Below are 72,089 nucleotides of genomic sequence, written 5' to 3'. Positions count from 1 at the left end.
TGGATGTTAGTAAGTGAACCATAAGGCCCAATAATCTGATGACTGTGGGAGAAACAGAAGCTGCGACAAGGTTCACAAGAACATAAGACATCGTGCAGAAAGGCCATTCGGTCCGCTGTGTCTGGTTCATCATTCTATCATGGATGAGTTATTACAGTCAGAATGTTGTTCAGGCTTGTATTTCGATGTTTAATCTGATAGAGAGCAGACAGAATCAGCGTGTTCTGCACGTTAGAGCAGCGGCCTTTCTGAGAGATGAGACGCTTACAAGAACGTATTTCGCTCGGGTTCGCTGATCCTCTGTTAAATGCACAGAAGACATTAAAATAAGGCAGGGACAAGCGGGGCGGCCATCGCCGGAGTGGAATGCTCCTCACAGGATGTGGAAAGGCGGGGAAACTTCCATGGTTCCTGATGACGACACCTGCGAGAAGTGCACAGAGCTGCAGCTTGTAACAAACTGCAAGGTGCAGATTCTCTAACGTGTTGTTGAATCTGGATGAACCCCGGTTCATTGGGGGCCGCAGGCGGGATGGACTAGGACATATAAACTGGTAGATACAGTCAGGGTGCAGGACACAGGAAATTGGGTGACTGTCAGGAAGGGGAAAGGGTTTCAAGAGCCAGTGCAGACTATCCCTATGGTCATCGCCGCCACCAACAGCTGGATCCCATTTGTGGTTGGACGACCTTCGGCAGTTGAACGAGGCAGGACTGCGCAAGCGCGTGAAAGTCGGACCGTGAGGCAGCGGGAAAGAGATTAACTGAGCGGGCGAAGTTGTAGTGGGCGATGGAGTAGAGGCAGATAGATTAGGCAGGCTTTGGTTCAAGAGGCTTCGGCGAACAGAGGCTGAGGACGAGGTTCACTCCAAGTGAGGTAAGGCCGGGTAAGTTCCTTTAATTAATTTAATTAACTTAGGAGGAGGCAGTGGAGACAGCAGTTAGGGCAGTCGAGTGCTCCGTTTGTAGTATGTGGGAAGTCAGGACGAGCACAGTTGTCCCTGATGACTACACCTGTAAAAGGTGCATCCAGCTGCAGCTCCTGACAAACCGAGTTAGGGAACTGGAGCTGGAGCTGGATGAACTTCGGATCATTGGGGAGGCAGAGGCAGAAACAACAGGAGTTACAGGGAGATAGTCACTTCTAAGAGTCAGGAGACAGGTAGCTGGGTGACTGTCAGGAGAGGGAAGGGGAATAGACAGAATGAGCAGAGCACCCCTGTGGCCGTTCCCACCAATAATAAGTATATCATTTTCAATATTATTGATGGGGACGACATGATAGGGACAAGTCGCAGTGGTTGCCTTTCTGGTACCGAGACGGGACCCTAAGCTTAAAAGGGAAGGAGGAAAAAGAGGAGAGCAATAGTGATAGGGGATTCGATAGTAAGGGGACAGGTAAGAGGTTCTGTGGAAGAGATCGAGAATCCCGGATGGTCTGTTTCCTCCATAGTGCCAAGGTCCGCGATATCTCGGATCGAGTTCTCAGTATACTCAAGAGGGAGGGTGAGCAGCTGGATATCGTGGTCCATGTAGGGACCAATGACGTGAGTAGGAAGAGTGAGGAAATCCTGAACGGTGAGTTTAGGGAGTTAGGCGCCAAGTTAAAGGACAGGACCTCCAGGATAGCAATCTCAGGATAGCTACCAGTGCCACGTGCAGGCGGGTTTAGAAATAGTAAGATAGCGCAGATCAACACGTGCCTGAAGACATGGTGCAGGAGGGAGGGCTTCAGATTTACAGATAATTGGGCAGTTTTCCAGGGAATGTGGGACCTGTTCCGGCGGGACGGTTTACATCTGAACTGGAGGGGGACAAATATTCTTGCAGGTATGTTTGCTAGAGAGGCTCCAGTGGATTTAAACTAGATACAAGGGGTGAGAGGAACCAGAGTGTAGGAACAGATGTTTAGGAGAAGAAAGCAAAAGAAGATAGTAAAGTTGTTTGCACCGTTAGTGATAAACAGAGAGTAACAGGTGGAAAATATCATAAATGCATTTATTTTAATGCTAGGAGCATTATAAGAAAGGTGAATGAGCTTAAAGCTTGGATTGATACATGGAAATATGATGTGGTAGCTATTAGTGGAACATGGTTGCAGGATGAGTCTGATTGGCAGCTAAATATTCCTGGATTTCGTTGCTTCAGGTGTGATAGAATCGGAGGAACAAGAGGGGGAAGTGTAGCATTGCTTCTCAGAGGAAATATTACAGCGGTGCTCTGGCAGGGTGGATTAGATGGCACGGCTAGGGAGGATATTTGGGTGGAATTGAAGAATAAGAAAGGTGTAGACACACTTATAGAGGTGTTTTATAGACCACCTAATGTGGAACGAGAATTGGGGGAGCAAATTTATAAGGAGAAAGCAGCTATTTGTAGTAAGCACAAGGGTGGGAATGTGGGAGATTTTAACTTTCCACAGACTGGGAAACCCTTACGGCAAAAGGGCTAGATGGTTTGAAGATTGTAAAAGGTGTGGGGGATAGTTTTTTTTTTTTGCATCAATATATAGAGGAACCAACTAGACAAGGGGCAGCGTTAGATCTCCTGTTAGGGAATGAGATAGGTCAAGTGACGGAGATATGTGTTGGGGAGCACTTCGGGCGCAGTGATCTCAATGCCATTAGTTTCAATATAATTATGGAGAAGGATACGTCTGGACCTAAGGTTGACATTTTGATTGAAGAAAGTCTAACTTTAAGGTGATGCAAAAGGATTTAAAAGGAGTGCATTGGGACAATCTGTTTTATAGGAAAGATGTAATAGAGAATTGGAGGTCATTTAAAGGTGATATTTTGAGGGTACAGAATCTTTATGTTCTTGTTAGGTTGAAAGGAAAGGTTAAAATTTTGAGAGAGCTATGGTTTTCAAGGGATATTGGAGACTTGGTTCGGAAAAAGAGACATATCTACAATATATACAGGCAGCATGGAGTAAATGAGGTGCTAGAGGAATATAAATAATGTAAAAATAATCTTAAGAAAGAAATAAGAAAAGCTAAAAGAAGATACGAGGTTGCTTTGGCAAGTAAGGTGTAAGAAATTCAAAGGGTTTCTACCGTTATATTAACGGCAAAAGGATAGTGAGGGATAAAATTGGTCCCTTAGAGAATCAGAGTGGACAGCTATGTGTGGACCCAAAAGAGATGGGGGAGATTTTGAACAACTTATTTTCTTTGGTATTCACTAAGGAGAAGGATATTGAATTGTGTATTGTAAGGGAAACAGGTAGGGAAGGTGTAGAAACTATGATGATTAAAGAAGAAGAAGCATTGGTGCTTTTAAGGAATATAAAAGTGGATAAGTCTCCGGGACCTGAGAGGATATTCCCTGGGACCTTGAGGGAGGTTGGTGTGGAAATAGCAGGGGCTCTGACAGAAATATTTCAAATTTCATTCGAAACAGGGATGGTGCCGGAGGGTTGGCGTTTTGTTCATGTGGTTCCATTGTTTAAAAACGGTTCTAAGAGTAAACCTAGCAATTATCGGCCTGTGAATTTGACGTCAGTGGTGGGTAAATTGATGGAAAGTATTCTTAGAGATGGTATGTATAATTATCTGGATAGACAGGGTCTGGTTAGGAACAGTCAACGTGGATTTGTGCGTGGAAGGTCATGTTTGACAAATCTTATTGAATTTTTGAAGAGGTTACTAGGAAATTTGACCAGAGTAAAGTGGTGGATGTTGTCTATATGGACATCTTTCTGGCCTTTGACAAGGTTCCACACGGAAGGTCAGTAATGAAGTTTCAATCGTTAGGTATTAATATTGAAGTAATAAAATGGATTCAGCGGTAGCTGAATGGGAGACGCCAGAGAGTAGTGGCGGATAACTATGTGTCAGATTGGAGGACGGTGTGTAGCGGTGTGCCTCAGGGATCTGTATTGTGTCCAATGTTTTATTTGTCATATATATATTAATGATCTGGATGATGGTGTGGTAAATTGGATGAGTATGTATGCAGATGACACTAAGATAGGTGGCGTTGTGGATAATGAAGTAGGTTTTCAAAGCTTGCAGAGAGATTTAGGCCAGTTAGAAGAGTGGGCTGAAAGATGGTAGATGGAGTTTAATGCTGATAAATATGAGATGCTACATTTTGGTAGGACTAATCAAAATAGGACATACATGGTAAATGGTGGGGCATTGAAGAATGCAGTAGAACAGAGGGATCTAGGAATAATGGTGCATAGTTCCCTGAAGGTGGAATCTCATGTGGATAGCGTGGTGAAGAAATCTTTTGGTATGCTGCCCTTTATAAATCAGAGCATTGAGTATAGGAGTTGGGATGTAATGTTAAAATTGAACAAGGCATTGGTAAGACCAAATTTTGAGTATTGTGTACAGTTCTCGTCACCGAATTAGAGGAAAGATGCCAACAAAATAGAGAGAGTACAGAGAAGATTTACCAGAATGTGACCTGGGTTTCAGCACCTCAGTTACAGAGAAAGGTTGAATTAGTTAGGTCTTTTTTCTTTGCAATGCAGAAGGTTGAGGGGGGACTTGATGCAGGTATTTACAATTAGGAGGGGGATAGATAGAGTTGATGTGAATAGGCTTTTACCATTGAGGGTGGGGGATATTCACACAAGAGGATATGCGTTGAGATTTATGGGGCAAAAGTTTAGAGGTAACACGAGGGGGAGCTTCTTTACACAGAGAGCAGTAGCTGTGTGGAACGAGCTTCCAGTGGAAGTGATAAGGGCAGGTTCGATATTGTCATTTGAAGTAAAATTGGATCGGTTTGTGGACAGGAAAGGAATGGAGGGTTATGGGCTGAGTTCAGGTCCCGTGGGCCTAGGTGAGAGTAAGCATTCGGCACGGACTAGAAGGGCCGAGATGGCCTGTTTCCACGCTGTAATTGTTATATGGTTATACTTTGTAGGCTAGTACGCAAGTTGGAGCTGATAACATTTACAACCTTCTGCACTTCTTTCAGCCCTGTGCAGTATCACACTGTACCATAGACTGACAGGTACAGAGTGAACCCCACACTCCCACTGCATCCTAGACTGATGGGTACAGAGTGAACATCACACTCTCATACTGTACCAGAGACTAGGTGATACAGGAGGAACACAACAATCCTGCAATCTATACATCTGTTTCTGGCTAATTTTCTGCCTGCTTGACCTACCTATTTGTCAGTTTGCCTATCGGCCTCTATCTTTCTCTCTCTCTCTCTCTCCCCCTCTCTCCCCTCCCTCCCCCCTCTCTCTCTCTGTCTTAAATTTATCAATTTAGCTCACGCTTGTCTTTCTCTCCTTCATTTCCAGCCGCCGTGCGCTTACTATTCTGCCAATTCCTTGTTGTGTTTGTATTACTTAACAGTCTGCCCTTTCCTTTGCAAACTGAAATATTTATACTCCATTTCTCTTGACATTTTGACTGATTTGAGATACCAATTAAAGACTGTTACATCAGCAACATGACACACAAAATGCTGGAGGAACTCAGTAGAGTTCTTTGTGTTGTCCTGGATTGCCAACATCTTTAGATTTTAGCGTGATTATACATTAGCAACGTGCTCATTTTACCGTCTCCATCCTGATCTCTTTCTTCCTATTGTATGTTTGTTCAAATCTGTGTTTGTGTATTTCGAATTGTACTGAATTCATTACTGACATCCTTCATGTATATGAGAAGTAAAAATCTTTACGTTATGTTTCTGTCTAAATCTGCAATGTGCAATTTATAGTAACTAATAATAAATAGTATGTACAACAGGACAGTCACTATAACATAGAAATGCATCTGTGCAATTGTTTCTGTGTTTGTGTGTGTGTGTGTGTGTGTGTGTGATCAGGAAGAAGATCGATCAGTGTCGCTGGTCTCCGTTCAGAGATGAATAATTAGCCAACAAAAGATGAAATCTGTAAGTGTAGCTGCTTCGTGACAAAGCTCAATCTTTGAAAAGAAATCTACCAGCCTATTTCCACCATATGCGCTGCTGAGGTAATGCCAAAAATTTTGATGCACCAATACTCCTGCACCTATTTTCTATGTTTCTATGTTTCTATGTTTACAATAGAGACAATGGTATTGAATTAAAGTGCTTGTTCAAGCAATTGTAACTAAGGAGGTTAGTGAGGTGTAAAACCTTATCTCTGGAGAGAGATCCTCTGTATAAATCAGGGCCGCTTGGAATGCATCAGCTGTCTGCCGGAGCTGTGAATACAGAAGCAACAGAAATCACAGATTCACACTGAAATGATGTATCCAGTCATCTGGCGGATAGCAGGCGTTTACTATCCTTTTATTTCAGCCTTTGGAATTCCCGGTAAGCCGCAGTGTCAGTTGCCGTGGTTGATGTTGAAATTTAATCCCAATCATTTGATTGATTCTGTCGCTGGTTTAAACTTTCACCAGGATATGGGGTCCTGAATTGGACTATTTTAAGAGCTGAGGTGTGAGTTTTTTTTTAGTGTGGTGCACCTCTGCTGTGTATGTATACTTTTGCCTTCATATTTGTTTTCTCTCTATAGCTGTTCAATATTTAATTTGATTTCGTTATGGTTGTGGTTTTTGTGGATGTTTTTCTTAAAATAAAAGTTAATAAAAATATATTAAAAAAAACTTCCACATTCCAGTGCCTGTATTCGGCATTTCAGTAATGGAGTGGAAACACCGGGACCATAGATGCTGGTATTTCTATCCAAAAACAAACCACTGCAGGAATTCAGCGAATCGGCCAGTTACCGTGGGACTGAGCGGGTCAGGCCGCGTTCTTCCAGCTGTTTGTTATTAGTTATGGGTTGCTCGGCTCTCTGCTTTCGGTCTTGTTGTTGCTGCACTGCATATTGTGTTTATAGAGGAGGAACAATCATACCATCGACTGTAGTAATACTTTAACAAATGTGAGGAGTTCCGTGTTGTAACACAACTCCGTTCTGGATTTTTGGTAAATGTCTGCGATATTGCTGAACGTAAAGCAAATGATGGACAGCAGAATGAAGTCGATGCTCAGTCCATTAACACAACCGACGTGATGCTTCATAGTTATCAATACTGTGAAATGTTTTATATTATATTTACATCTGACACTGTTACAGACATCTGACTACGGCACCGAGTTTGAATTATTCTCTCCTGCTTCCCTGTGATGGATTCAGTGGGAGGCCTCATGTCTCTCTGTGAGGTTGTGTCAGACTGCGCTGTATCTGTTGGAATCAGTCAATATTCCGTTGTAAAGGTGGCAAATGTAGGGATAGGAAACAAACTCGGGGAATGCTGGAAACACTAATCCCCGAGCAGCTTGAATGGAAAGAGAAACCATTTAACACTTGTGTCAGGGATCTCGCTGAGAACAGTTCCGAGGAGAGATACTTTAACTGTTTTTCAACATATTCTGTTTTGCTTGCATAAGTGTTTCCAGCATTTCCTGTTTTTGTTCCGTCTTTCGGCTCTCCTGTCGCTGACAGTGATCGCCTTGGAAGATGATGATTGTCTAATGGAAGAAACCCGCCATCAGCATCCGGATTTATTCATTTCATCCAGACGAGACGCGGAAGGCGCCGGTAGAAAATGTTGCATCTATCATTGAACCTGAGGAGGTAGTTACCCAGTTGTAACTTTCCGCTGCAACTTCACATTTTGGTCAACAGTAAGGAATTCAGATCATATTGACTTTATTTTACTGTGTAAACCCCTCCTCTGTCTCCGCCAGCTCTGTGCCCTTTCTCGACCCTCCCACCGCTAAATGCAGCAATAAAGTGGAAATATTACAGGATCCCCTCAAACAGTTGCATTTCTGCTCAGTATTTTCTCAGCTTGCTGTCACCTGTCTCTCTTCCAGCGAACTTGGGTGGTGATTGTGATCCTGTCCCAGGGAAAGTGCGGTCTCTCCAAATGTGTCACTCGCTACCTGGTGGGAATGGCAGCGGCCGATCTCCTGGTCGTTATCTCGCAACCGCTGCTGAGTTGGACTGTTGGTATTTATTTTCCCCGATCATTCTTGTTCATCACACCCGTGTGCAGACTCAGTCAATGGCTGACTTTTGCGAGCACTGCGTCCTCTGTCTGGCGGACTGTCGCTTTCACCGTCGATCGATTTGCGGTTATTTGCTGTGAGAAGCTGAAAACAAAATATTGCACCGAGAGAACGGCAGCTGTGGTTATCGGGACAGTGAGTGTGTTGGCCTGTTTGGAGACTGTCCCCTGGGGCTTTGTACATGAGCCTAAAGAAATAATTGATGGTGTTCCCTGGTATTGTGCTCAAACACCAGTCTATAAAAAAACTCTCCCGCATGGGCGGCATTTGACTTATTTCACCGTATGTTAACCCCTTGTCTCCCATTCTGTCTGATCCTGCTGTTCAATATTCTGACCGTCAGGCGGATTCTAGCAGCCAGTCGAGCCCGCAGGGGGCTTCGGGGACAAAAGAGTGGAGAGAATGACACGGACCGGGAGATGGAGAACCGACGGAAATCCATTGTTTTACTCTTTAGCATATCCGGTAGTTTCATCTTGTTGTGGGTAACATGGGTGGTATTTTATATCTATAGACGGATTTCAGTGATTTTTGTTGACTATTCTGTCACGGATTCCCGTTACGTCACAGAACACACAGCTATGACGCTGCGGGCGCTCAGTTCCTGAACCAACACGTGTACTTACGCCATGATTCAGAGCAAATTCCGAGAGGAGCTGACGAATGCGGTGATATACCCACTGAATTGGATTTTTAAACTCATGAAACTTGATATATCAATGCTGTAAAGTATTACAATTCAGCGGCCTTCATGCTCCCTATTCTATCCCCCCACTTGTGGGTAAATGGAAACAATGTGATGAATAGATAATAAAACAAACATGAGATAATCTGCATTCGTTCGAAATACAAAACAACACGCATGAAATCAGATCTTGATGAAGGGTCTCGCCACGAAACGTCGACTGTTTACTATTTTCCTCAGGCAAAATGCTGGAGGAACTCAGCAGGCCAGGCAGCATTTATGAAAAAAAAATAAACTGTTGACGTTTCGAACCGAAACCCTTCATCAGTGTTCTGTCAATTGTTCGATCTTTTCCCGTTTTGTGTGTGTTGCTTTTGAGTTACAAAGCAACTGTTTACAACTGATCCCGACGACATCACTGGCCTCACCATTCCAGAGAAACCATTTTGCACCTCACGTCCCGCCCTTTTAAATTGAAGCTTGAGGAGAACCTGTTAACCCTGCTTCCCGGTGCTGACAAAGCTGCCTGATCTTGGAGTATATTTTCGTCTCTATCAACCACTCCTGCTCCCGTCAAAGCCCATCCTTTCCTTCACATTCCTTTTTCTCCTCCTCCTCTACCTTTATGTTCTCCTTCTCACTGCCACCTTGAACAATCTTCCCGTAAGAAACTTCGAACTCTTTTTATTTTTTAAATTGGAGACCCTCACTTATCGCTCGTGAGAGATAGAGAGATGGAGAAAGTGAGCCCAAGCAGGAGACAGCGCGGGGGCTGAGGGCGAGAAGGAGAGAGAATGAGACATCTCGAGGAAAGGGCGCCCGGGAGAGAACCTGAGGGAGAGGGCGTGAGGGAGAGGGTGCCATGGAGATGACGCTAGAGTGAGCGTGCTGTAGAGAGCGTGAGGGAGAGGGCGCGGGCGCTGGTGAGCACGAGGGAGAGCGACAGAAGGAGACAAGGCGAGCGCATGAGGGAGTTGGCGGGAAGGAGAGGGCGCGAAGGAGAGCACGTGACGGAGAACACGCGAGGGATAGGACACGAGGAAGATCTCGTGAGAGTGAGCGCGAGGGAATGGGGTGTAGGAGATCAGAGAAAACAGAATGAGAGTGAGAGCGAGATAGTGAAGCGACTAAAACATCGTGAGGGAGAAAGGGGGAGAGAGAGAGACAGCGAGAGAGGGAGGGAGAGAGAGGCACACACACAGACAGAGGGAGGGAGGGAGAGAGGGGTAGAGGGAGAGTGAGAGAGAGGGAGAGGGAGACAGAGATAGATAGATAGATAGATAGATAGATAGATAGATAGATAGATAGATAGATAGATAGATGGGTAGATAGAAAAAAAAACAGGCTGTGTGACATTGTCGGATTTGTGGTTCCACTCTTTCACAGAGATCGCCTTGTTCAGAGGATGGTAAGTATTATTTTGAATTATGTACAGCTACTACTGTAAACATTAGTTTTTTTTTGTTCTATATTAAAATCGTACGAATTCTAACAAATTGTGTGGTTCAACACGTGTGCAGTCTCCTTTGCTTGCGAATGCATTAGTAAATTGCCTGGAAATTCATGAATGAATTTTCAAACAATGTTCAACACAAGCAGGCTATTAGAAAGCACATAAACACACGGGTATGGAAAAATATGAATCACATGCAGCAAACACTTTAGCTGGGCTGCAGCCAGGAGTATGTGTGTAAATGAGTGAGATTGCGGGGTGATGCGTTACCCCAGTCATGCCATAGCCAAGGATGTCTCTGAGAAGATACGGGCCATTCTGAAAGGGCAGTGTGAATAGCCAGCGGCCATGTTCCTGATTAGAACTAACAACTGAGACACAAGGTCCTGCAAAGATAATTTAAGGATTAGTGCAGAAAGTTAGGAAATTGGAACTCTCGGGTGGTGATTTCAGGATTATTCCGGGTGCCACACGCTTGCGTAGTAAGATAAGGTAAGGTAAGGTAAGGTAAGAAGAGCAGGTGGATCTGGGGGTACATGTCCACAGATCCCTGAAATTGCCTCACAGGTAGATAGAGTAGTTAAAAGAAAGCTTATGGGGCGTTAGCTTTCATAAGTCGAGGGACAGAGTTTAAGAGTCGCGATATAATGATGCAGCTCTATAAAACTCCTGTTAGGCCACACTTGGAGTACTCTGTCCAGTTCTAGTCACCTCACTATAGGAAGGATGTGGAAGCATTGGAAAGGGTACAGAGGAGATTTACCAGGATGCTGCCTGGTGTACAGAGTATCCATTATGATCAAAACTTAAGGGAGCTAGGGCATTACTCTTTGGAGAAGGGGGATGAGAGGAGACATGATAGAGGTATACAAGATAGTAAGAGGAGCAGATAGAGTGGACAGCCAGCGCCTCTTCCCCAGAGCACCACTTCTCAGTACAAGAGGACATGGCTTTATGGTAAGGGGTAGGAAATTCACGGAGGATATTAGAGGAAGGTTTTTACCCAGAGAGTGGTTGGTGCGTGGAATGCACTGCCTGAGTCAGTGGTGGAGGCAGATATACTAGTGAAATTTAAGAGACTACTAGACAGGTATATGGAGGAATTTAATTTTGGGGGTTATATGGGAGGCAGGGTTTGAGGGTTGCCACAACATTGTGGGCCGAAGGGCCTGTAATGTTCTATGCTATTCTATTTTCTATGTTCTATGATTTTGGCAAGTTGGTACACTTAAATATGTGGCTAACAATGGGTGCAGGAGGGAAGGCATCAGAAACACAGATCATTGGGCTCTCTTCCAGGATAAGTGGGACTGGTGTAACAGGGATTGGTTACAGTGTAATATTCTCACAGTGAAGCTTGCTGGGGCCACCCTGACCATTTATATCATGAGGCGTTGGTATACAAAGCTACAGGTCAGTAAGCGGCATTGAGCGGATGGGGTTTTATTTGTTTCGTGTGTTCGGGAAGGTTTCCAGAAGCAGTATGTAGATGGTTCACCAGGGAGGGAAACACATTTCGTATGGTATTGCGAAATGAGCCTAGCAAGATGATTGGAGTTTAATTCTGAAAGTTTTATGGATCTTAATTCTGGAGGATTTCAGATAGTTATTGATAAGAATATGTTTGGAGCTGCAGGTCGATTATTGTAAATTTGTGGAAGAATTGCCAGGTGTCATAGATAGTTGTCTGGGAGCAGTTGTTACTAGATGGAGCTGATGGTTGCTGATGTCTGACATGTGAGAGCCACGTACAGCCCAGCCGGTCAGAATTTAGTAATACCCTCTCCCTGTGAGGAGGGTAGAGAAGGATAGGAATTGTCATGAACATCGGGTTATGAGAAATATTGTATTTGCTTAAAATGTAAGAGGTATCATATGTAAGGACAAGGAAGATGGAATTGGATAGGGTCTTGCAGGAACATACAGAAAGTTAGAAACAAGTCACACTGTGAAGCAGGAAAGTGAAGATTTACCAGGAAATGTCCTCATTCAGGAAGATCATTGAGAATCCCCAGGCATCTTATGCACACACAGAAAACACAGTTCAGTAGGGAGACGAGAGGACCACCTTAGGACAAAGGTGGGAGTTTAGGCCCGGAGCCAGAGTTAGCATGCGAGGTAGAAAATGAATACTGGTTTTCACTAAGGAAAAGGACAAGGAGGAAAGTGTGATGAGAAAGGTGGTACGGTGATATTCTCTGTAGTGTTGTTACTAAAGAGGAAGTGCTGTTGGGTCTCTCAAATCATTTTGATGGGTAAGTCCTTTGTGGGAATTTAGTACATTGAGAGATACATACCACATACAGTTAAATATGATGTTTAAACTGCCGGCAAGGTACTGTAAGAACAGAGATCTGAACAACATCTGGCCCGAAGTGTAAGGGAAGGGAATGGTCTATCTCAGGTATAAACATGATATGCATATGTGACTGCTCAAGAAAAGTCAACATTTGACTACTGGGACAGTGATCTTTACAATATCCGGACCTTCACTACCAGGACACAGAACAATAAAACTCACAGCACTGTGCAGTGAGAACACGGTCCTGTACACACCCCGCACTGCACTCGACCGTTAAACACTAGAACAACCACAGCACTTCAAGGAGAGGGAACTGTAAAACCGTGATAATGGACGTCAATTCATGGACACTCTATATTCCCTCAATCCCACTGGACATCTCTCAGGATGTAACAGAGAGTTGACAAAGGAGAACCTTGAATGATGTGTGCGTCAATTTCCAGAGATTTCTGAAATTCCAGCAGCAAAAAGAGGAAGAGAAAAGTAGGCAGGTTCTGTAAAGTAGCTAAAGCAACAGAGTAGTGTGTGACTGTAATTTCCCCAACATTGGCTGAGGTTGTCTTAGTGTAGAGGCTCTGAGGAGCGGAATTTGTTGGCATCATGGAAACGTGTCCCAGCATTTACTGCATATACTATATCAGTTTGTGCAGAATTAGCACCTGATCTAAGACTTTGATAACGTTCTCTAGATCTATAGAGGAGAGTAGCCTGACTGGTCTGGTTTAGAAACACCAATGTCCTTGAATGAAATAACAATTGAAAAAATGTGGATGCAGCCAGTTTGTCATGGTTCCGTTTGGCTGTTCCCCTTTAACGCTGCTTTCTCCCTGATTATGCCCTAATTTCAGACATTAGATTTCCAATTGCTGCTAGTTTACTTAATCACGGTACACCTTGTGTGCATCAGAGACTATGAAATAGTCCAATGGCATCACTACACAAGTTGCCAGTTTGTTGGTCGATTCTCGTGAAATATTTCGTTCTTAGTTCCAAGTTCAGCTCTAGTTTCCAGATAGTCCCGTCTCCTCCGGTCTGCAGTTCTACACCAGCATCCCCAACTCAGTCGACGTACCGGTGTCCTGCACTTGGGTTATCCTCAGTCGCCCCGCGCAACAGAGCAAACTGGCCATAATGAACCCAGCGGACACAAATCATCTGCAACAAGCCCTCGCCAGCCAGCGCTCCATACTGGGTTTGCACGATGAGCCGCTCCAGGAAGTCGTGGAAAACCTCCGTTCCCTGTCAGTCAACTTAAGAGAGGTCAGTGAACAGGTCGATCGGGTATTCGCCCATCTTACCCCATCGACTCCGGGAGCTCCGTCTGACCAGCTCAGACAGCCCGTAGTGGCGATGCCCGATGCGTCAACAACACGTCCGCTAAGAGAGCCGCATGTCTCCGAACCAGAACCCTACGTCAGTGATCTGGGGAAGTGCCGGACTTTTCTGCTACAATGTTTCCTAGTGTTCGAGCAACAGCCATCCACGTATGCCACGGGCAGATCTAAAATAGCTTACATTATGGGTTTATTACGAGGAAATGCCTTGGCATGGGCCACCTCGATTTGGGATAGTCAGCCAGAGACCTGTTTTTCCTTCCCCAGCTTCATCTCAGAAATAAGGAAGATTTTTGACCATCCCCTCCGCGGTAAAGATGCCGCTAAGCGGCTGCTCACCCTCCTTCAAGGCTCAGGCAGTGTTGCCGAATACTCTGTGGAGATCTGGACGCTAGTTAGAGAGAGCAAAGTGGAAGACGCAGCGAGGCCAGGGGTTGGAGAAAGACCGACACAGAGAGAAGGAGAGAGAGAGAGAGAGAGAGAGAGAGAGAGAGAGAGAGATTGAGAGAGAGATTGAGAGATTGAGATTGAGAGATTGAGATTGGGGCAATACGTGCAGAATAACCCCATGGTTCGAACATCCAGTGACTACAGTTCCACTGAAGAGACGCTAAACGCTGCGGATTATATCAGTTTTGTCCTGCTGTACTGGTTATGTACTTGTCCAGAGCCTCTATATACGGCGAGATGACACAGGCTGTTGCTGTGCAGGACAGCCAATGCAGGAGAAGAAAAACAACTCGTGATTTTAAGTACTTCAACTGCAAATGTTGCATCATCCAATGGATCTACTTTGTGCAAACAGAAGTTCATTAATTAACTAGGACACTGCCTCAATATCACAAACACGAATGAATCCAGACAGCAGCTGAAACCGCCACCTACTTTTCCAACCGGGAAGACAGTATCTGAGACACCTCTCCATTCTCCACAAAGCTTCCAAATAAAGGTGAGCAACTTATGCAAATGGAGGAAGGCATCTGCGTCGTTAGAATCCCAGTTTGATCGCCATCACATTCCGCATTCCGGGAGGGCATAAATATTCTGTCCAGAAGACATTTCAAACTTCAGACCTCGATAGTCAAATAACCTTCCCTCTTACAATGGCAACTTCACACGCTTTGAACCTGCCACTCTCGAATATTACATATTTCTTGGACGGTTATGCTGTGTTTTTGATATTTTTGCATTAACCAGGTGGTCCTGTAATGCCACAAGGGATCCCTCTGTTTCTGGGACGAGGTCTCCCGATGTGAGCCAGGCTTTCGAAGCTTCCCTGTTGATATATAGTCTGCTCAGATGATAGGGTAGTATTCCATGGGGGTGTCATACCACCCCCCCCCCCCACCCCATTCCTTAACTTCTTCTCCTGTAGAGACTATTTCAAAAGCTTTCTGGGTTGTCCTTTCTTTTAGGTTTAATTGTGTTTACTTATTATTAGAATGCATATGCTCGCATGGGGTATGAATTCTGTTTTCTTTGATGCAATTATATTATTAGAAGTGTTATCTGAGTGTTCAGTATGTAACACCCTGGGAAAGCTTCCACTGCTCATGTAATGGTCTTTCTGCAGAATGTGTGTTTGGATTATGTTTAGAGATAACGGGTGTTTTCTCATGTGAACTGGGTCTTTTGTTAGGCGGAACCTAACAAAATCTTTAGTTAAGATTCATAAATATAAATCCTTCCATCTTATGCTGCGTGCTGTCTATTATTTCCTGGCACTTGGCACAGGAAAACAAAGAACACAGCATCCACACAAAACGAGGTTTGAGGTGGGAGAGCCCACTGAATATCACGGGTTAGACGGGACCGGAGTGTATATTAACCTGGACTTACGCAGCCAAAGGAACCAGCGGGGTTTCAGTAACACACATTAAAGTTGCTGGTGAACGCAGCAGGCCAGGCAGCATCTCTAGGAACAGGTACGGTCGACGTTTCGAGCCGAGATCCTTTGTCAGGACTAACTGAAGGAAGAGCTAGTAAGAGATTTGAAAGTGGGAGGGGGAGGAGGAGATCCAAAATGATAGGAGAAGACAGGAGGGGAAGGAATGGAGCCAAGAGTTGGACAGTTTATTGGCAAAAGGGATACGAGAGGATCATGGGGCAGGAGGCCCAGAGAGAAGGAAAAGGGATGCTGCCTGGCCCGCTGCGTTCCCTCTTCCTAGAGATGCTGCCTGGCCTGCTGCGTTCACCAGCAACGTTGATGCCTGTTGCTTGAATTTCCAACACCTGCAGAATTCCTCGTGTTTGGGGTTTCATGTAATAGTTTAATGTCTGTTATTATTCTACCCACTCCGGTCCTCGGTGGTGTTAATCTACATGCGCTGGCGAGTATATTTTTTTTTCTTTCCGAAAGTTTGTCCTTTAACGTCTTATTTTTCTTTGTAAGTTTTCCAGATTGATTTCGATCCGAAAAATGTTGCCAAACGAAGACGTTAATACGGATATATGGGAAGTGTTTATTGCACTTATTTTATGTTTACTATTGAGCTTTGTTTAGCAGATTTTGTTAAGCCTGAGATCTTTGTCGGAGTATGTTTTTTTTTTTGCTGTTAATACCTAAATACCTATATGTTTCATTTTTATCCATCTATTGGATTGCCTCATGCGACTCCTTTTCAAATCCGACTAACTCTATTACATCTTCCCCTCTGCTTAATGTTCTGTACTTATTTAGTCCAAACTATAAGTTCACATTTTTCGAAAAGATTTCTACTATTTGCATTAATTTCTTTAGCTTTAGAGGAGAAGTAGAGTTTAATGTCAAATCGTCCAGAAAGGTGTTTTAAGGTACAATTCGCTTCGTTGTTTAAGATCTGAATCCCGATATTCCTCTAACTAAATAAATTAGACAGCGGATTTGAAGACCGTCAAATTCCTTGCAGGCTTCGGACGTTGCCCGAAAAAAAATGCCTTCCTTTAATTTGAATTGCATGGGTAACCTGCACTGCTGCCTCTGGGGGCGGAACAACGTGCTGGGGCCATCTCTTACAGTAACTCTACATGAGCGCACAGTTCTGCAGTATGGATTGCTGTACGAAGTGATTTAACCTGAGGTCGGTCTCCGGATCTGCAGCCACTGGATCTGACCTGTGATTTGAGTGTTGTATCCCAGACTCACCCTGGTCGGATAACAGACACTGACGGTCAGTAGATCGACCGCAGAACAGGTGCAGTTCCGTGTAACGTCCGAAATATGATGGCGATCAAATTAGGATTATAGCGACGCAGATGCCTTCCTCCATTTGGATAAGAGGTTCAGTTCATTTGGAATCTTTGTGAAGAACGGAGAGGTTTCTCAGAAACTGTCTTCCTGTTTGGAAAAGTAGGTAGCGGGTTCAGAATACGGTCTGGATCTACTCATGTCTGTGATATTGCGGCAGTGCCCGAGTTAATTAATGAACTTCTGTTTGCACAAAGTAGCAGCGTTCGATGATGCAACATTTGCGTTTGGAGTGCTTAAAATCACGAGTTGTTTTTTCTTCTTCTCCTGCATTGGTTGTTCTGCATAACCACAGCCTGTGCCATCTCTCCGTATATAGAGACTCTGGACAAGCACACAACCAGTACAGCAAGGAAACACTGAGGTAAGCCATAGCGCTTAGTGTCTCTTCAGTGGATCTGTAGTCACAGGATGTTAGAAACAAAGGGTCGTTCTGCACGTATAGCCCCCATCTCCACCTCTCTATCTTCACCCCCTGTCTCTCTCCCCCACCCCACCCCGCCTTTCTCTCCTCTCTCTCTCTCTCTTTGAATTGCGAGAAGGGGATGGCGTGTATAAAAGTAGCAGTTTCGGACGAGGTATAGTACAAGTAGCAGGGTAGAACGCCATACCCTTCTCTCAGTTCCTCCGTCTTCCACAACGAAGCACATCTTACCCACTCTCCCTCCCCACTTTCTGCTTTACTTAATGATCTCCCCCTACGCGACTCCCTTGTCGATTCGTCCCTCTTCACTGATCTCCCTCCGGGTGCTTATCGTTGCAAGCAGAATAAGTTTTACACCTTTTTCCTCAGTAACCTTCAGGGCCCTAAAGAGTCCTGCCATGTGAACCCACACGTCACCTGTGAGTCTACTGCCCCCAGTGTGGCCTCCTGTATATCGGCGTAGATTAGGAGAGCGTTTGGCCAAGCATTTATGATCAATCCGCCAGAACAACCGGGATTTCGCAGTGGAGAAAAATATTAATTCCAAATGCATTTCCATTCAGATATGTCCATCCATGGCTTCCTCCACTATCGTAATGAAGCCACACTTACGTTGGTTGGAGGAACAACACCGTTTATTCCATTTAGGTAGCCTCCAGACTGAATGCATGTTCATCGATTTCTCAAACGTCCTGTAATGCCCCACGCCTCTTCCTCCTTTCACCACTTCCCATCGCCCTTCCCCTCTCTTACTTCATCTCCTTGCCCGCCCATCGACTTCCACTCGTGTTCCTCGCCCCCGTTTTATCTTTCTTCCATGACCGTCTGCCTCTTTCACCAATCAACTCCCCCTCTATTTACTGCATCGCTCCCCATCAGGTTTCACCTATCACGTGGCTGTTTCCCTCTCCCCTGCTCCCACCCTTTCATTCTACTTCTCGGTTTTTTTTTTCTCCAGTTCTGCCGAAGTATTTCGGCCCGAAAAATTGACTGTACTTTTTGCATAGATGCTGCCTGGTCTGCTGAGTTCCTCCAGCATTCTGTGTGTGTTGGTCCAATTTCCCGCTTCTGCAGAATTCCGCTCGAATGAAAATGAGAATGAGAATCAGATTTATTATCTCTGACGTGAAACACGTTTTTTTTTGTCTGCAATACAGTGCAAAGACCCCCAAAAACGCGATGAATGAATGAATGAATAAATAAATACATACATACATAAATAAATAAAGATAGATTGATAGATCGATAGGTAGATAGGTAGAGAGAGAGAGAGAGAGAGAGAGAGAGAGAGAGAGGTGGGGGGGGGGGGTTGATTGATTGATAGAGACGTATCCAGTGGGCAAGGTCTCTGCAGGATGGAGTCAGGGAAGATGTTTTCCATGTCTCGGGTATTTTGGGTTGGGGGATGCTTTGTCATCAGGGGAAGACATTGATTATCAATCTCAGAGTGAAGTGTATTGCTGCTGATATATTTGGTAAAATTTATCGTTTTGCTCCAACAGTACAGCGTGACCACAGAAAATCAGTAAATTGCAATAAATATTTCAGGCAGGCAGCGGCTGTATGGAGAGAAAGACGAGATATTTTAGATCAAGTACTCTTAATTAGAACAGAGGCGAGAAAGTAAAGTAAGTTGGGTTATGCAGCACAGAAGGTGGGAAGGCGCTGTAGGAACGAAATGAATATCTCTTGTCGGGTGAGATTTCACCATTCCATTAGGTAGAAAATATTTTTATCTGATCTGCGAGGTAAAGGGCAAACCTTGTTTTACAGACTGCACCAAGCACTCTCACTCTTCGCTCCTTCTGTTCGACCACCCCATCCCAATCCACTACCAGCCCTTACACCTTCCATATCTTCTTCGTCCACTTCCACCCAGCCACTCTTCCTGTCCCGCCTATTCTTTCGCACTCCCCTCTTCCTCATCTCTCTGATGGTGGCGAAGATGCTGGAATGCGCTGCGTGAGAGAGGAGAGGGAGAGTGCTTGGATGGAGATACTGTGACAGTTCATCCCCAGTATCGAGAAGAACTAATTAAAATCGTGATATTATAGCCAATGTAAGAAATCTTTATCAATACGATGCTGTTGACTGCTAGAATTGGTTGGGTGGGCAGGAGTGCTGCTTGCTGTATGGCCCTGTTCCCATGGCAAATACTGGGTAGTGACGGTTTCTGTTTCCCACAGTGTAACCATGCTGCCTGTGTTTCTGCTTGTAGCCTCGCTGGTCATCGAGACTGGCTTGAGTGAAAGGTAAGATCTGGGCCAAATCCCTTTGGTTCCGCCTTCCCACATCCGTCCCCCTGTCGAGATTCCTTGATCCTTTCCCCGCCCGAACTCCCTGCCCTGTGCCGCCTCCGACCCGGCCCTGCCGACTTCACCTCCCTCCTTCCATCTCGACTTCCTGGACCACCCTCCCTCCTCAGCAAGCTTTCCTGCACAAACTCCGCTTCTCCAATCTTCATCGCTTAAATCCTGGTTCTTCATGCTACGTATAAAGGGGCAAGGACAACACCGGAGGAGTCAGGTTACGCATTTGTACTGAGCCACGTCAGTAGCGGTAGATACTCCGCAACAGACAATATGTGAGCTATGAACCGAGCTCCTTTCACAAAATACATTCGCGCTCGATAACGGAATCGAAAAGTGTGTAACTCCTGCACGTCAGAGCTTTCAACATGCCATTGATCGTCCGCATACGGACACTACACGTGATCACAATCGATGTGAAGTAGTACATTACCCAGTCCCACCACTCATCAGCCCGTTTCCTTCGTGGCTTAATATTCATTTCTGTGCTAATACTCACTCCATCGTACCAGCTTTCTCAAACCAGCGCACATCTCCCTTCTCACCTATTCTCCAGACCATCCGCCATTCCATCCGTCCCCGATTGTCAAACTTTTCTCCTGGCTCACCCTCCGAGTTTCTCTCTACAGTCCTGTGTATACAATGTTCCGTCTTTCTTCCACGCTTTTCTTACATCATTGAGTTCTGCATCGCTTATGATTGGAACCACAACCCGCTATGCTTTCTCACTCTGTCTCCAGCCCGGGGTCCCTCTGTAAATCTGCCTCCCACCAGATAACAACCCACATGCTTAGCTCACCCCTCTCTCAATGTCGTACTCTGTTATATTGGTGGGTATGATCTGAAAGCCCCTCTTTTCGGATGGCACTCTTCAGACGATCCACTGATCTGTGGAATGTGCAGCTACTAGGCTACGGTGTCTATTACGATGGTGATTTCTCTTCTTTTGCGCTTGCTTCCAGACGTTGCCTGGAATATGATGTCCTGTGTACCACTGCGGATTACCAGGTAATGGGATCGCGATTATTACTGTTCCCTTCTTCCTTCCCTCGGACGTCTCATCTCTCCTTCAACCACATCCGTTCTGCGGGGTACCTCCCTGTCACAGATCATTGTTCACTGTTTACAGCTGAGCCTCTAATTACCCGATACCGCCACCTGCAGATTCCCGTCCACGTCATTGACTCCGTTCCTCCGTCATTGGTTCTGAATATTGGATCTCCTTATCCCTCAGCACAAGGCAGTCATCGGCAGTTGGACGACTGCAGCCCAGCTGACTGCCCACCCGCTCCGCACTTACCCCGGGGAGGGAAGAGTGGAAGATAAATTAAACATTATAAGAAAGATTTTGAGTCTTTTGGAGAGTGTATGGAAGAGCTTTACTAGTATCTTTACTGAATTAGTGAAGGACACTCGGAATGCTTTCTTTGGAGCGGAGATAGCTGACGCGATATTAATAGAGGTTTATAAGATATTGAAAGGGAACGATGACATGTACTTAACGTGAGAGGCTGTAGTTGCAAAAAAGTGTGAGGCCGTCAATTTTGCACATTTGCATCTGTGCGTGGGAGGTCTTCAAAGACCTCATGCTGAAACTACAGACCTTCTATGTGCTTGTCAGAGCGAAAGGGAATGATAGCAAGTGCAGGGAACCTTGGTTTTCAAAAGCTATTGAGACCTTGATTAAGAAATGAAGAAAAAAGCTACATCACAGGTATAGACACGTAGGAATCAAAGAGGTGTTTACGGAGTGAAGGAGTTATAAGATGACACTTAGGAAATAATTCAGGAGGGCTAAACGAAGGCTAACTAGAAAACAATTTGAATCCTAAGTGATGATACAGATGTGTAAAGAGCAAAGGGATCGCCAGCGACAAAATTGGTCCCTGGAAGTTTAGAATATTCGTGTGCAGCCAAACCAGATGAGGGATCTCCGAGGAACTGTTTTGCGTTTGTATTTCCTCAAGAAGCGGACACGGAGTCTACAGAAATGAAGCAAAGAGACATCAACATGACTGATTTGCTACTGGTTACAGAGGATGGGGTGTTTACTATCTTGAGGGATATCATGGTGGATAAATACCCATAGCCTAACAATACGTTCCCTCGGACTCCACGAGCAGCAAGTACAGAAATTGCAGGGACCCGAGCAACAACATTTATCCCCCCATCTTTTCCACTAGGGGGGATAGCAGAGGGTGAGAGGGTAAACAATGTTGTTCCGCTTTTTTTGAAGGCTTTAAACATAAACCAGGAAATTATAGGCCGGTGGTTCTGACATCAGTTGTGGAAATATTACTGCAAAGTATTCTAAAGGAACTGGTATACAATTATTTGGATAGACACTGACTGATTAAGCATAGACAGCATGGCTTCGTGCTTGGTATGTTATGTCTAACACAGTTACAGAGTTTTTTTGAGGAAGTAACCAGGAAAATGGATGAAGGCAAAGGATTGGTCAATGTCTAGATGGACTTTAACCAGTCATTTGGTAAGGACTCTTATCGGAGGTTAATCGTGAATGTTCATTAGTTCAGCGTTCACCGTCAGCTGGCTAATTGGATGGGACATTATCTTTGTGGGAGAAACCGGACAGTGACAGCAGATGGTTCTCTCTCTGACTTGAGGCCTACGATTGGTGAATCAGGCATCGGCGCTGTGCTCCTTGTTGTTTCTCATCTATGCAACTGATGCTATTGCGGTTAACTGGATCAGCAAAATTGCCGATGACAAGAAGTTTGGGTTTTTAGTGGAATGCGAGGAAGACTGTCATGGCTTCCAGAGGGAGATACATCAGCTCGCCTAAAATATGGCAGGTAGAACTTAATATGGACAAGTGCGAAGCTTTACACTTTGGCAGAATCAACCATAATAAGTCTTACAAAGTAAATATTAGGGCACAGAGGAGTGTGTTAGAAAAAAAGTGATCTGGAATACAGGTGCATCATTGATTGAAAGTGTCGTCATGTTTAGGTAGTGTCGTAGAGAAAGCGTTTGCACATTGGCCTTCATTAATCAATGTATTGAATACAGGAGATGAAATATTGTGTTGAAGTTGTTTCAGACGTCGGTAATTTGGAGTATTGTGTGCAGTTGTGTCACCTACCTGCAGGAAATATGTAAATAAGATTGAAAGAGTACGGTGTAAATTTACAAAGATATTGCCGTATCTAGAGGACCTTCGCTACGAGGAATTATTGAAATCCGTTGTTTGGATTTGAGCCTAACATATTCTGAGGATGTGCTGCGGACAGCTCGAAAGGATTGGCAGGCTTCGAGTGGCAACATGTCCTGCCCACAAATAACTCACCCTGACCTGTACATCCTTATCATATGGGAGGACACCAAAATACCTGGATCACGGGGAGAACAGATAAATTCTCCACAGCCGAGAATGATTGTGCGGACGGCGGGGAATTGTACCTGTGTATCGCGTGCTATAAAACTCTACGTTAGCTGTTGCAGTGCCGTGCCGTCTTGCCAGCGTACTTTCGGTCCTGGAAGGGACTATTGATACAGGTGCGGAGTACCGAGTGCACCTGTGCAGAGTCACACGTGCGGTATTCAGCCGTACCGCAGGTCGGTTCCGTGGCATTCTATCCGTTACCATGCTCACATCGTTCTGCCTCGTCGTATGCTGTCCTTGATCCGCAATCCTGAAACGCACGTCACCCTAACCCCTCTTACTAATCCGCACGGTAACAACTCCATTCTCTGTCAACAGTTCCGCCGTTACAACGAAACAGTCTGGCTTGGAACACATGTGAGCAACGACATGGGAGCTCCAAACGACCTGCAGAGGCTGTACCGCTATATGTGGATGGAAGAAAGAAAAGGTAAGTGGGGAGAGGGGATGGGGAGTGGGAACTCTCCGCACTACCTCTTCGCTACTGGGTAATCTATGGGGAAAAATAAAAGTGCAGTCAACGTTTCGGGCCAAGAAGCTTCGTCAGGACTGGAAACAGTAAAAGATAAGGGGGGTGGGAGGAGTGATGGAGAAAGACCCGGGAGGATGAGGGATGATGAAAACAGCGAAGAAGTTGGTCGGTGAAAGAGTTACGGGGCAGGAGAAGGGAAAGTCTGATAGTACAGGAAAGAATGTCATGGATGATATAAGAGTGGCAGGAGCACCAGAGGGAGTGGATGGGCAGCCAAGCTCCTTAAGGGTGCAAGAAACACCGTCAATGCAGTCGTCGATGTACTGCGTGTAAAGTGGGGGATGGACAGCATGTACGTTTCGACCATAGACCGTTCTACGGAGACGAGTACATATCTAATCAGCTATATAGAGATTTTGAGGGAGTCATTACGAAGAAGGTAATGTAGAGCGTGTTATGCACACGGACTTTAGCAAGGTATTCGAAAATGTCCTGTAGGTCAAGAAGGTCCGGTCGCTCGGCATTCAAGGTGATGCAATAGATTCGATTAGATATTGTCTTTGCGCGAGAATCCTGCTTGTGGCAGTAGATGGTTACCTCTCTGACCAGGAGCCTGTGACAATTGACGAGCCACAGGAATTGGCACTAGGTCCATTGTTTTATCTGACTTATATCATGATCCTGGGGATAAAGTAATTAATTCGATCAGCAATTTTGCCGACGGGGTAAAGATTAGGCGTGTAGTGGCCAGAAAGGAAGGATGTCATGGGTTGCAGAGTTATTTGCTGCACCTTGAGAAATGGCCTGAAATATGGCAGCTGTAATTTTATGCAGACAAGAACGAGCTTCGATAGGACCAACCAGGTAGATTTTGCACATTGAACGGTAGGACACATAGATGTGTGCCAGAAAAAAAGGGATATAGAATTTCAGATGAGTAATTCTTTGAAAGTGGTGTCTAGGGTAGATAAGGCCGTAAAGAATGCGTTTAGCACATTGTCATTTAAGTCAATATATTAAATACGGGACAAGGAATATTATGTTGAAGTATAAGACGACGGTGAGGCCTAATTTTGAACATTGTGTGCAGATTTGGTCAGCTACCTACAAGAAAGATGCAAATAAGCTTCAAAGGTTGTAGAGAAAATTTACAGAGATGTTGACCGAACTGGAGGACCAGAAATATTAGGACAGTTTTGATAGTTTAGGACATTACCTTTTTGAACGTAGAAGATTAAGGGGAGATGTAATAGAGATATACAAACTGTCAGGGGTAGATAGGGCATTTGCACACTAGGTCTGGGTGGAACTACAACCAGAAGCCAAGTAGAGATGGGTGAACGTGTAAAGTTGAATGGGAACATGAAAAGGAGTTTCTGCATTCAGAGCGACATTTCAATACGGAGCGATCTCCCAGCAGAGTTGGTGCATGCGAGTTCGCTGTCAACCTTTAAGCGAAGACTGGACAGATACATGATTGGTCGGAGTAAGGAGGGCTATAATTCAGGCACACGCTGATGGAAGTCGGCAGTTTTATTGGTTCCCGCATTTAAAGGGTTCGAACGGTCTGTTTCTGTGATTTTAATTTCTATGACACGATGAACTTAATCAAGAATCAGGCAATCATCGGTTGAGATATACTCAGTAACCTCGCCCCACTATAGGAAATATTATCGCCTCATTCATTCTATGTAGTCCTTTCAATATTCAGAGGAGTCCAATAATATAACTCTTCAGTCTTCAAATGCATCGTCATACATTTACATTCCATCTGCAACCTCTTTAAATTTTCTCCCCTTTTACCTCAGCCCTTCTTCCAATGCTGTGCTTCCTCAACTCGGCCTACTCCTCTATATGTATTTGGGTCCTACGGCAGCTTGGCCAGAATGCTATCAATCAGGCAGAGAAAGCGTTGACATATAATCTGAAAAGAGGCAGGCCCAACCTGCGGAACACCACTGGTTAAAAGCAGGCAATCATAACAGGCCATCTTTATTTCCAAACTTTGCGTCTTGTCCGGCAGCCAAACTTCGATACATGCCAGTAACTTCTCAGTAACGCATTGGGTGCTTATCCTGTGCAGTTGACCCACTTACAGCAAGATCAATTCATTCTCCTTTCATGTGTCCTACCTCAAAAGAATTGTCAAGTAAGACTTCCAAATCAAAAATTAACTATTTCAATGTACAGGTATTGTCAAACAGTGTGTAAGTTGTTAGTTGATTGGTCACAGGTAGCCACCAAGCAGAAAATTCAAAGAAACCCAACTAGAACATGGATTTGTGCGTGGAAGGTCATGTTTGACAAATCTTATTGAATTTTTTGATGAGTTTACTATGAAAGGTGACGAGGGTAAAACGATGGATGTTGTCTATATGGACTTCAGTAAGGCTTCTGACAAGATTCCACACGGAAGATTAGTTAGGAAGGTTCAAACAAGAGGCAGCAATATGGAAGTAGTAAACTGGATTCAGCAGTGGCTGGATGGGAGACGTCAGAGAGTAGTGGCGGATAACTGCGTCTCAGATTGGAGGACGGTGTGTAGCGGTGTGCCTCAGAGATCTGTACTGGGTCCAATGTTGTTTGTAATATATCTTAATGATCTGGATGATGGGGTGTTAAATTGGATTAGTAACTATACAGACGATACTAAGATAGATGATATTGTGGATGATAAAGTAGGTTTTCAAAGCTTGCAGAGAGATTTAGGCCAGTTAGAAGAGTGGGCTGAAAGATGGCAGATGGAGTTTAATGCTGAAAAAAATGTGAGGTGCTACATTTTGGCAGGACTAATCAAAATAGGACGTACATGGTAAATGGTAGGGCATTAAAGAATGCTTTAGAACAGAAGGATCTAGGAATAATGGTGAATAGTTTCCTGAAGATGGAATCTCATGTGGAAAGGGTGGTGAAGAAAGCTTTTGGCTTGCTGGCCTTTATTAATCAGAGCATTGAGTGTAGGAGTTGAGATGTAATGTTGAATTTGTATAAGACATTGGTAAGGTCAAATCTGGAGTATTGTGTACAGTTCTGCTCACCGAATTATAGATGCCAATAAAATTGAGAGAGTACAGAGGAGGTTTAGTAAAATGTTGCCTGAGTTTCATCTCCTAAGTTACAGAGAAAGGTTGAACAAGTTAGGACGTTTTTCTTTGGAGCGTAGAAGGTTAAGGGAGGACTTAATAGAGGTGTTTAAAATTATGAGGGGGATTGATAGAGTTGACGTGGTTAGATTTTTTTTTCATTGCGACTGGGGAAGATTCAAGCAAGAGGACATGGGTTGAGAGTTAGAGGACAAAAGTTTAGGGGTAACATGAGGGGGAACTTCTTCACTCAGAGAGTGGTAGCTGTGTGGAATGAGCTTCCAGCAGATGTGGTTGAGGCAGGTTCTATGTTGTCGTTTAAAGTTAAATTGGATGGATATATGGACAGGAAAGGAGTGGGGGGTTATGGGCTGAGTGCAGGTCGGTGGGACTAGGATAGGGTAAGAGTTCGGAAAGGAATAGAAGGGCCGAGATGGCCTGTTTCCGTGCTGTAATTGTTATATGGTTATATATATGGTTATAGAACATAGAACATAAAACATAAAGCATAGATCATAGAAAACCTACAGCAGAATACAGACCATTCGCCCCACGAAGCTGTGCCGAACAATTCCTTACATTTAGAAATTACCTAGGGTTGCCTAGAGCCCTCTATTATTCTGAGCACCAGACACCTGTTCAGGAGTCTCTTTGAAGACGCTATCTTATCCACCTCCACCACTGTTGCCGGCAGCCCACTACAGGCACATACCACCCTCTGCCTAAAAAAAAACTTCCCCGGACATCTCCTCGGTACCTACTTCAAATCACGGTAAAACTGTGCGCTCTCGTGTAGTCATTTTAGCCCTGGGAAATCTCCTCTGACTATCCGCACAATCAATGCCTGTCATAATCTTATACACCTCTGTCAGGTCACCACTCACCCTGCGTCGCTCCAAGGAAAAAAAGCCCGAGTTCACTCAACCGATTGTCATACAAGCAATATCCTTGTAAATTTCCTCTGCACCATTTCTATGGTTTCCACATCCTTCCTGTAATGAGGCAACCAGAACTGAGCACAGTAGTCCAAGTGGGGTCTGACCAGGGTCCTATATAGCTGAAACATTACCTCTCAACTCCTATACTCAATCCCATGATTTATGAAGGCCAATGGACTGTATGCTTTCTTAACCGCAGAGTAACCTGCGCAACAGCTTTGAGTGTCCTATGGACTTTACCCCAAAATCCCTCTAATCCTCCATATTCTCAAGAGTCTTACTATTAATATCATATTCTGTCGTAATATTTGACCAACCAAAATGAACCACCTCACACATTTGGGTTGAACTCAATCTGCCACTTCTCAGCCAGTTTTCCATTCTAACTATGTCCCGCTGTAACCTCTTACAGCCCTCCACACTATTCACAACAGCCCCCCTCAACCTTTCTGTCATCAGCAAATTTAGTAAACCGTCCCTCTACTTCCTCATCCAGGATATATATATATATATATATATATATATATATTTAAATCACGAAGTGTCGGGGTCCCAGAACAGATCCATGCAGAATATAACTCGTCTATAACCACTTTGTGCCTTCTGTGGGAAACCACTTCTCGATCCACAAAGCAATGTCCCCTTGGATCCCATTCCTCCTTAATTTCTCAATAAGCCTTACATGGGGTAGCTTGTCAAATACCTTGCTGAAATCCATATACACTGCATCTGCTGCTCTACCTTTATCAGTGTGTTTAGTCACATCCTCAAACAATTCAATCAGGCTCGTAAGGCACGACCTGCCTTCACAAAGCGAAGCTGACTATTCCTAATCCTGTTATTCCTCTCCAAATGTTCATAAATCCTGCCTCTCAGGATGTTTTCCATCAAATTACCAACAACTGAAGTAAGACTCACTAGATTAAATTTCCTGGACTATATTTACTCCTTTTCTTGAATAATGGAACAACATCCGCAACCCTCCAATCCTCCAAAACCTCTCCTGTCCTCATTGATAATGGAAAGAACATCGCCAGAGGCTCAGCAATCCGCCCGCTTACCTCCCAAAGTAGTCTGGGGTACATCTTGTCCGGTCCAGGTGACTTATGCAACTTGATGCTTTCCAAACGTTCCAGCGCATCGTTTCCCTTAATATCTACATGCTTAAGATTTTATATATGGTTATATAAGATTCTATAAGTCATCCCTACAATTGCCAAGATAATTTTCGTCGTGAATACTGAAACAAATTACTCAATAAGTACACCTGTATTCGCCTCCTGTTCCATATACACTTTTCCGTTGTCACACTTGATAGGTCTTATACTCTCATGTGTTACCCTCTTGCTCTTCACATATTTGTAGAATGCCTTCTGGATTTTCTTAATCCTGTCCACCAAGGGATTCGCATGGCCCCTTCTGATTTTCCAGGTTTCTTTCTTAATTTCTTTCCTGCTGGCCTTATAACCTTCCAGATCTCTATGGTTACCTAGTATTTTGAACCTTTCATAAGCTCTTCTTTCCCTCCTGACTAGATTAACAGCAGCTTTTGTACACCACGGTTCCTGTACCCTACCATCCTATCCCTGTCTCATTGGAAAGTACCTCTGCAGAGCTCCACCCAAATATCGCCTGAACATTTGCCACATTACTTCCGCACATTTCCCTGAGGACAACTGTTCCCAATTTATGCTTCCAAATTGCTGCCCGATAGCCTTATATTTCCCTTACTCCAAGTGAACGCTTTCCTAACTTGTCTATTCCTATCCCTCTCAAATGTTATGGTAAATGAGACAGAATTGTGATCACTATCTTCCATATGCTCTCCCTCTGAGCGATCTGACTTCTGACCAGGTTTATTTCCAAATACCAGATCAAGTATAGCCCCTCCTCTTCTAGGCTTATCTACATATTGTGTCAAGACCTTCCTGAACACACCTAACAAACTCCACCCCATCTATTCTCCTTGCTCTACGGACGTGCGAAATGATATTTGGGAAATTAAAATCTCCCACCACGACAGCCCTGTTACTACTACACCTTTCCAGATTTTTTCTCCCGATCTACTCTTCCATGTCCCTGTTACTATTGGGTGGTCTATAAAATCACCCAGTAGATTTATTGACCTTTTCCTGTTCTAACCTCCACCCGCAGAGACTCCGTGTGTTCTTCTTTTTCTTCAGCCATGACACTATCTCTGATCAACAGATCCACGCCGCCGCCTCTTCTTTCCTCCCTCTTTTTTTTATTTCCCGAAACACCTAAAGCCTGGCACTCGACGCAACCATTCCTGCCCCTGCGCCATCCAAGTCTCTGTAATCGCCACAACATCATATCTCCGAGAACGGATACACGCTCTAAGCTCATCAGAATACTCCTTGCATTAAAATAGACAGATCACAAACCATCGTTTTGAGCGCATACCTTCTCCGTCAAATGCCTATCCTCCCTCTCGCACTGTCTCCATGCTTTCTCTATTTGTGAGCCAATCGCCTCTACCTCCGTCTCTTCGGTTTGGTTCCCACCTCCCCCCCCGCCCCCGCCACCCCAGAAATCCGAGTTTAAACTCTCCCCAATAGCCTTAACAAACCTCCCCGTCAGTACATTATTAACCCTGGGATTCAAGTGGAACCCATCCATTTTGTACCGGTCACTCCTGCCCCTGAAGAATTAAGAAAAAAAAAAAACTCAAGACGTCGGAAGATAGAGAGAAAAAAAAGGCAAAACACAGATCATAAAATAAATTGAAGCTAACAGCAACAATCAAACCACAATCTGTGTTTTCATCTGAAACCCGAAACAGCCCCAAAAGCTCTCTCATCAGTTTTTCATATCAGCGAATACGGAGCACAACAGTCGGGACAGTTTTCATTGCCTGAACGGCTTAAGGAACTTATCATGACCATCACACAGCCCGAGCGACGACGGCTGTCACCGCGGACGCCATCACTTTGTCTTTTCAGTCTGTCCAGCAGACGTTTAAATTGACAAGAACACGGACCGGCGAAAGGATTCTGTGTCCCGAGAGAGGATGAACTTCGATGAATACGAGCCAAATCCCGTCTGCAATCTGGGCTGTTTATTTTATATTATATTATTGTTTAGATAGCTTGTGCTGCTTTACACTGGGACTTAGGCACCGCTGCAGCGAAGGCCTTCAGACCGAGAACACGCTGTCTGGCGACAGGCAGCGGGAGCATACTGCAAGGCAGTTTGGCGAACCAAGTCTCATCGTCCCGGGCTGTGCCTTCTCCCTTCGTCGCTCAGAGCGCTCCAAGCACAGCCGGGCCATTTGCATGGTCTTCACAACTCCAGCTGCCACGATTCTGCAACAGCCCATCTCGGCACATCCCTCACGTAGCCTCACTGTCGTTAGCCTGTTCACTGTTTGTGGCGATGCAGACTATGTCTCATAAGACTCTACCACCATCCCTAGCCCCCAGCAGTCTGTGCAGAAAGGCCAGTATATCTAATATTTCCCCTTCAGTTTCCTCCAATCACCTTCAACGCTCTCTAATATCAGCCATTACGGCTCTCAGGAAAAGAGAAAATCTGGTTGTCGACTCTATCTATGCCTCTTATCATCCTACACACCTCTATCAGTCACCTCTCATTCTCCCTCTCTTCAAATATTAAAGCCCGAGCTTGCACAGATACCCTCAGAGGATATACCCCCTAATCCAGCCAGCATTCTGGTAAATATCTACTGCACCTTCTCTAAGACTTCCACGAACTTCGTACAACTTGGCGAACTGAACTGAACACAATGCCACAAGTGTGGTATAGTCAGGATTTGAGTTCGCGGCTCCTTAACTCAAATTTAATAGGGGCCTCAAGGCCAATGCTTTCATGCTAAGCGTGTTCGGGATGGGAAATGAGGTGACAGAGGCCGGTACAATAACAAGAATTAAAAGTGATTAGATTGGGTACATAGATAGTAACTGTTTAGAGGGATATGGGCAGTAATGGTACGAACTCAGGTATATGAATCGGCTGGGCTGGATAAAAGGGGCTGAATAGCCAGTTTCCGTTCATTATAGATTTTGGACTCGATGACTACCTCAGCTCTATTCTGGTCTGGGAATTCACCATCCATGTGGCGTGCATTGAAATGGCGCTTCTATCACCGTATCGTGAGCACCACATTTAGCAGATGCACCGTGTAACCCCACACGTTGCGAAAACAAACAGTCCTCAATACCAGCCGACAGTGCGTCTAGATGAACGTGTCGTGCTGTTGGAGCATAGTATAACTTCAACCTGTTCTCTGTTTTACTGAGATCTTAGAGAAAATTGTACCACCATTTTTCCAATTTACCCAATCAACATATCAGCATTTCCAATGAAATTAATAAGCGATTGCCACTTTCGACAACCACCTCCTGCAGCAACATAACGCGGGGGGCGGGGGGGGGGGGACTTGGTAGTTGCAGTATATGCCTCTAAAAGTTTTGCTGATATTAGTTTCATTGTTCAGCTGCAACCTGAGGGGATAGCTACAATTGTATCACAAAACGGCGAAATTGACTGCACCAGTGCACTACGAAATATAACTCTTCTTTCAATAAAACTGATTGCCCCGGAGGGAAGCGGTCAGCGCGATTTCCAGAGGTCGAATAGCAATTCGGTGCTGCTCAGTCCCCGTAAAATGCACGGGTTCTCCCTGTCCCATAGTTTCACCCACAGTACAAAAATGCATCGTAGAACTGGTCATTACAAAAAAATCACGTGATTACATTCTGATTAATCGTGTTTTTCCGGGGTTGCACGGGCGAAACGTCTCAAAGGGCCAGACGGTTATATTCTGCACTGTCTCGTTAAATGGCGAATTAACTCTACAGACAAACCACTTAATTGCAAATATTTTAAACCGTCTTTGTAACATTTATTTGATTATGCAGATTAAGGCTGAGTCAATTACAATAAACTACATCGAAATTGTCCAAATCAGTGTTACAGTCAGGACGCTGGAGCAAGGATCCAATCGCAGACCCAGTACTGTGCACACAGTGATAGTAATTGAGTAACAAATCCCGAGGTGCAAACAAAGTCGGCGTCAAAGTTCAGGCAAAGATCCAAACATCCAGAGAAATCCAAAAACCAGAATCGGGAAACAGGCAGAGTCAATATTGAGACGGGCAGAGTACAGATATGAATGCTGGAAAGACTCACGAAAATTCACTCGTACGATCCAGCAACAAACAGGTGAAAACAAAGGACTAAAATGTACTAAACAAGAACACATGGCAATACAAAAAAGACAGACTGACGGCGAGCGGGAAACACGCAAAATTACAGTTACACTGTTGGTACTGACAGTTACTTCAATAACTCTGTTAAGTAACTTGCTATAACATACTTCATTCTTGGTATTCCATGATTCACAACCGTCTGTAACATTTATTTTGATTGCGAATAGACTTAATTCTATAACAAAACATTTTTTTTTTATAAATGAATTTGCCTGTGAGCAGCGATTATTGAGAAATCGTGAAGCCTGAGAATATGTAGGTCAGTCAGGTTCTCCGACTGAGTGGGAAACGCACCGACTGGCGGCATTTTGGAGTTTTGAGCAGCGATAAATTGGAGAACTGAAGCCTGATCACACGTAACTTGCTCAGGTTCTCCGAATGGGTTGAAAAGGAAGCGAATCGCGGCTACTTGGAGCTTTGATTTTCAATTGATTGGCAACAACAAATTAACGTGAGGCAAGATCGTGTGGGTAGGCATTGTCTGATCAGTCATCTCTAGACAGATCAGAAATAGAGTGGAGATTTCTTGGGCATTGGCTCATCTAGGTTTCAGAAAAGAGAGGTTTGAGTGAGAGAAGGCAGCGTTCCTCCCTCACAATTCTTTGTTTTCTTGCTCAGTTCCAGATGCCAGGAAGGACAATGGAATGCATGTCGTGGGAAGTGGGAAGGCAGGAGTACTTTCATTGTTTCTGATAATTACGCCTGCGAAAAGTGCATAGAGATGCAGCTTCTTACCTCCACGCAAGGAGCTGGAGATGAGATTTAATAGAATCTGGATTATCTGGGAGCCTAGGTCTGACAGTCACGGCATATAGATATGCAGATCACAAGTAATTCGGTGACAGCCTGTCAAGTTAAGTCGGTTAAACAGACAATGCCGAATGCCATTGTGGCCTTTCCCCTCAACAGCAGATATCACTTTGGATATGTTGTGCGGAAAGACCCAGCAGAGGTCAGAGTGGTCAGGTATCTAGTACTGAGACTGACTCTGCGATTCCAATTGAAAAGAAGAAGAAGAGGCTACCCGTGGTTATACGAGATTCGCTGGTTAGGGGAATAGAAATGATGTTTTGAGGCGGTGAACGATATTCCAAGATGCCACATTGCCTCCCTGGGTGCCAAGCTCCGCGATATCTCGGATCACGACCTGAGCAATCTGAAGTAGAAGGAGGACCAGACAGAAGTCGTGGCATCGGTAGGAAGAATGGCGAGGTTCCTCAAAGCGTATTCAACTGTAAAGTGCTAAGTTAATTGGCCGGAACTTCAAGCTTCTCATCTCAGGATTGCTACCCGTACAGTGAGGTCCGAAATAGGAAGATGTTACAAGAGACGCAGGCTCGTACTGTGAGTGTTACTTTAAGAGCTCCTAAGTAAGGCGAGACTATGTCGTCGGTCGCAAGCTGCGGCAGCCGGCTGCAGACTTAATCCGAGAGAGAGAGAGAGAGAGAGAGACTGCAAAAGCTGTTGGAACTTCAGTTTGTTGCTGTCATTGTAAGACTGAGAGTTCCATACCCTCCCACGAACAAAACGTTGGGTTGTTTTATCGTCACGCAGTGCACACTGGATGTGTGACTGCCACTTTGTATAATCCATATGTATGGATTTGTTGGAGTATCCTTTTGTTGTGGTCCAGTCCGTGAAGTCCGCATTACGGTTCACGGTCCGCTTCATCGATCCTTGTTCTGGGTTTTCCTGTTTTATCCCTTGTTCTGTTGAGTGCCTCAATTGAGGCACCTGATTCTCATTTTGGTCTGGCTACTTAAATAGCTCCGAGGTTCAGCTTCATTTGGTGGACTGTTCCCTTCCCCTTTCATCTGAAGCCTTGCCCTGAAGCCCTGCCTGCAACCTTCTCCTGAAGCCCTGTCTGCAACCTCGCCTGCATCGTCGTCTGTAATGCCGTCAAGTTTAACCGCTGGAGCAAGACCAGGGCCTTGCAGTCTCAAGATAAGGAACAGTCTGTCGTTGTTTGGAATTGTTTCTTTGTTTCCTCGCCTTGGCTAGGTAGGTCTCGCCGTTTGCCGCTACCTTGAGTTGGAACTGTTTCTGTATCCTCACTTCGCTAGATAGGTCCGGCCATTTACTGCTACACTGAATAGAGAACTGCCTCTTCCTGTTCAGTGTACTGTGTACAGAAAGAGCTCCGGCCCTTGGTCCATTCCCAAGGAGGGGGTTCTGGCTTTGTGTGCTGTGTACGAGTCCGGGCCCTACGTCCTGCTCCCAAGGAGGGGTCCCGGCTCTGTGTTCCGTGTTCCTGTGTTCAAAGTCCAAGGCTCCGAGGTTCCAGTCTCCCAAGACCAAGGATCTGTGTCCCAGTCTCTGAAGACCAAGTCAAGGCTTCGTGTTCTCGTCCTGTCTACGTGCCTCGCCCAGCCCCGTGCTGAAGTTTCCTCGCCCTGTGCTGGAATTCCCTCGTCCAGTCCTGCAGCCACGCCTCGTCCTGTTGCCATATCTTGTCCTCGCCTGGATCCGGGGTCCGAGTTCGAGTCAAGATCCAGGTTCCGGGTCCCTGTCCAGTCTTTGGCTCGAAGTCCTAGACGAGGCTCCAAGTTCCAAGTTCCTCATCCAGGTCCAGTTTTCCTATTTAAGTCCTTGTCCAGGCTCTGAATCCTAGTCTCATCCAGGGCCTGTGTCAATGTCCAGCGTCCTTTCTTCCCCACTACCCTTGCTTTCTTATCACTCCGAGTCCTGTTCCGAGTACTTCAGTGTCTGTGTCTTCCATTTGGGTCCGCTACTAACGCCCTCCTCATGGCACCTGTGTTATCAGTTTTGTTGGACCTTACCTGGAATCGGGGCGTTATGTGACAACCACTTGAAGACGATATTCTTGTGACTGTCGTTTGGTGATATCTCCAGGTGGATTTCGGAACGACTCGACGTCTGCTATTTCGTTCTACCAGTGCGGAACTTGTTGAATTCGACAATCTCCTTCTCCCTACATGATATTCTTGATTACAAATCTCTCTCCCGTCACTTATTCTGTGGATTACTGGATTTGTTCGACTTTGCCATCTTAAGGTTTTAAGAACTCTTCCTAAAATTGACTTTTGGCAGCTACACACACATTTACACGCATAAAACTGTTAGCCTCCGTTTATTTCGTTTAATTTTCTACACTGTGAGTAGATACTAATAAAAATAGTGGTTTTAGCATTGAAACCCGACTCAATGTGTGAAATATTGCTGCTGGCACGTGGTATACATTTGGGGGTTCGTCCGCGTTATGAAAAAAAAATACAGATCATTAATCGAGTGACTGTCGGTCTGATTGATTATTTTCTTTTCCTTTGAGTGATTTGCGTGTGGAAAGCAGCAGCAATGGATAGTGCTGCATATCTGGCATTACCAACCTCTGCGACATTAGGGGTAGCCAAAAAGAAAGACGTTGACCATTGCTAAAGAGCTGGACCTTACAGAGTTAAAGTGATGTATGATGAAGCCAGATATTCAGAGGAAAATAGCTGAGCACTATATAGCTAAGGAGGAATTTGAGGAGGAGGAGGTGTTAGAGAGGTTTCCTTAAACAAACCTGAGATCCAGTTACGACTGGAACAAGTTAAGTTAGAGAGATTTAAACCAGACTGCGGAAAAGAGAAAGAGGCAAACAAAGGCAGTTTGAGATAGTGATAGACACGTTAAGGCTCGGGAGGCAAACGTCTGGCTCTAGGAAACTGGATGTACCGTTTGTTGCCGGTCAGGAAGTTAAACTTGTCCCTCCATTTGATGAGGCTGCGGCTGATAAATACTTCCAGCATTTTGAGAAAGTTGCTTCGGGACTACAGGGGCCAAAAAGGATTGGCCTTTTCTCTTACAAAGTGTAATTAAGGGTAAAGCTCAACAGGTTTATTCTGCCCTATCAATTGAAGACGCAGCTAATTATGAGGACGTGGAACAGGCTATGCTAAACCTTATGAAGTGTTTCCACAGCCTATAGGCAAACGTTTAGGAATTTGAAGAAGTCTGTGAAACAGTCTCATGTGAAATTTGCTTATGAGAAGTCTATGTGTTTTGAGCGATAGTGTACATCCGAAAATGTGGGTGATACTTTTGATAGACCGAAAGAGTTGGTTTTAATTGAAGAGTTTAAAAGGTGCGTCCATAACGATGTAAAGGAAATTTAGATTAGAAGTATGCAGCGACTTTACAAGACTCTGTGAAGTTAGCAGATGAGTTTGCTGTAACCCACAAGATTATGTTTACCGAGAGTAAGACTTTCCAAAAGAGTAGCATAGATAGTCATGGTAAATCAGAAATTAAATCTGGAACTAGTGACAAAGGTAAGAATGAAGGGAAACAGTTAAAGGAGAAATATTCTGGTCCTACTTGTGACTATTGTAGAAAACCTGCTCATGTTATGGTTGTTTCCTCTTAAAGAAGTAGAAGGAAAAAGAGGCAGTTCCAGATGCCTGTATACAAAACATTGAAACACCTGTGAACCCACAGGGTTCCGGACATTCTGATGAAGCTCTGTCAAAGGCTAAGACGTCTAGCCTGGTTCGGAAAGAATTCCTTCCTTTTACGTCATATGGGTTCGTTTCAGTGAATGAAGGGTCAACCCTGGTGCCAGTGAAATTATTTTCCAGATACCGGCGCTTCTCAGTCACTCTTGTTAGACAATGTTCTGGAATTTTGTGATGAGACTGAAGGTGAAGTAAATCTTATTCGAGGCCTCGAGGGCGGCATTGTTTCAGTACGTCTGCACAAGGAGATTCTGAAATAAAAAAAACTTAGTCTCCCGCCCTGTTAAGATAGAACTGCGACCCGGCTGACCGGTGGAAAGTGTGTTTTTGTTGTTCGGCAATGACATGGCATGTGATAAAGTTGCTCCTGCAGTGCAGCTGCAGACTAAGCCGATCACAGACGCCCTGAAGATGGACTCTAATGTTTATCCATCCTGCGCAGTAACTTGAGCTGTGGCCAAGAAGTTAGTCAATGCAGATGGTTCTGTGCAGAATGATTTTGCTATATCATGGTCCGGATCAGGTTCCTTTTAAATTTACTTTGTTTGTCTTACGACCCAGACCGTTCACTCCCTGTTTCCCTATAATGCCCTATGTTCCAGTGTCCCTCGGGCTTGGTGATTAAAGGCAATTTATTCTCGACTGACACGGCAGTTTATAAGTCTCCGGCTTTCAGCCGTTCCGGGCGAGAGCGTTATGGAGCATTAACGAAGTCGCCGAAGCTAGTGCGAGCCAATGTCATCTGCAGGAGCCAGCTAAGTTTCTTGCCGGAGCAAGCCTAGTCTCCTCCCGAAGCAAATGCCAGCAAGCCGCCTTCCCTTGCCAGAGCGGGTCCGTCAAAGTTAACCCGCCGGGGTAAATCAAGAGTTTGCCGCTGCTTGGAGCGTACTTCTGCCCAGTTATAGTAGTGTCCATTGTTGTGTGGTCTCCGTATCCATGTCTTGCGTCTAAAAGGGGATCTGGCCCTGTACGCTGGGAGGGTCCAGACCATGTGTCAAGAAGAGTCCCGACTCCGTCCTGTGCCTAAGGAGGATTCCCGGCTTGGTGTTTTATGTCCTGTGTCTGAGTCTGACCCGTGAATAAGAAGAGTCCCTGGCTCCGAGGTTCAAGTATCAAGTCCTGTTTCATGTATCAAGTCCTGGCTCCGAGGTTCAAGTATCAAGTCCTGGCTCTGAGGTTTCAAGTATCAAGTCCTGGCTCTGAGGTTCCACGCATCAAGTCCTGGCTCTGAGGGTTCAAATATCAGGTCCTGACTCTAAGGTTTCAAGTAACAGGTCCCGGTTCTGAGGTTTCAAGTAACAGGTCCTGGTTCTGAGGTTTCAAGTATGGAGTCCTGGCTCCGAGGTCCGTGTTCCGTGTCCTGGCTCCGAAGTCCGTGTTCCGAGTCCTGGCTCCGAGGTCCGTGTTCCGAGTCCTGGCTCCGAGGTCAGTGTTCCGAGTCGTAGCCCAGACCCTGAGTCGCAGCCTATTCCAGGGCCTGAGTCCTTGTCCATTACGCTATTCGTCCTTTCGCTTTGCTGTCCCTGTAACAAGAAATAAAATCAATTTAGTTAACCTTGCAAAACGTGATGTGTGTTCTGCATTTGGAAGGACAAACTCCAAGGCAGAGTACAAAGTAAATGGCAGGATACTTGGTGGTGTGGAGGAGCAGAGGGATCTGGGGGTAGATGTTCACAGATCCCTGAAAAGTTGCCTCACAGGTGGATAGTGTAGTTAAGAAAGCTTATGGGGTGCTAGCTTTCATAAGTCGAGGGATAGAGTTTAAGAGTCGCGATGTAATCATGCAACTCTATAAAACTCTGGTTTGGCCACACTGGGGGTACTGTGTCCAGTTCTGGTCGATTCACAATAGGAAGGATGTGGAAGCATTGGAAAGGGTACAGAGGAGATTTACCAGGATGCTGCCTGCATTAGAGAGTATGCATTATGATCAGAAATTAAGGGAGCTAGGGCTTTACTCTTTGGAGAGAAGGAGGATGAGAGGAGACATGATAGAGGTGTACAAGATAATAAGAGGAATAGATAGAGTGGATAGCCAGCGCCTCTTCCCCAGGGCACCACTGCTCAATACAAGAAGACATGGCTTTAAGGTAAGGGATGGGAAGTTCAAGGGTGATATTAGAAGAAGGTTTTTTACTCAGAGAGTGGTTGGTGCGTGGAATGCACTGTCTGAGTCAGTGGTGGAGGCAGATTCACCAGTGAAGTTTAAGAGACTACTAGACAGGTATATGGAGGAATTTAAGGTGGGCGCTTATATGGGAGGCAGGGTTTGAGTGTCGGCACAACATTGTGGGCCGGAGGGCCTGTACTGTGCTGTACTAATCTATATTTGGGTCCACCCTTGCTCCGCTTTTATAGCATGCTACCCATGATAGCCCAAATCGGGACTCAAATTTGGGCTATCAGATCTTGATGATTTGTGAGCTGCATTTCTTCCTTCATTATTGGAACAGGATCATCATATTAGGTCTGATAATAAAGATTTTTCTTTGTCCAGAAAGGCGTTTATAGCAGAACAGAGTAGAGATCCTGGTATTACAGCTTTGAGAGAAAAGACTCATAGATAATGAGATTGAGAAAGTGCCAGTAGGGTATTATATCAAGAATGGAGTGTTAATGAGGAAGTGGAGACCACCTGATATTCCTGCAAGTGAGGAATGGGCAATTGTTCATCGAGATGTAGTTCTTAAAGTCCATAGGAATGAGATTTTAACCTTGGCCCATAGTAAGCCCTTGGTGTCCATTTAGGTGTGAATAAAACTGTGAACAAGATTTTTTAAACAATTCTTCTGGCCTGGTTTGAGGAAAGATGTTGCGACATTTTGCAGAACTTGCAACACTTGTCAGGTTGTGGGTAAACCTAATCAGGTCACCCCAGTGGCCCCGCTGCAGCCTATTCCTGCATTTGGTGAACCCTTTTCTAAAGTTGTTGTGGATTGTGTTAGCCCATTGCTGAAGACCAAAGCTGACGATCTGTATTTATTAACCATCATGTGTACAGCATCCAGATTTCCCAAGCAATATCGCTCAGAAATATAAAACTCAACCTATCGAAGGCTATCATAAAGATTATCACTTGGTTTGGTTTACCTAAAGAAATTCAGTCTGAACAAGGAAGTAATTTTATGTCAGGTGTATTCCAGTAGGTAGTTTATGAACTGGGAGACCAGAAATCATTTCGTCTGCGTATCATCCGGAATCACAAGGGGCCTTAGAAAGATTTCGTTCTACCCTCAAAGCTAAGATTAAGACATTCTGTACTGAAAATGGTAAGGATTGGGATGAGGGAGTTCACTTGATTTTATTTGCAGTAAGATAGTCTGTGCAAGAGCCCTAGGCTTTAGCCCTTTTGAACTTGTGTTTGGACACCAATTCCGGGGTCCTTTGGCATTATTAAAGGAACATTGGTTTAACAAAGACCTGCATATTAATTTGCAAGACTATGTGTTGAAATTCAAGGACAGATTACACCAGGCCTGTAGCTTAGCAAAGGAAAACTTTAAAGTTTCTCAGGAAAGAATGAAGACGTGGTATAATAAACAGGCTAGAATGAGGTCATTCGAGCGGGGAGATAAGGTTCTTGTGTTTTTTCCCACGCCAGCGAACCCTTTGCGAGGTAGGTTCCACCGTCCTTATGAGTCTAAAATTAATGATATGGATTATGCATTCAAAACACCAGACAGACAAAACTCAACATAGCTCAGTTATATAAACATGTTAAAACTATATTTTTAAAAACAAACAACAGCTGTGCCTGCTGGTGTCAATAACAAGGCGTCTGTCCTCTCTGGGAATGTGTTAGCTGATTCATCTGAGGTTTGTTTTAACATAAACATTATTTCAGCTAGACTAACAAATTCGATTGTTTTGGAAAACATTGATAAGAAATTGGGTCATTTGTAGCCACAGCAGCAGCAGATGAAGCAGTTAATTATGAAAATTAGGGATTTATTTCCTGATGATCCAAAAGAACCCCATTGCCTCACATGATGTAGATGTCTGTGATTCTAAACGAATAAAGCAACATCCGTATCGCATGAACCTAGAAAAATGCAAACTTGCTGAACAAGAAATTGAGTATATGCTAGAAAATAGTAATATTAAGCGTTCAACTTTAGATTGGAGGTCACCTTGTGTTATAGTACCAAAACCAGATGGTAGTGTTAGGTGATGCACTGATTATAGAAAGGTGAATGCTATAAACAAGACAGATGCTTATCCCATCCATGGGGTGGATGATTGTGTGGACAAGGTGGGAAAAGCTAAGTCTGTAACAAAGATTGATCTGTTAACAGGATATTGGTGTGTTCTATTAACAGATAGAGGTGGAGAAATCTCTGCACTTGTAGCACCTTCTGGATTGTATGAATACAATGTTCTGCTATTTGGAATAAAAATGATCCAGGAACATTCCAGAGAATGATTAGTTCTTTAATTCAAGGGTTAAAACACCCATATGCCTACATTGATGATTTGGTCACGGGAAATGATACATTGGATGCTCACGTCTCTGTAGTGGAAAAGCTGTTTGACAGGCTTTCATAGGCCAATATTACAATTAACTTAGCTAAGTGTGAATTTGTCTATGCCACTGTGACCTATCTTGGTTATGTTTTTGGACAGGGCGGGTTGGCCCCTGTTCAGGCAAAAGTTCCGGCAATTTCTGAGGTTCCCATTCCAACCGGTGAAAAAAGGCTCTCATAATATATCTGGGAATGGTCGGATATTATCGCAATCTCTGTAAGGATTTTGCTGATATTGCTCTCCCATTGTCTAAGCTCCTAAAGAAGGGTGAAAAGTTTGTTTGGACAGAGCTTTGTCAGAAGGTATTTGATAAATTGAAAGCCATCTTATGTCACCACTCTGTGCTCAGGTCACCTGACTTTGCAAAGCCATTTTCTATAGCTGTGGATTCCAGTGTTGAAGCTGCAGGAGCAGTGTTATTACAAAATGAGTATTATGACGTGGTTGAACATCCTGTGGTTTACTTATCAAAGAAATTCAATGAGCATCAAGATATTACTCCACAAGAGAAAATGAATTGTTATCACTTATTTTGGCTCTGCAGCATTTTGATGTGTATGTTTGCCCAGCTCAGAAACGACTTGTGGTTTATACAGATCACAATCCATTAGCGTTCTTGAGTAACGTGAAAACAACAATCGACGGTTGCTAAATTGGCGTCTGATTTTGCGGGAGTCTGATATCCTGATAACTCACATTAAGGGCAAGGATAATATAATTGCCGGTTGTCTTTCCAGATGTTAAACTTGCAGTGTATTATTAATAGTAGAGTGGATTTTATTATTTATATACGCTTCTGCAATATGTTGTATTAGTCTGGTGGCATGCTATAAGATAACCGCAGATGTATTGTTTCCTCTCTTGAAGGTTGCAGTTTAAAACTTTGCTCTTCCAGTTCAAAATTTTCCTTTTTGTTGGGAGGTGTTACGAGAGACGCAGGCTTGTACTGTGGGTGTTACTTTGAGAGCGCCTAAGTGAAGCGGAACTATGACGTCAGTCATAAGCTGCGGCAGTCGTCTGCAGATTTAAAGCGAGGGAGAGGGAGAGGGAGAGGGATTGGAAAAGCTGTTGGAAGTTCAGTTTGGGGCTGTCATTATAAAACTGGGAGTTCCATACTCCCCCAGGACCAGAACATTGGGTTGTTATTACAACGGGTATGTAACTGTCACTTAGTATAATCCATATGTATGGCTTTGTTGGAGTATCCAGTGATGCCACTTTATTGGCCCTTACCTGGAATCGGGGTATTATGTAGTAACCACTTGAACACGATATTCCTGTGACCGTCATTTGGTGGATTTAGAACCGACTCGACCTCTGCTATTTCGTTCTACCAGTGTGGAACTTGTGGAATTCGACATAATCGCCTTCCCTCTAAGTTATATTCTGGATAACAGATCTCTCTCCCGTCACTTATTCTGTGGAGTACTAGATTTATTTTAGACTTTGAAATCTTAAGACTTTAAGAACTATTCTGAAACTTGACTGTTTGGGAGCTACGCACACATTTACACGCATAACACTGTTAACTTCCGTTGATTTCTTTTAATTTCCTGTATTATGAGTAGATACTAATAATGATGGTGGTTCTAACATTAGAACCTTACTCGCTTGTGATATATTGCCGCAGGTACGTAAGAAAGATTATACAATTTATCACGTACCCTGCGGGTTGCTGTAGGAGGGAGGACCTAAGTCATTTTGCATCATTGGAATCTCTTCCAAATTCGGTGGGACCTGTAATGTCGTTATGGAAATGTTTCCTCCTGTAGCACGACATGTTTTAAACTACAGTTGCAGCGAAAGTGAACTACAGTGCAAGAACACCTAGTTGAAAGGCTGTGGAGTCAGTTAGAGACAGAACATCTTTCACCTAGTGTTGAAAATCCTGTTAGTTTCAAAGTAATTATTCCAAACGATAGGTCTCGTGCGCGGATTGAGCTTCTAAATTGGAGAACATCTAATTTAGTCATCCGAAAGTACCTGATAAGTCGGAGGCTTTGAAAATTATCATTTTGAAGTTACACTGCTTGCACTGACAGAATAAAAAGTAAAGATAACAGGTGTAGAAAACAGTGCATATCTGGAGATGTGGAAGCTCTGGGTAAGAGAAACTGGAGGCAGGTAGGAGAAACATATGTATTTATGGAGTAGCCTTAATGCAATGGAACATTTAAAGGATTATTCTAGAACGCCATTGGAAGGCATATGTTTGCCTAAACAGACAAGTAAAGGTGAAGGATGGGGATACCTCAGATGTGTTAAGAACAAAAGCATTGCAAAGGACACAATTTGCCGTTTAGAAGAACAGAATGGGAATACATGTGTGGAGTCAAAAAAAAAATGGGCGATCAGAAATGAATTTTCTTTTGCATCTCTATTTAGTCAGTAGACAGCTACAGAGTCTATAGTAGTAAACGGCTACAGAGGCAAAGCGGCAACATCTTCACAGAGGAGGACGTATTTGCGGACCTGTTGCAAATTAGGGTGGATAAATCCCCGGGCCTGACAAGGCGTTCCATCGGACCCTGCTGGATATAAGTGGAAGCACTGCCGGCGTCTTAGCAGCGATAGTCTGCAGTAGGTGAGATATTGGAAGACTAGAGGATAGGTGATGTTGTTACTGTAATCATAAATCAGGAAACTATAGGGCAGTGTGCCTGGCATCGATAGTGGTAAAACTAATTGGAGGTATACTAAGGGAAAGGATATATAAAAGCATTTGTTTTGGCATGAACTGGTTAATAATTATGAACTTAGTGTCGTGCCTAAAAGGCTATCGAGGTCGTTACCCATAAAGTTGATGAAGTCAAGGCTGTGGATGTTGTTTACATGGATTTCAGCATGTCATTCGCGAGGTATTCAAGATTAGGTAGTAAATTGAATTTGACTTTGGCTTTGTGGAAGGGTCAAAGAGTAAATGGTTGCATCTCTGCCTGGAGGCGTTTGACGAAAGGAGAGCCGCGTGGATCGATATGTTGTACATTGTTTTTCGTCATCTATCTCAATGACCTGGTTGATAATGTCGTTAACTCGATCAGTAAAATGTAGGTATCACACAAAGATATGGGGCTGTAGTGGGCTGTGAGGAATGCTGTCATAGCTGGCAGCGGGATCTGGGCGAGCTGGAAAATTGAGCTTAAAGTGGCAGATGTAATTCAATTCAGTCAAATGCGAGGTTTTGCACTTCGGTCGGACCAACCATGGTAGGTCTTAAGCAGTGAAAGTTAGGGCACCGAGAAGTGCGGCAGAAGAAATAGTTCTGGGAATACAGGTCATTAATTGATTGGAAGTAGCGTCACAGGTTGATGGCGTCGTCATGAAAGCTTTTTGCGCATTGACCTTCATAAATAGAAGCACTGGGTACAGGAGATGGGAAGTCGTGCTGAAGTTGTCATCACTGAGATGTAAAGGTTAGAAATAGGACAAAAGAAATTTAAAAGGAAGTTGCCGGGTATTCAGGACCTGAGATATAAGGGAATATTGAATTAGTTAAGTCTTGGGAAATAAAATAGAATATTGAGAGGAAATTTCGTAGAGGTTTTATAATTAGGATGGGTATAGATAGATTAAAACAAGCAAGCGTTTTCCACTGACGCTGGTTGGGAATAAAAGCAGCAGTTAAGGGTGAAAGCTGAAAAGTTTGAAGGGATCTGTCTTCACTCAGAGTGTCATGACAATGTTTAACGAGCTGCCAGCAGAATTGTTGCATGCAAGCTCAGCTTCAAAGTTTAAAAGCGAAGTCTGGATATGTACATCGATGGGAAGGGTATGAAGGGCTCTGGTACCGATGCTGGTCGATGGAAGTAGACAGTTTAAATCGTTCAACACGGACTAAATAGGCCGAAGGGCCAGTTTCTATGCTGTTCTCTTCTATGACTCGATGACTCTATGACCCGGAATGTATTGGATGAGGCAGTGTAAGTTGGGATATTAAGCTTGCAGATAGCAGGAAGCTTTGCTGACTTAGAGGTAATGTAGAGGGTTGTTGTAGGCTGAAGCAGAACCGACACAGAATGCGGCGCTGGGCTGACAGATGCTTGGTGTTATTCAAGCCGGACAGTTGTGAAGTTAGATTTTAGAAGGAATCTTGGGATCTACACCACAGGTCCATCAAAGCTGCTGCAGAAATTGACATGGTTATTGCTAAGGCGTGTGGTGTGTTGCCCAAACAGAATAGATTACTTAGGAATCTCTTTGATAAGCATATGGAGCTCCGTGCGGGAGAGGAGATTTAGATTGATCTTAAAATAGGTTAGACTGTCGCCGCAACATCGCGGAACGGAGGGTCTGTGCTGCGTTTTATATCGAAACTTAAGCTTAAGTATATTAGTGTTTCCAAAGAAAGGTATGACGTATTATAATATTCTGCAACACCCTTAGGGATGACGGTACGAAACACTTCACAAGGTCTCGTTTCGTGTATCGGGGATAGAGTGGTTGCAATCCACGTGATGCTTCCCGAAGATCGCTGGGACAATCCTCCAACAATAACCGACCCAAAAGTGAGTACCAGCTGAAAGCTGACAATTGATTGTGTTGTGTCTGACCTCCAATCTCTAGAGACAGGTGGTCGGAAAGAGCCATGTAGAATGGTCTGATGATTACTTCGTTACCAGATGCTGAATTCAGGCACAGCAGCTTGACAAGGAGGTAAATCTAGAGTTGGCCCAGATGTTTGAGATTAAGACCCAGAGATCTGTCAGCACAGAATAAGATCCACATTTTCCTGGAGGGTATGGAATTCGACATCTCAAGACGTTTTGCTGTCCGTTATGAAAGAGCAGGTTTCGGGGTACTTAAAGGCATACTCTACAATAGGGCGAAAATAGAATACTTACGTTAACGGGAAATCATGCGTGAACAATATGTAGGTATTCTTTGAGGAAACAACAGGCGAGTCAGGAAAAGCCTCGGAAGTGTATGAATCTGAATCTGAAGTAGATGCAGTGAGCCATGTTGGGTGCGTTTCAACTGGAAAGATTGTTTATGTCCCGGGACACCAATGGGAGAGGAGGTGTAGGGACTTCAGAGGAAAGCTTCGCTGTTCCGGAAGCAAGGCTATGAGTGAGTGGATCTGCAGAGTGATCTCATATATGACTTGACACCTGATTGAATGGATCTCAGGTATGATCTGACATCTGTCTGAATGGAAAAATAGGGTTGAAAGAGGCGTCTGGTGAATCGAAATGTCACTGTTTCAATGTTACGGTGTTTTCATCTTTCAGATATTTATAACTCGCTTCCCGATGATGGATGTGTTCGCCAGGGTTATCCATGGGAGAGTCATGACCGACGCAAGTTATTTCAACCGCACGCTCATTGACCAGAATGCAAATGCTGACAATTCCATCTACTTCGTGTACGGCTGCCAGGGGTAGGTCGCACAGCGAGGCGTGTAGTTGGATCTTTTGTGCGATCAGTGGTTAATGGGCTGATGATTTTCTCGTTCAAGCGTTTTCCAGAAGGGAGACTACCGCGCAGCCTGCTCTACACTTTTCTAGAATGTGCTGGGCACAGCCCATAGATGAGGCCGTGTTTCCAGAGCCGACATATCATGCGCGCAGCTTAGTCACCTCGAGTCTATACTCTCCCAATATCCAGTTACAGCAAAATGCCTCCACATAGCATAATGGCACTCCCGTGGTGAGTGTGCAGAACACTTACTCCGAGGGTGAATCCATCACTCCCATCACGTCACTAATATCAAATGTCCTAACCCCCTGCAGTTACATCACTGGAAAATGAGATTTCACCCAAGTTAACCACCAGCCTCCCTTCCCTCTTGCCATCCCCATCTCGGTTAAGCGATCTGAATGCAATTGCTAGTCCTCTGAGCCAGCGGAGAGCATAAAGCAGAGACACACGTAGTGACCCGTTGTGGACGTCCAGACGCCGTTAGTCCCTATCTTTGTCCCGTCTTCCTGCAAGTTTACTTCACGTGCTGTCTCATTCAGAGCATTATCACTGTTCCATCTAAAGACAACACCTCGCATGAAAGCACCATGAATCTATGTGTATGACCTGCTGAGCGAACAGTGAACCACATCCCTGGGTTCAGCTCGCTGCACTCTAATGAGGATTCTTCACATTCTGGCGCAGCAAAACAATCAGCGGCCAAAGGCTCGAAATTTACGAATAAATGGATGCCTTTTTGAGCGAGGGTATAAATAAATCTTTAGGTTGCTCACGCCTACAGAGAGGGGGGATCTGCCCCCAGGTGAAGCCCTTCTCCTCATGCTGATCGTTCAAAGGGAAGGGACAGTTTGAAAGGCTGTGATCGACTCTAAAAGTGAATGCCTGAACCCGGTTTGATCAGAGAGCCCTGCAATCAATTCTTAAGCTCTTTAAAATTTCCTGACAGATTTCTCAGTCAAGATAGCTCCTGATCAAAACACTGCAGCCTCAATAATGACTCAAAAATTTCAACAGCTAGCAGTGCACGGAACGACTTAAAATCAGTTTTCGATAAGACCATGAAATGTAGAAGAACTATTGAACCATTCGTCCCATCGAATCTGTCCACCGTGTAATCTCGCCTCATTTGTTCTGCCTCTCACATCCTTTCTCCTATTTTATCCCTGTAATTTTTTCAACGTAAAAATCAAACCCCTATCAAACACCACCTTAAATAAACTCAAGAACTTGGCCTCCACATCTATGGCAATGAAATCCCTCAAATTCAGCATCCTGCAGCGAACGGAATTCTCCATCATCTCTCAGGCTATGCACTCTGCTCCAGTACCACAGTTCCCCATAGGAAACGTCCTCTCTCCATCTACTCTATCCAGGCCTTTCAATGGTCCATGGTTTTCCAGCTCATTCTTCAAAACTACCTGTATTGTTGAGCTGAGAGTCTGTCGATAATTTTATACCTTCTCATCCTTGAAACAGGTCTGTAGTTATGGGCAAAAAAAAATGTCTAACAGCATGTAAATGGATATGGAATCTTTTATGTGCGAGCGGGACGGTAAAAGAGCCAGCGCCGCGGCAGTATCGATTGGTTGTACATGCCCACGGACTGGTGGGAACACTCTGGCCGTGCCAGGTAGAAGGCTGGCTTATCACACTGCTCAACCGAGGAGTGAAACGGTGTGAAAGGCTGCACTGTGTGTCACGAGAGAGAAGCTTGGTCAGTGTTCCAGAGAACTCTCCGGTTCTGGCACAAATAGAGGGGAGGCATTTGGTGGAATTGTTGGACTTGATGTTGACTTCTAAGGAGTCAATGTGTCCAGAGTGAAGGTGGGCTGGTTTCCCGGCGCTGCCGCTGAGCATCTTTGGAAGGGATCAGGTGTTGAGTGGCAGTGATAAGGGAAGAGATGGTCACAGTTAACTGGATGATGTGGGGTCGCTAATTATTTATTTATTTTTCTCCCCAAAACCCCGATTAGGGTCTCAACGGCGTTCCCTCTTTCAATGGCAAGGTAAGTGGAAAGGGAATGTTGTGACTGTGATTAAGTCAGTTAATGAATCAGAGACGCTGCAATATCAGGTGGGTACCTCATGCTGACGGTCGGCCAGGAACAGAAAATACAGAACACTAGACCTCTCTGTTCGTTCTTTAGTCCTTGATTGTTGACGACTCAAAACCATCATTCCTCCAGAGCAGTCTTGTTGTTCTATTGTCCATGCGACTAAGAGTCCCTTAAATGCGCCTCATAGATATGTCCCTAAGAGGACTCCTAACACCGCGTTCCACACACCCACCATTACATACGCCTGTCAGCCCCTATACATCCCACTAATCACTTTAAAATTATATCCCCTGATTAGATATTTCCACACTGGGAAAAAAGTCTTTGTCTATCCGCTTGATCTATGCCGTTTGACTTGCACAACCCCGTGCAGTCGCCTTTCACCCACTTCGCTAAAAGGAAAAGCCATGGCTCGCTAAACATATACTCATATGAATATCCCTCTAGTCTAGACAGCACACTGGTAAATCTCCGTTGTTCGGCTTCGAAAGCTATCACATAATTTCTGTAATGAGGCGACCAGAACTGAGCACAATATCCCAAGTTTAATTGAGCGTCAACATCACCTCGCGGCTTTGAAATCAATCCCTCGACAACTGACGCCAACACCTCATACAGTTCCTTAACAACCTGTTCAACTTGGGCGACAACTTTGAAGTATCCATGCACGTGAACCTAAAGATGACTCTGTTCTTCCACACTGATAACGAGCATGTCACGAACCCTGCATTTTGCATTCAAATTCGTCTTTGCAAAGTGTATCACTTCACACTTTCCCACACTGTTCTCAACTTTGCCAATTCTCAGCCCAAACTTGCATTGCTCATTACCCTGTTGTAACCTACAACACAATCCACACTATCCGGAAATGTCATCTGGTAATGGACCAGCCCAATCACCCGCTTCCCGAAGTGATCTCTGTGGAACACCACTGGGTCACCGAACTTCAAACGAAATACCCTCCACCTGCTACCACACTCTGTTTTCTGTGGGTAAGCTAGTTCTATCTACAGCAGCCATATTTTTCTGCCGCCCATAACTGAGAACGTTTCGATAAACTTTTCATTAGTGTGCTTTGTATAATAAGTAAGAACTTGATTCCATTCCTGAGACATGTCCTGCTCCTGTCACAGCCATGCTGACTATTCCTGATCATACTATTGTTCTCCAACTGTCCAGAACTACTTTCGAAATAGATCCGCCAACAGTTTGACCGCACGACCCTTGGGCGTAGTGGTTTGTAATTCCCAGCGTTTTCCCTGTTTCTTTCCTTGATCAAGCGAATAACAGTTGGCATCGTCCAATCCTCTGATAGTACTGCGGTAGCCAGAGGACACAGAAAGGTCATCACCGAAGGCACGGCAGCATCTTCCGTCCCCTCCGGCACCAGGAACTGATGTATCATAATGTTCTCGGAAATTTCAGCTCATCCTCTTTCTTAACATCGATATGCTCAAGCATATCAGACGGTAATGCGTCATGCTCACAGTTGAGAAAAGCCCCTCTCAATTGTGAACACTGAAAGAAAATATCCATCAAGGACCTTGCCTTTCTTGCACGACCTCAGGCGCATATTTCCTGTGTTATTCCTGACCGGTCCTACGCAGTCATCCGTCTGTTCTTCACATAGGTGTAGACGGCCTTTGGGTTTATAAGCTCCTGCCTGAATACCCTGTAGTTCATTAGAAACCTGTCTGATCCCTGCTTCCTAAGTCTTAAGTCTGCTTCTTTCTCCCTCTTGACTATCTCTTGTCAACCATGGCTCGTTCACTCTACCATTGCCGACACTGTCTCAATGGGACAAACCTATCCAGAACAACATGCTAGCGCTTCCTAAAAAAGTTTCGTAATTCAGTTGTGCATTACCCTGTGTATATCTCTTCCCAATTTACGTTTCCAACTTCCTGACTAATAGCATGGTAATTCGCTCTCCCGCCAATCAACTAATTTATAATACTGTCTCTTCCTATCCTCATTCAATGCCAGGGTAAAGAATAGGAGTTGTGACATTGTCTGTGATAAGAGTTCTGGCAGCATTTCATCAAGAATATGGCAGGTGACTTGGTTCATTGGTCTAATATTGGCGTTTCCGTCAGTTGTACTGTCCACTGACGTGTCAGAAATCATTTGTGGATTCATCTGACAGATTCTGCCAGTCTAAACCATTTTCTTTCGGGAGGTTCCGGTCAATATAAGGGAAGTTAATGTCAGCATAATAAATGTCTTTATGATTACATCTTTCCAAAAATCTCTCTCTTGAAATGTTATTTGGTCTCTATTTGGCTATTTGAGTGCTCAGACTACATCATACGTCCAAGAGCATGTTTACTCTTCCTGTTTATGACTTCCATCCACATTGACTCACTGAATGATCCGACCAGGATTCCTCCAGTTGTGCTGCTGCGAGATTATCCGACTCTTCCACTTTACCCCAGTCCCGTCTGAAACATAGAAACACTGGAGCATCTAGAACGGAATCCGGCCCTTGTGTGAACAAAGTCTCTGTAATGGCCATAACTCCGTAGTTCCACATACTGAGCTGTTCTCTAAGTACATCTCCCTTGTTCCCAATACTTCTCGCATTAAAATTGGCGCAGTACTCCCCAACCGACTGTTTGTAGGTTCACTGCCTCTCCTTCCTCACAAGGTCCCTTTACGCCAATGCCCTATTGTCTGACATATCCCTTTGATTTTCACTCCCCTCCTGAACTGAGTTTCCGTTCCCCACCACCCCTATCAACTTTTCCCACCGGTTCAGGAGGCGAAATAATTACCGAAGCGGGTTTTGCGATACAGGATGCACCTTTATTTGGAAAGGTTGGAGTGATTAGGCATAGCCAGGGTGTCTTTGTAGAAGGGAATTCAAGTTCCGTAAATTTGATCAGGCGTTTTGAACAGATAAACAAGGGGTCTGACACGGTCCCAAATTGTAAGGTAGCTGAAAGGTGAGATCACGTGGATCCCCGGTGAGCTGGACAATTACACACATAAGAACACAAGAACATAAGAAACAGGAACAGGAGTAGGTCATCCGGCCCATCTAACCTGCCCCTTCAAATAAGACCATGACTGATCTGTCCGCAAGCTCAGCTCCATCTACCTGCCTTTTCCCCATATCCTTTAATTCCCTTACTATGTAAAAACCTATTTAACTATATCTTAAATATATTTTGTGAAGAAGCCTCAACTGCTTCCCTGGGCAGAGAATTCCACAAATTCTCTGGGAAAAACTGTTTCTCCACATCTCCATCCTAAATCTTCTCCCCTTAAACTTAAGTCAATGTCCCCTAGTTCTAATATCACCTACCAATGGAAATAACTTTCCTACTTCTATTTTATCTATCTCTTTCAAAATTTTATATGATTCTATAGGACCCCCTTCCATTCTTCTGAATTAGAGAGAGGATAGTCCCAGCTACTCAATCTCCCCTCAAAGGTTAACCCCTTCATCCCTGAAATAAGCCTGGCGAACTTTCTCCGCACTGCCTCCAAAGTCAGTATATCGTTCATGAAGTAAGGAGACCAGAGCTGCACACAGCACTCCAGGTGAGGCCTCACCAGTACCCTGTAGAACTGCACACAGCACTCCAGGTGAGGCCTCACCAGTACCCTGTAGAACTGCACACAGCACTCCAGGTGAGGCCTCACCAGTACCCTGTAGAACTGCACACAGCACTCCAGGTGCGGCCTCACCAGTACCCTGTAGAACTGCACACAGCACTCCAGGTGCGGCCTCACCAGTACCCTGTAGAACTGCACACAGCACTCCAGGTGCGGCCTCACCAGTACCCTGTAGAACTGCACACAGCACTCCAGGTGCGGCCTCACCAGTACCCTGTAGAACTGCACACAGCACTCCAGGTGCGGCCTCACCAGTACCCTGTAGAGTTGCAGCATGACCTCCCTGCTTTTGAATTCAATCCCTCTAGCATTGAATGCCAACTTTCCGTTTGCCTTCTTATATACCTGCAAGTCAACTTTTTGTGATTCATGGACAAGCACTCCCAAGTCCATCTACACAACAGCATGCGGCAATCATTCACCATTTAAATACTAATCTGCTCTTCTATTATTCATTCCAAAGTGGATGATCTGGCATTCCCCAACGTTCTATTCCATCTGCCAGATCTTGGTCCACTCATGTAACCTATCTGTATCCCTCTGCAACCTCTCCACATCCTCTGTACAATTTGATTTTCCACTAAGTTTAGTGCCATCAGCAAATTTTGCTACGCCGACCCCTGCGGTATCCCACTCACCACTGACTGCCAACCGGAGAAACACCCATTTATACCAACTCTCTGCCTTCTATTGGTTAACCAGTCCACTATTCATGGCAATGCACTTCATCCGACTCCATGCATCTGTATCTTATTTATAAGTCTCTTGTGCGGCACCTTATCGAACACCTTCTGGAAATCAATGTATACGACATTCGCCTGTTCCCCTCTATCCACTGCACTCATGATGTCCTCAAAAGAACTCCAGTAAGTTTGTCAAACAGGACCTGCACTTTCTGAATTCATGCTGCGTTTGTCAAATCGGACCAGTCCTTTCTGAAAAGGGACGCTGACAAGAGTCAGAGTGGAGCTGGTGGAGGGATGTTAGACAGGAAACCTGTAGATAAGTTAGATAAGTTAGGTAAGTTAGAACTTACTGTAGATAGTAAGTTTGCAGTTGATAGCGAAATTGCCGCTGTAGTTGATAGTGAACAAGATTTTCTGAGGATACATCGGGAAACGAGTCAACTGGGGAAGTGGGTCACAGAATAACCCAGTCAAGGAGAGTGTGGTGCACTTGGGGAGTTAAACAGAGGGGGAACCTACACATATAATAGATACCTTTGGATAAAGAGGGATGGATGCGTGGGATTGGAGACACAGACAGAGAGATGGTGAAGAAGATGCCTGACCCGTTGTCCCGCAGTAGTAAAATAATTGGCACCCAGCGTTGCGATGTCACCTTACAACGACTCAATATTTTGGTTAGACTTCACCTGCAGGATTGTGTACACTTGTGGTCACTTCAATATTGAAGGGATGTGATTTTGCCTGTGAGGGCGGAGAAAAGAATCCCATGGGCGTAGCGACTCACGTACAGACAGGGGAGTTTTTAGTGGTGGGAACTCGAGAAATATGTCACCCGTCGCATCTGTGACGTCGATCCTCCACACTCGCCCGTTTAAACTCCGCCAATTTTTTTTTTTCTTTCGGACGGGGATCGGTTTACTGATGATGAGAACAATCCCTTCAGTAAAGGGACTGCTGTTCCACTCTCAGGAGCATTTCTTCAACTGTCTGTTTTATATTTCAGCCAGGAGATATGGTTCGTTGCCACTGGTGGATTCGACTGCCCGGCCCCTTGAGGCCAACGAGAACGCTTTGGATCTTCCGCTTGCTTCTTGTTAAACATCGCTTTCTGCATGCTGTCCACTGTTAATTCACTTCCAACACCGGCACTCGGTAATCACAGCACTGGCCTGTGCACCCGGCATGACATCGAATATCCGTGACCAACCCCGTGTGGGATCAGCACCCACTCTGACAGGGGCCGCAAGGTAGCTTGATTTGGAGCCCGGTTCTGGGACTGGCAACCGCAGTCCTTCGGCTGACAGAGGACTATCGGACTGTTGTAAAGCGATGTGGCCCAGAAATGACATTAGCTTGTCGGCCTGGGACACCTTGTCACGATTACCAGTCAGATGTGACGTTTCCTAGGAGCTCTTTCATTCCCGGTACAACAGTACGATAGGGAACACGTCAAAAACCGCGAGGACACCCAGATTGACGTTTGGGGTTCGAGGGGATGTCTGTGTCTTCTCTGCGAGAGCACTGCTGAAAGCCAAGAGACGCGGACCACTTCTGTCGGCCCGCATGGGTTGTCGGCGCTGGAGCAGTGTGCATACTGGGCTGAACAGCCGGCGGATGTTTGATATGATCCACCTCCTGTGTCGATGTAACTGTAATAACTCTCCTGTACGCTGATGATAAAAAGGGTTCTAATACTCGTTGTTCACGGCATGTGGCGGCTCCTTCTCGGAGCTCACTACTGACCACACTGCCTTTTTGACATCTGTCCCGCGGTGGTATAGCCAGGTCCCAACTTAACTGCATGAATCAATAAAACCGACGCTGTTTGCACTAACTTGGTCTGCAATTCTTGACAAAAGCTCGCTGCTGTCAATTCCGACTGGTCATTGTGAGGGTACGTTCAGCCCCACCAGGAGTAGCCAATCCCAGGGCAGAGGAAACAGCGTGATGACGCACCCCACACTAACAGCTCACACTAACAGTTCTTCCTCCCAACGCTCAGTCACTCTGTGGGAAACTGCCAGCCGCTATTGACGCCGCCTGGGGTGCGGGGAGGGGCGTGGGGCACCGGAGAGCTACACTGTCAGGGAGAATGCGAGCAGGGACATTACTGACATGGGCCTACAGACCAAATGGTCTCTCCCACCATATTGGTATCACATGCCGTCAGGGTAGACATGTCTGAATTGATGGCTTTGGTAGTCAGAGCGCGGGAGGATAACCTGTCCGTGGGGTAATGCCAGACTTACCAGCTATCACCGGACAGACGCCACACCCACAATATTCCCCCTCTTAACCACATACATCCTTTCGTCAATCTACTCGGGGCAAGGCACCGAATCACATAGAGACACAGTGACATCTGGAATGGAAGGTGTGGGAATCAGGGGCCAGGGACATTAAGAATCAGCGTGCACAGAGCGAACATCCGATGAGGGGCCAGGGAGGGGCGTGGTGTGCGTGCCGGTGGAGGTGATGTTGGGGGTCGGAGGGGTGATCATTGAGTGTTTAAGGGGAGAAAGGATCGGGGTGAAGAGAGGGTGAGGGGCTCGGAGACCAGTAACAGATCTGAGAAGGGGCTGTGGCTGGGCGTGACTGTGGAAGTGATTGGGGGGTTTGGGTGAGTTCGGAGAGTCTAATTACAGAGAATTCCGGGAGGAAGCGTCGTGTGTTTGACGGTGGGAATGTCAGAATCAGGTTTAATATCACTGGCACATATCTAGACATTTGCTGTTTTATAGCATTAATACAGTAAAATACAAAGTTATAAAACTATAAACTACATTAAGAAATATATGTTAATGTATGCCCCCGGCAAACCTCTGGATCGCTCAGCTCGCTGTCGTCAAGGGAAACAGCCTTCGGCCCCGCTAAACTGGGTAATTAAGTTTGTGTGGATGGTGTGTGACGTACCCCACCCCGCCCAATAATAGACAATACACCATGTACGATTAAGTGAGTTACAGTTTATAGATATTACTGGAACTATATAATCAATAAAGATAAAATATGAAAGGAAAATAAAAGGTGCCACACTTATCAAAGTTCAATCTGTTCATGCACAAACAGTGGAGCTCTAGTAACGATCCTCTCTTCACCATTCAATACGCTCTGACCACCTCGACCTGCCGCCTGGGACCAACCACGGTGGTCGACCAGACGCTCCACAGGAGTCTGCCTCTGTCTCCTCTCCTCGCCGAAGACCCTGGACCTCGGACTCCTGCTCGAGGTCCGAACCCGTTAACCGGTTCACAGCACCTTGTCCATTCTCTCGGTCTGCATCGCGCCTTCTGCCCAAAACCCGCTCATCACAATAACTTACGGACAGACTAGAAAGAGTAACATCTATCCCAATTGGTTCGTTTACTCTCTTATCAATAACATAATCCAAACAGGAGTTAATATAACAAAGACGACATTTTAATTATAACATAACGAATAAGTCATTTTAATTAGCCTACGCATAACAAAAAGAAGGAACCCCTTATACTCACCCCCCATCAAGTAAAGTCATGTCCTCAGGACTTCTAAATAACTCGCCAACCAGTCCTTCAGACACAAAAACCCAATCCAGGTACACACAGTGACAGTGCTCCCCAAACAGTGGACCTTACACCCGGACCCACGGGCGCTACACAAGGCAAACTCTTTGGGAGTTTTCTAATCCTCCGAGACCTCCGTACCCCCTCACCTAAACCATAAAGGCTCGGACACTACTGGGGATGTGTCGTGTCTGCTGCCAACTTCTCTCTAAATCTCTCCTCATGTCTCCACTGCAACTCGGAGCCCCCGTCCCGTGTCCGGGAACCCGCTTCTTTTCCTTCCTGGTCTTGCTAAAACCCAGGATGCCCACAGTAAGCCCTCGCCACTACACCTGACTCAGTGGGAGAAGGGCCAAAGGTCTGTTCCTCAATCAAGGGGAAGTTAGCGGAAGACATCATGTACCACATGTCCAGAACATCATCCTCCGAATCCGTATTCTTCATCATTTCGTCCATCGATAGCTGTTGTTCGGTTTTCTCCTACTCTCGCCACAGTCTCAGCCGTTCTGACTCACGCTCCATGGCCATCTCAATCTGGGACGCAGTTACCCCACTAACGTCTTCCACCCTGACCTGGAAAGCAGCAGTTAAACGATGTTCAGCCTCCAGTTTTTTTTTTTCCCTTCCTGATGAACCTCAAGGGTGGCGTTCTCAGGATTGCTGCCAGTGCTACGTGACAGTGATGGTAAGGATTGGAGGAGATGGCAGTTGAATGCGTGGCTGAGGAGTTGGTGCAGAGCGGGGGGCAGAGTTTTAGATTTTTGGATCATTGGGATCTCTTCTGGGGAAGCTGGGACCTGCACAGATTGGATGGGTTGCACCTGAACTCGAGAGGGAGCAATATCCTTGCAGGTAGATTTGCTAGCATGGTTTGGGAGGGTTTAAACTAATTTGCAAGGGGGATGGGACCCAGAGCGATAGAGTAGTGAAAGAAGTGCATGGAGTACAGCCAGATCTAACATATACACAGGCTTTGAGAAAAGAGAAGCAGAATAGACGGTGTAAAGTCAGTAAGGTAGAAGGACTGAAGTGTGTTTACCTCAATGCAAGAAGCATCAGGAACAAAGGTGATGAACTGAGACAACAGGAATTCTGCAGATGCTGGAAATTCAAGCAACACACATAAAAATTTCTGGTGAACGCAGCAGGCCAGGCAGCATCGCTAGAAAGAGGTGCAGTCGACGTTTCAGGCCGAAACCCTTCGTCAGGACTAACTGAAGGAAGAGATGAACTGAGAGCTTGGATACATACATGGAATTATGATGTAGTGGCCATTACACAGACTTGGCTGGCATCAGGGCAGGAATGGATTCTCAATATTCCTGGATTTCAGTGTTTCAAAAGGGAGAGGGCGGAAAGGGGGGAGGAGGGGTGGCATTACTGGTCAGGGATACTATTACAGCTACAGAAAAGGTGGGTGATGTAGCAGATCCCCTTTTGAGTCAGTATGGGTGGAAGTCAGGGGCAGGAAGGGGGCATTTACTCTATTGGGCGTATTCTATATGCCCCCTGATAGCAGCAGAGATACAGAGGAGCAGACTGGGAGGCAGATTTTGGAAAGGTGCAAAAGTAACAGGGTTGTTATCATGGGTGACTTTAACTTCCCTAATATTGATTGACAACTGATTAGTTCCAAGCGTTTAGATGGGGCAGAGTTTGTTAAGTGTGTCCAGGACGGATTCTTGTCACAGTATGTGGACAGGCCGACTAGGGGGAATGCCATACTAGATCTAGTACTCGGTAATGAACCGGGTAAGGTCACAGATCTCTCAGTGGGTGAGCATCTGGGGGACAGTGACCACCGCTCTCTGGTCTTTATCATTATCACAGAAAAGGATAGAATCAGAGAGGACATGATTTTTTTGTTTAATTCGGGAAGGGCAAATTATGAGGCTATAACGCTAGAATTTGCGGGTGTGCACTGGGATGAGGTTTTTACAGGGAAATGTACTATGGACTTGCGGTCCATGTTTAGAGATCTCTTGCAGACTGTTATGAATAAATTTGTTCCGGTGAGGAAGATAAAGAATGGTAGGTGGAAGGAACCATGGGTGACAAGTGAGGTGGAAAATCTAGTCAGGTGGAAGAAGGCAGCATACGTGAGGTTTAGGAAGCAAGGATCAGATGGATCTATTGACGAATATAGGGAAGCAAGAAAGGAGCTTAATAAGGGGCTGAGCAGAGCAAGAATGGGACACGGGAAGGCCTTGGCGAATAGGGTAAAGGAAAACCACAAGTCATTCTTCAAGTATGTGAAGAAAAAGAGGCTCACAGTAGTAAAGATAGGACCAATTAGAGCTAAAGATGGGAAGATGTGCCTGGAGGCTGTAGAAGTGAGCGAGATGCTGAATGAATACTTTTCTCTGGTATTCACCAATGAGAAGGAACTTGATGACGGTGAGGACAATATTAGTGAGGGTGATGTTCTGGAGTATGTTGATATTAAGGGAGAAGAGGTATTGAAGTTGTTAAAATACATTAGGACGGATAAGTTCCCGGGGCCAGACAGAATATTCCCAAGGCTGCTCCACGAGGCGAGGGAAGAGATTGCTGAGCCTCTGGCTAGGATCTTTACGTCCTCGTTGTCCACGGGAATGGTACAGGAGAATTGGAGGGAGGCGAATGTTGTCCCCTTATTCAAAAAAAGGTAGTAGGAATTGTCAGGGTAATTATAGACCTGTGAGCCTTACGTCTGTGGTAGGAAAGCTGTTGGAAAAGATTCTTAGAGATAGGATCTATGGGCATTTAGAGAATCATGGTCTGATCAGGAACAGTCAGCATGGCTTTGTGAAAGTCAGGTCGTGTCTAGCAAGCCTGATAGAGTTCTTCGAGGAGGTGACTCTGCATATAGATGAGGGTAGTGCAGTGAATTAAATCTACATGGATTTTAGTAAGGCATTTGACAAGGTTCCATATGGTCGGCTTATTCAGAAAGTCAGAAGGCATGGGATCCAAGGAAGTTTGGCCAGATGGAATCCGAATTGACTTGCCTGCAGAAGGCAGAGGGTCATGGTGGAGGGAGTACATTCGGATTGGAGGTTTGTGACTAGTGGTTTCCAACAAGGATCGATTCTGCGACCTCTACTTTTCGTGATTTTTATTAACGGCCTGGAAGTGGGGTTAGAAGGGTGGTTTGGCAAATTTGCAGACGACACAAAGGTTGGTGGTGTCGTGGATAGGGTAGATGGTTGTCGAAGATTGCAGAGAGACATTGATATGATGCAGAAGTGGGCTGAGAAGTGGCAGATGGAGTTCAACCGAGAGAAGTTGTGTTGTGGTATACTTTGGAAGGACAACTCCAAGGCAGAGTACAAGGTAAATGACAGGATACTTGGTAGTGTGGAGGAGCAGAGGGATGTTGGGGTATGTATCCACGGATCCCTGACAGTTGCCTCACAGGTAGATAGGGTAGTTAAGGAACCTTATGGGGTGTTAGCTTTCATAATTTGAGTGACAGAGTTTAAGAGTCGTGATGTAATGATGCAGCTCTATAAAATTCTGGTTAGGCCCCACTTGGAGTATTGTGCCCAGTTCTGGTCACCTCACTACAGGAAGGATATGGAAGAATTGGAAAGGGTACAGAGGAGATTTACCAGGATGCTGCCTGGTTCAGGGATTATGAATTATGATCAGAGATTAAGGGAGTTAGGGCTTTACTCTCTGGAGAGAAAGATGATGAAAGGAGACATGATAGAGGTGTACAAAATATTAAGAGGAATATTAAGAGGAATAGAAGAGGAGTGGACAGCCAGCGCCTCTTCCCCGGGGCACCACTGCTTAATACAAGAGGACATACCTTTAAGGTAAGGAATGGAAAGTTCAAGGGAATGGAAAGTTCAAGGGGGATATTAGAGGAAGGTTTTTTTACTCAGAGAGTAGTTGGTGCGTGGAATGCACTGCCTGAGTAAGTGGTGGAGGCAGATACACTAGTGAAATTTAAGAGACTACTAGACAGGTATATGTAGTAATTTAAGGTGGGGGGTTATATGGGAGGAATTGTTTAAAGGTCCACACAACATTGTGGGCCGAAGGGCCTGTAATGTGCTGTATTGTTCTTTGTTCTTTGTTCTGTAACTTCCTGACTTTTGAAATCAATGCATCTTCAAATAAATGCAAGCATGTTATTTGCCTTCTTAACCATCCGTGTAGCCAATCTGTTTAGCCACTTTCAGAGAGTGATGGGCCTAGATCTCTCTTTTCACTCCATCCTACCCATCCAGAGTTTCTTTAGTGATTCCCTGCCTCATCCATTTCCTCCCGCATCTCACACACGTAATCACCAATCACTGCATGAAAATGTTGCTGCTGTCTCCCTTTTAAAACTTCCCCTCACATCTGAAATCTATTTCCCGAGTTCTGTCCTCCCCTGACCTTAGGACAAGATTGTTAACAGTGACCTTATCGCTGACTGTCATAATTTTAAACATTTCTGTAGAGTGGCTGCTCTTTCCTCCACGTTCCAAGTAGTGAAGACCCAACCTGGCCATCCCTCCTTGTAACACTTGCCTTTATACTGGGCATCATCTGCATAAACTTCTCTACAATCTTTCCAGTTTAACCACAACTTTGCTATAACAGAACGACAAAATCTGCACGTAGTTCTTCAAGTACAGCCTCACCAAATGGACGTCCAAGCATCTGCTCCACCATCTCATCATGGCTGACACCGGATCCCACTCAATCCCATACACCTGTCTTCTTTCCATATCACTTGATGACCTGGTCGATCAGGAAACTATAAACGTCCGCCTTAAACATACTCACGGACTTGGCCTACAGCGTAGTCTGTGGCAGAAATCCAAGGATTTACCATTCTGGGGGAAAGAACATACTCCTAACCTCTGTTCTAAAAAGTAAACTCCTCAATTTTGAGGGTGTGGCACCTTGTTCTGGATACACCCACCATAAGAAACATCCTCTCCATTTCCACACTACTTAGTCCTTTCAACTTTCGAAATGTTTCGATGAGAACCCCCTGCATTCTTCTAAATTCCAGTGAGTACTGCCCAAAAGCTGCCAAACGGTCCTCATATGTTAACCTCTTTATTTTCGGAATCATCCTTGTGATTCTCCTCTAGACTCTCTCCAATGTCAACACATCCTTTCTGAATTATGGGGCCCAAAACTGTTGATAATAATCTAACAGCAGCCTAACTAGTCTTAGAAAGCCTCAGTATTTTCTCCTCGCTTTTGTATTCTATTCCACTTGAAATAAATGCGAACTTTGCATTTGCCTTCCTTACAATGGACCTGTAAATTTAACTTCCCGGAGTCTTACATGATGGCTGGCAAGACTGTCTGCACCTCTGATATTTGAACCTTCTCTTTTAGAGAATAGCCCGCACTATTGTACCTTCACTGACCTGGAACATCATGCATTTCCCAGTACTATATTGCTTCTGCCGATGTTCATGCCGTTACGTCCAATTGTCTACGTCCTGCTACAATCTCATTAATTCCCCAGCACGACCTATTCCTCCATCTAGTTTCGTATCACGCGTAAACCTTGCCACAGGGCCAACAATTCCATTATACTAATCATTGGTTGAAAATGTGAAAAGTAACCGTCACAATACTGGCCCCTGAGGAACATCACTCTTCAAGAGAAAGGACCCCTTTTTTCCCCACTCGCTGTCTCCTGCCTGTTCACCATTCCTACATTCATGTCAGTGCCTCACTTGTAAAGTCATAGCATGTTATCTTGTTAAACAGCCACAGGTTGGGCACCTTAACAAATGCCTTCTGAAAATCCAAGTAAAGGACATCACTTCTCCCTTGTGCACCCTGTTTGTTACTTTCTCAAAGTGCTCTAACAGTTCTGTCAGGTAAGATTTCCCTTCAGAGAAACCATGCTGACTTTGAATTGTTTTATCATTAGTCTCCAAGAAACCCGAAACCTTGTTATTAATAATAAACTCCTACACTTTCCCAAACGCTGCGGTCCGGTTAACTGTCCTATAATTTCCTTTGATTTGCCTTTCCCCCTTCTTTAAGAGTGCACTAACATTTTCAGTCTTCCAGTTCTCCGGCATCATGCCATAATCAAGTGATTCTTGAAAGATCATGACCAATGCATCCGTTATGTCTTCAGCAATCTCCCTCAGGACTTCGGGAAGCAGTCAATCTGGTCTAGGTGACCAGATGTAACACCCCCAACCTTTGTGTCATCAGCATATTAGCTATCCAATCCCTCCACTTCATCATCAAAGTCCTTTATAAAAACCACGAAGAGTAAGGGTACCAGAAGAGATCCCTGTGGCACACCACTAGTAATCGACCGCCATGCACAATATTCCCGTCTAAAACCTTCTGTGGGCAAGCCAATTCTAGATCCAAAAATCAATGTCCCCTTTGATCCCATACTTCCTTACTTTCTTAGTAAGCCTTGTATGGGTTACCTTATCAAATGCCTTGCTAAAGTCCATATACACTACATCTACGGCTCTACCTTCATCAATGAGTTTACTCACATCCACAAAAATTCCACTGGCTCGTAAAGCACGACCTGCCTTTCACAAAGCTATGCTGAATGGACATAATTATATTATGTCTCTCCAAATGTTCATAAATCCTGCCTCTCAAGATCTTTTCCATCAAGTCATCAACCACTGAAGCAAGATTCATTGGTCTATAATTTCCTGCTCTACCTCTACTCCCTTTCTCGAATAAGCAAACAACGTACGCAAAGCTCCAATCCTCTGGAACCTCTTCTATCCCCATTCATGATGCAAAGATCATCGCCGAAGGCTCAGAATTCTCCTCCTTCGTCTCCAACTGTAGCCTGGGATACATCTCGTCCGAGCACGGTGACTTTAAAATGTTGTTGTTGTTTTTTTCAAAAGCTCCAGCTCATCCTCGTTCTAAATATCAAAAGCTCAAGTTTTTTAGTCCGCTGTAAGTCATCGCCAAGCTCCTTTTCCGAATTGAATACTGAAGCAAAGTATTCATTACGTACCTCTGCTTTCTCCTCCGGTTCCATACACACTTTCCCACTGTCTCACTTGATTGGTCCTATGTTCTCACATCTTATCCTATTGCTCTTCACATACTTGTAGAATGCCTTTGCAGTTTTCCTTAATTCTGTTCGCCACGGCCTTCTCATGGCCCCTTCTGGCTCACCTAATTTCATTCTTAAGCTGCTTCCTGCTAGCCTTATAATCTTCTAGGTCTCTATCATTACATTTATTTTTTAACCTTTTGTAAGCTCTTCTTTTCTTCGTGACTAGATATACAGCTGCCTTTGTACACCACGGTTCCTTTACTCTACCGTCCTTTCCCTGTCGCATTGGAACTTGTCTGTGGAGAACCCCACGCAAATAACCCCTGATCATTTTCCATATTTTTCTGTACGTTTCCCTGACAACATCTGTTTCCAATTTTATGCTTCCAAGTTACTGCCTGATAACCTCATATTTCCCCTTACTCGAATTAATCATTTCCCTAACTTGTCTGCTTCTATCCTTCTCCAATGGTATGGTAAAGGATAGAGAATTATGATCACTATTTCCAAAATGCTCTCCCACTGAGAGAACTAACACCTGAACAGGTTTATTTCCCAATACCAGATCACAATCACAATCACAAGACAAAGGAGCAGAAGTAGGCCATTCGGCTCATCGAGTCTGCTCCGCAGCTCCCCCATGAGCTAAACTATTCACCCATCTAGTTCCAATTTCCGGGTTTTCCCCCATATCCCTTGATACCCTGACTAATTAGATACCTGTCAATCTCATCCTGAAACACCCTTCAGGATCGGGCCTCCACAGTTGTATGTGGCAACGAATTCCACAAATCCATGACCCTCTGGCTAAAAAAAAAAAAAAAATCTCCTCATCTCTGTTTTAACTGGGTACCCTCTAATTCAAAGACTATGGCCTCTTGTCCTGGACTCACCCACCAAGGGAAACAACCTTTCCACATCTACTCTGTCCAACCCTTTCAAGGTTCGAAATGTTTCTAAGAGATCCCCTCTCATTCTTCTATACTTTCATAGATAGAGTCCAAGAGCCGACAAACGGTCCTCATATGTTAGCCCCTGCATTCCAGGAATCATCCTCGTAAATCTTCTCTGAACTCTCTCCAACATCAGTACATCCTTTCTAAGATAGGGGGCCCAAAACTGCACACAGTATTGCAAATGAGGTCTCACTAATGCCCCATAGAGCCTCATCAACACCTCCTTACTCTTATACACTATTCCTCTTGAAATGAATGCCAACATAGCATTCGCTTTCCTTACTTCCAATCCATCTTGGTGGTTAACCTTTAGGGTATCCTGCACGAGGACCCCCAAGTTCCTTTGCACTTCAGATTTTTGAATTTTCTCCCCATCTAAATAATAATCTGCCAGATTATTTCTTCTTCCAAAATGTACAACCGTACATTTGTCAACGTGGTATCTCATCTGACATTTCTTTGCCCACTCTCCTAAACTGACTACGTCTCTCTGCAACCTTTCCGTTTCTTCAACATTTACTGCTCCTCCACCTGTCTTGGTGTCATCCGCAAATTTAGCCGCAAAACCATTTAATTCATAATCCAAATCATCATAAAACGAAGCGGCCCCAACACCGACTCCTGCGGAACACCACTAGTAACCGGCAACCAATCAGAATAGGATCCCTTTATTCCCACCCTTTGCTTTCTGCCTATCAGCCAATGCTCCACCCATTTCAATATCTTTCCTATAATTCCATGGCCTCTCATCTTATTAAGCAGCCTCATATGCGGCACCTTATCGAAGGCCTTTTGAAAATCCAAATACACAACATCCACAGCCTCTCCCTTGTCAAACTTATTCGAGATTACCTCAAAAAATTCCAATAGGTTGGTGAGGCAGGATCTTCCCTTCATGAAAGCATGTTGGCTTCGGCTTATCTTGTCATGCACCTCGAGGTATTTCATAACCTCGTCCTTCAGGATTGTCTCCAATATCTTTCCAACTACCGATGTCAGACTAATAGGTCTGTAATTTTCTTTTTGCTGCCTCCTTCCTTTCTTAAATAGCGGAACTACATTTGCGACATTCCAGTCCTCCGGAACCATGCCAGAGTCTCCTGATTCCTGGAAGATCATTTCCAATGCTTCCCCAATCTCCAAAGCCACCTCCTTCAGAACCCTTGGGTGCACCTCATCCGGACCGGGTGACTTATCTATTCTTAGTCCACTTACCTTCCCAAGCACTTTCTCTCTAATAATCTTGACTGTACCTAATTATATTCCCTGATACCTCTGGCTATCAGGTATATTGATCATGTCTTCCACTGTGAAGACTGATGCAAAATACTCATTCAGTTCCTCCGCCATCTCTTTGTTATCCATTATAATTTCTCCAGCATCATTTTCAATTGGTCCCGTAACTACCCTTGTCACTCCTTTACTCTTCATGTATTAAAAAAATACTCTTAGTATCCTTTTTATGTTAATCGCCAACTTCCTTTCACAATTCATCTTTTCTTTCCTAATGACTTCCTTAGTTTCCTTCTGTAAGTTTTTAAAAGTCTTCCAGTTCTCAATTTCCCCACTAATTTTTGCTTCCTTGGATGCCGTTTCTTTTGCTTTTATTTTTGCCTTAACCTCTCTCCTTAGCCACATTTGTGCCATTTTTCCATTCATGCTTTTCTTTTTTTCTTGGAATATATTTTTCCTGCATTTTCCTTATGTCTTGTAGGAATTTCTTCCAATTCTGCTCTGCCGTCCCTCCATTTTGTTTACTTTTCCAATCGACTTGGGCCAGTTGCTCTCTCATACCACTCTAATTTCCCCTGTTCCACTGAAATATCGATACACCTGATACCAGCTTCTCCTTTGCAAATTTGAAACTGAACTCAATCATATTATGATCACTACTTCCAAGGGTTTCCTTTACCTCCAGCTCCCCAGTCGCCTCAGGTTCGTTACACAGCACCCAATCCAAAACTGCCGGACCCCTGCTGGGCTTCTGGACAAGCTGCTCCAAAAAGCCATCCCGTAGACATTCTACAAACTCCCTCTCCTGAGATCCATTACCTTCCCGACTTCCCCAATCCACTTTCATATTAAAATCCACCATAATTATCTTGACCTTTTCCTTCTGACACGCTTTTTCTATTCCCAGCTGCAACTTGTAGTCCACATCCCAGCTGCTGTTTGGAGGCCTGTATATAACTGCTACGAGTGTCTTTTTACCCTTGCCATTTCTTAATTCTACCCATAAGGATTCTACCTCTTCTGATCCTATGTCCGTTCTTTCTATTAATTTGATATTGTTACTTACCATCAGCACCACGCAATCCCCTTTACCTACCTTCCTAACTTTCCTATACATTGTGTATCCTGGGATATTCAGCTCCCAATCACATCCAACATTTAGCCATGACTCGGTGATGGCCACAATGTCATATCTTTTAACCTGCAGCTGTGCAGCAAGGTCATCCACTTTATTTCTAATGCTGCGTGCATTTAAGTACAGTACGTTTAGATCAGTATCTGTTGCCGATTTTGCTATATTTCTACCTTGCAGCAAATTATCCTGCATATTCACCGGCCATCTTTGCTGCACATTATTTTAGACTTATTTCTATTTTCCTCTTCCTCGGCCCTAACACCTTGGTTTCCTAGCCCTTGCCAACTTAGTTTAAACCCTCCCTAACAAAAATATTAAACAATCCCGCCAGGATATTAGTACCTTTTGAGTTCGGGTGTAATCCATCTTTTTTGTATAAGTCATACCTTCCCCAAAATAGATCCCAATGATTCAAGAATTTGAAGCCCTGCCCCCTGCACCAGTTACTTAGCTACACATTCATCTGCTTAATTCTGCTATTCTTACCATTATTAGCGCGCAGCTCAGGCAGCAATCCTGATATTATTACTCTGGAGTCCGGCTTTTCAATTTTCTTCCTAGCTCCCAGTAATCTTTCTTCAGGACCTCCTCTCTTTTTCTGTCTATGTCATTGGTACCAACATGTACCAAGTCTTCCGGCTGCTCGACCTCTCCCCTCAGAATACTCTGGACTTGATCTGAGACATCCCGTATCTTTGCACCAGGGAGGCAACACACCATCCGGGTATCCTTGTCCGGCTCGCAGAATCTCGTGTCCGTCCCCCTTACGATGGAATCCCCTATAACTACCGCATTTCTTCTTGCTCTCTTGATTTTGGCACTGGGCAGAGTGTTAGAGTCTCGTTCACTGTGGTCCTCCTCTGTCAGGTCTGCCTCTTCAACAGTATCCAACACGATATATCGATTTCTGAGGGGGACTGTCACGGGGTGCTATCCACTACCTCTCTATAGGTAGTATCTATCACCTCCTCACTTTCCCTAATTAGCCGAAGGTCATCAATTCCTATCTCCAGCTCCTAACACGGTCCTTCAGTAGCCTCATCTCAGTGCACCTGGTGCAGGTGTAATCCTTGGGGAGGATGGGAGTCTCCCAGGGTCCCCACATCTGGCACTCCAAGCACAACACTAATCCTAGATGCATACATCTAATGCTACTGTTTGTACTAAATACCAAAAAACTGTAACTTACTCCGTTACTATGAGACTGAACGGTCGCAGGAAACCTCTTCCCGTCTCCACCGAAGCCCGTTGAGCCAAAGCCCTTTCACTCTGCATCCTCTGACTCCGCAGCCCACTCCGACGCTGACCGCTGGATATGGCGTTTTTTTTTTTTTTAATACTGTTCGCGCTCAACTGGCTGACGTCACGCGCCTGCGCAGTCTGGCCTCCCTCCTTCTCCGAGAAATAAAATGTCTTCTCGCTGGAAATCCTTAGCCTCTTACCGCTGTCTTCTTGATCCGAAGAGATCAAATACATCCTCTCGTCTTGTAGTATTATCTACATATTGTGTCAAATAAGCCTTCCTGAACACACCTAACAAACTGTACTCCATCTAAACACCTGACACTAGCAACATGCCAATCAATGTTTGAGAAATTAAAATCTCCCACCGCAACAGCCTTGTTATTATGACTCCTTTCCAGAATCTGTCTCCTTATCTACTCCTCGATGTCCTTGTTACTATTGTGTAGTCTCTTCCTTTTCCGAACGTTCCCTACAGAGACGCCGTAGACAATCCCTCCATGACTTACTCCTTTTCTGCAGCCATGACGGTATCTCAGTTCAGCAGTGCCACGCCCCCATCTCTTTTGCCTCCCTCCCTGTCCTTTCTGAAACATCTAAGTAACCTCTCCTGACCCTGAGCCGTCCAAGTCTCTGTAATGGCCACAACATCATAGTTCCAAGTACTGATCCACGATCTTAGCTCATCCTCTTTGTTCATAATACTCCTTGCATTAAATAGATACACCTCAAACCTTCGGTCTGAGCGCGTCCCTTCTCTATTACCTGTCCATCCTCCCTCTCGCACTGTCTACAAGCTTTCCCTATTTGTGAGCCAATCGGCTCTTCCTCCGTCTCCTCATTACGGTTCCCACCTCCGCCCCCAGCAATACTAGGTTAAACTCTCCCCAATATTTGTGGCAAAACACCCCGACAGGATATTGGTCACACTCGGATTCAATTGCAAACCATCCTTTTTGTACAGGTCGTACCTGTCCCAAAAGAGGTCTCAATGATCCAGAAATCTGACCACCGTGCTCCAATCCCTCAGCCGTGCATTTTATCATCAGCTTCATTCTTCTCCTATACCCACTGAAACGTGACACAGGCAGTAATCCCGAGATTACTACCTTTGAGGTCCTGCCTCTCAACTTCCTTCCTCAGTTCCTGTAGTCCTGTTTCAGTCCTCCTCCCTTTTCCTACCTCTGTAGGTCGTACCAATATGTCCCACGTTTTCCTTCCTACTTCGGGATATCGTGGACGCAATCAGAAACTTCCCGAACCCTGGCACCTAGTACTATCGGTGTTTCTTTCCTGTGTCCGCAGGATCGCCTGTCTGACCCCGTAACTACAGAGTTTGGGTGCGTACCTTTTTAATTATGAAAAGTCCCTGGAATATTGCTGTCGATCTTTCTTACATGCTTAGAAGAACTTATGTACAGTGTTTTATTGTGAAACATATTTTCACCTCTTACTGTGACTTGCATCACTCAAACCACTCGAAATGATTAGGACGAATGAAAGAAAATAATGAATTTATCTTCATCTTCAATAAAGAAGTATACTCCAGTTCACCTGCCAAGCAAATTGCCCTCTCTCAATTTTAGAAGTGAACGGGCTCCGCCGTCTTCAACAAAATAAATCAATTTGAAGGGGATTATCGACATTAGTTGTTCAAGTTTTTTACCTGTGTTAGAAAGAACACTGATCAGAGAATGTCGCATTTCAGCTGCTGAAGCTGGTGTATTGGAAATAGATGTGGCAACTTTCAAATTATATTTTGGTTTAGCTTGTAACATCCCTTGAGGAGACAAATCCATGGAACAGTGACAAAGTGAGAGAAAAAAAAACAATTTAATCTAATTGTTTGTGCAGCTAGTTGTCCCAAACGTGACTGATGTAATAATCACTCTAATTGCCGCAGTGGAATTGCTCTCAATTTCATATAACTCTGTAAAGCCGATCACCGGTGCATACGAGCAGTTGAAACGTTCCGTACAACTGAACACTACTTCTGACGGAATATGGGATATCCAGCGATTTACTACATCGCGGCCATTTTCTATCCTGCACTTGTAGCGATTGGTATCTCTGGTAAGATATAGGAGCTGCTCACTATATGTATGGTATCGTCGTCTTGCTTTTGTTCCGCTGTACTGTTCGTACGTTTACTCAGCACAATTGCTACCATCGTCTGAAATGTTTTTTTTCTGCAATGGAGTGTTCTAGCATCTGATAGTTTAGTTTTCATTTTCCATACTTTGTTCGATGTGATGTGTTTTTCTTGTCAATTACGTTGGTGCCGATATTGACATAGAAACATCGAAAACTTCCAGCACAATACAGGCCCCTCAGCCCACTAAGCCTCGCCGGAAATATCCTTACCTGCGAAATTACATAGGATTATCCATTGCCTCTACTTTTCTGAGCTCGATGTACCTGTCCAGGAGTCTCTTAAAGCACCCTGTCGTATCTGGCTCCAGCAATATCACCTGCAGCTCATTCCACGAACTCACTACTCTCCGTGTAAGAAACAACACGCCTACAACATCTCTTCTGTACCTACTTCCAAGCACCTTAAAACTGTGCCGTCTTGTGCCTGCAATGTCAGTACTGGGAATCAGCCTCTAACTATTCTCACGATCAATGCCTCTCGTTATCTAATACACCTCGATCAGGTCACCTCTCATCCTCCGCCGTTCCAATAAAAAGGCGGAGTTCCCTCAACCTATTCTCATAAGCCATGCGCCCCAATCCAGGTGACATCCTTCAAAAATCTCCTCTGCACTCTTTCTATGGTTTCCACATTATTTCTATCGTAGGGCGACCAGAACTGAGCACAGTACTCCAAGTAGGGTGTGACCAGGGTCCTGTATAGCTGCAACATTACCTCTCGGCTCTTAAACTAAATCTCACCATTGATGAAGTCCAATGCACTGTATGTTTTGTTTTAACCACAGAGTCAATCTTCGCAGCAGCTTTGAGAGTCCTATGGATTTCGACCCCAAAATCCATCTGACCCTCCACACTGCCAAGGGTTTTACCATTAATATTGTATTCTGCCATCATATTTGACCTACCAAAATGAACCACCTCACACGTATCTGGGTTGAACTCCATCTACCACTTCTCACCCAGCTTTCCATCCTATTAATGTCCCATTGTAACCTCTGACAATCCTCCACGCTATGGACAACACCACCAACCTTTGTGTCATCAGCAAATTTACAAGCCCATCCCTCTACTTCCTCATCTCAGTCATTTATAAAAATCATGAAGAGTAGGGTTCGCATAACAGATCCCTGAGACACACCACTGGCAACCGACCTCCATGCCGCATATGACCCATCTACAGCCATTCTTT

The 72,089-nt window shown here is 44.7% G+C and overlaps 1 protein-coding gene across 1 annotated transcript; it reads left to right on the top strand.

Annotated features, from left to right (window-relative positions):
* The first annotated feature begins 17,053 nt into the window (after nt 1-17,053).
* Nucleotides 17,054-55,472, top strand: LOC140207580 (uncharacterized). The gene is made up of 8 exons (XM_072276128.1): nt 17,054-17,352; nt 19,599-19,664; nt 20,684-20,729; nt 23,446-23,557; nt 46,237-46,358; nt 47,082-47,230; nt 49,245-49,277; nt 54,642-55,472. The coding sequence occupies exons 1-8, from the start codon at nt 17,198-17,200 to the stop codon at nt 54,691-54,693; spliced, it is 735 nt and encodes a 244-aa protein (XP_072132229.1). The 5' UTR covers nt 17,054-17,197; the 3' UTR covers nt 54,694-55,472.
* Nucleotides 55,473-72,089: the final 16,617 nt, after the last annotated feature.

The sequence above is a fragment of the Mobula birostris genome, chromosome 13, assembly GCF_030028105.1.
Source record: "Mobula birostris isolate sMobBir1 chromosome 13, sMobBir1.hap1, whole genome shotgun sequence".
NCBI lineage: Eukaryota > Metazoa > Chordata > Chondrichthyes > Myliobatiformes > Myliobatidae > Mobula > Mobula birostris.
This window is presented reverse-complemented; position numbering and strand designations above follow the sequence as displayed.

What these genes read in the sequence shown, in the direction of transcription:
- LOC140207580 (XM_072276128.1), top strand. Translation starts at nt 17,198, where the DNA reads ATGATGCAACATTTGCGTTTGGAGTGCTTAAAATCACGAGTTGTTTTT. An exon ending in GAGACTGGCTTGAGTGAAAG is followed by an intron (nt 19,665 to 20,683) that starts GTAAGATCTGGG and finishes GCTTGCTTCCAG; the next exon opens with ACGTTGCCTGGAATATGATG. An exon ending in TTCCCTCTTTCAATGGCAAG is followed by an intron (nt 49,278 to 54,641) that starts GTAAGTGGAAAG and finishes TTTATATTTCAG; the next exon opens with CCAGGAGATATGGTTCGTTG.